Below are 72,089 nucleotides of genomic sequence, written 5' to 3'. Positions count from 1 at the left end.
ACTGTCACCACATTCCTTGACCCCAGAATAAGCATATAGGAACCACATTTATCTTATTTTTCCACTTCATTTTCGTCTGCTATTTGTGCTTTTTTTTTTTTTTCAGAACTAGCAACTTGCTGGTCAAAATCTTCTTTGCATTTGTTCCCTACCAGGCTACAATTGCATTCCAGAAAACTTTTTGCAGTGCTTCTTACAATTAAGTATAAGAATGCCCCTTGCAATTAAGTATTCCCTGGCTGATGTATCCCCTGCCCAAACGGCTGCTATTTACTCCCTTTATATTGCCAGAGAGGGTAAAAAGATGCAAGAAAACTACTGCAAAATAAGATAATCTCACAATCTTTAAGTATGCAGATCTCACTGAGGACAGCATAGAGCCTGCAGGACAGCTGAGAGATTTGCTGGGTTTTCATGACAGGGTCTATCAGAAGCACAGCGTTCATACAATTTTCAAAAAGTTGTGTACTTCATTTGAACAGAATTAATGCAGGAGAACAGGTGGGAGACATGGACTCTTTCTTTTCTCCTGTAAATGTAGCCAATTCTTTATGACAAAGAACCTCATTAATGAAAAATTGAACCTTCATATTCCAGGAGAACAGGGAAAGCTTGTATTCAGAGGAAAGTGATCTGGAGAGTTATTTGTCATAAATGTAAATTCTGGTGTAAGCAGGATCAGAGAGGCATTGAGTCGTATTTGTCCATGGAGTTAAACCAAGAAGGAAGATTTTTTTTTTCTTGGCATGATCGTGCATTGAAGTTATGTTCACCTGGTCTTCTCTGATTTCCAGTACAAAGGTGACCAGGCAGCGCAAAGAACTTCATAGTGCTGAACTGTATAACTGTTGCTAAGAGAAAAGCAAAGAACATCCAAGGATACTCTTCATCTAACTGAGCCTTTTGTACTAATTTTTTACCCAGTCTATGGTATGTGGCTTCTGCAGATGGTTTTATGTCTGGTTGGTTTACCAACACAGATGTGTGTATCCGGAGAAAAGCTCATTTTAAAAACAGCTATGAGTCTGATCAGGAGAGGTTGGTCAGCAATTAGCAACACCCAAAGGAAAAAGGCGGCCAACATTTTAACAACGTCTATGTATTCTCTCTTTAAGCCATAATTACGGGAGCATTATAACTGCAGAAGGTGAGGTGCAAAAAGATGACAGATCCTGCACAAGCGTATGCCTGTGATTTGGATATCCCAGCAAACTCTGCAGGAAGTTGCAGGATTTCCTAAGCCTTTTATGAGACAGAAACGCTCCAAGGAAGCAGTAAATATGTGATTGTAAGTGTAAAATACTTGCTGCAATAAAAGTACTTACTGAAAACAAAGCAATGAACGTACAGTCTTTTAGCCCAGACACTTATGACATAGAATCTGCATACAATTAGGAGGAAAAAACAGGGTGGGAATTAGCAAACAATGAAAAATTCAAGGCATCCCATCACTGATCCTCAGCCTAATATCATATCTGCTCTTTATTACCTGCAGAATAATACTGCAAGATTCATCACAGCATGCTGCTTGCCTGGTACAAAAGAGCCCAGATGAAGATCACCCCCCTCCCCCCCCCCGCCCAGCCAGTCTCAGAGCATCCATCCAGGACTTACTGAAAGTACCAGAGAACAGCACAGTGACTGACTCCTCTCCTGAGGCACACTGATAAAAATTAAGATTCCCTTCCAACGAGAGTACCCTTTTCTGGTTTTGCACTGTGCAGAAAGCTGTGCCAGTAGAGCAGCGCACTGGGCATCTCTCCACCATCTCTCCCATATTCTTTCCCATGTTGTGGTGGGGAGGTTGTATGACAAAATAGTTTGAAATGTTGTCACTGCCCACACAACTCCTTCAGTTTCTCTGCATGAAGCATTCATAGCAAAATGCCTTGACATGGGAAATATCACGGTAAACTCTGTGGCTGCCTCTGGAAGTTGGGCAAGCTGGACCATCTGCTGTCAGAATTTGAGACGTTTTACGTAGCTGTATGTGCAGAACCACAGGCCTACCCAGTACACCTGCATGCCCAGTATTAGGAAATGATTGTCCGCACTCCTTGCAGACACCAGTATAATGTAGTTTTCATTAACGCCTCTCATCTTAGAAAGCCAATGATTTGAATTTGGTTGTGATATTTGCAGATTTCTCACCAACAGCTTTTGGAGTCTCTAATGTGGAAAATCTGAATCTGGGTCAGAATCCATTCATTTGTCCCATGTGAGAGGACTGAGAAGCTTTCCATGCTCTGCTTACTGCCTCAAGAAACACAGGATTGTGACAGACTGCTGATGACCACCAGCTGAAAGATCTGAAGGCCAGCAAGGACATTAGGGCCACCTCATCAGCAGTCTCTGTGTAGTGCAGAGTCAGAGGACCTCAGTCAGTGAACAACAAGCCCTTATCTTTTCTGTTTGCATTTTCAGATCACTAGCAGAGGTTAACATGGGTGACCAGAGCGTCGTTCCCCAAGCCCCTGACACCCGCGACAGCTGCATTCCTTAGAATAGGTTGGGAATGACACAGTGCTGGCTATCTGGTAAATGAAATGCCAGCCCTATGTTGACTCAGCCTATCTCCAACCACCACAGACGGTGTCTTACTGTCAGAGACAGAGAGGGATCACCCCAGAAATATTAGTGCATTTTTGTAAGCACACAGTGATGAAAGCAGTAGAGAGGAAAGATAACTTTTCTTGCTCTCTAAATTAAAAACGCTGTTTTCTGTTTCTAAGTGCAGCTTTGGTCTCCTGTTTCAATACCCAGGTTTTTAAAATATTTTTTTAAACTATATTTCATAGGACATAGAGCTTTAATGAAACTTACTATATTTCAGCTGAGGAGGAAACCCTATAGAACTTTCCCAGATTAAATTATTGTGAGCTCTGGAGTCCTCAGCTCAAGAAGGACATGGACCTGTTGGAGCGAGTCCAAAGGAGGGCCACGAAGATGATCCGAGGGCTGGAGCACCTCTCCTATGAGGACAGGCTGAGAGAGTTGGGGCTGTTCAGCCTGGAGAAGAGAAGGCTCCAGGGAGATCTTATAGTGGTCTCCCAGTATCTGAAGAAGGCCTACAAGAAGGCTGGTGAGGGACTTTTTACAAGGGCATGTAGTGATAGGATGAGGGGTAATGGCCTCAAACTGAAAGAGGGTAGATTTAGATTGGAGATCAGGAAGAGATTCTTTACTGTGAGGGTGGTGAGGCACTGGCCCAGGTTGCCCAGAGAGGCTGCGGCTGCTGCATCCCTGGAGGTGTTCAAGGCCAGGCTGGATGGGGCTTTGAGCAACCTGGTCTGGCGGGAGGTGTCCCTGCCCATGGCAGGGGGGTTGGAACTAGGTGATCTTTAAGGTCTCTTCCAACCTAAACCATTCTATGATTCTATTAAAAGAATGAATACAGCAGACAGAAACAGAGATGACCCAAGATCACTAACATTTTGTATTAATTCCTATTTACTTCTTAGGTCATATCAACAACTTGAACTTTCTGCTGGATCAGAAGGGAGGTAAAACACAGAACATTAAGTTAAAACCAGTACATGAAAGAAGACAGATGCTTTTAGGGCTGAGGCACAGAGCTGAGGACTCTGGGTCATAGTCCAGCATTAACTTCCTATGTGACCTTGGGCAAGTCACACATAGTGATTCATCCCACCCAGCTATTGCTGAAGTAATGTCTCATTCAAACTGCTTGTGTAAATTACTCCTGAAGAGAGGTATTATTCACATGCATTTAAGTTGGTTTGTATGCCCTTCTGCAGACATGTCCCTCTCTCTCTACATTTAATATAGAAGAAATCTACTGGCTCACTTAGAACAGATATTTAGCTTGTATGTGATCAGATGTCGGTAATATGAATCTAGGTCTTAGTTAAATGTATTACCTATAATTTTTAGTTTAAACTAAGCGTAAGTTGATTATCTATAAAACTGTGCGGTTAAAATATAGTTATTCCTCTTTTCAGCTTGTCTTCTTCAGCTAAATATTTAGCTCTTTGGAGGTGGGACTGTCCCTCAGTATGGTACATGCAGTGCCTCGCAAAACATAGCTCCTAGCGAGTTAAAGCACTACTGTCAGATAAACAATACTGGCAGCCCTCTCTCCAACTCTTGTAATGGGTACTGTTTGTCTTGAAGTCTCAGGTTCTGTAGTCCCACACTACAGTCTCAGCTTTTGCTTGAATCAAAAGTAGGTTTATTTGTTGGTGGAGATCATCAAAAGTTAAATGATCTGACAGAAATGATCTGAAAGAAAAAGTCAAACTAACAATAATTTAGATCAGATCTTTATCTTTTTATTATCTTTTTAATCCCTTGCATTGGAAATAAGGTAGCACTCAGAGACAATAGTTTTCAACCTGGATCCTGGCTGTGATCAAAGTGTCACCTCATTTTCACAGAATAGGTGGATTCCAGCACCTGTTAAAAGCCAGGGTAGACATCTGATTAAGGATGTGTCTTGGAAACAAATTTCTGTTTGTGGCCCTCTTCTTGAAGTGCTTACTGTTTTGAAGGTCAGAGAGAAGGGACAGCTCTGCCCACTATCAACCCTCAGATCAGCAGGGACTTAGTGTCACCATCACTGTGGGGAAAGACCATGGCGTGTGCTCTGGCTTAAACACAGGACACCTCGTGGGAATATATCTGCCTGCAGAACAGCTGCAGGAGTCCCACTATCTAGAAACCTCCTCCCTGGTCTGCAGCTAGTGGAGCCCTGTTGTAGGCACTGTGGCAGGACATACGATTCCAGTGAATTCTTTCCAGGCGTCTGCACTGATGGAGCTCCCTTGAGGAAAAGAAAAACTCCATGGAAATGAAATGTTTTTAGCCCAAGTCTGCTTCCTTTAACACTTAAATACCCAGTTTATTGTCTGAAAAACACCTGCACAGATGTTTACATCTGCTTTTGCAGTGGGACCACACCTCTGTGCGCACCAGCAGCAGATACACACGTCTGGCACCAGCAGTGCCCAGCTGCCCAGGTGGCATGGAGCTGCATCCCAAGTTTGATTTATTGTTCTTTGTCACTTTTTGTGACAAAGTGGTGAATATGGCACTATCGACATTAAGCCCTTTAGAGCAAGGGCTGTCTTCCCATCCATTGTCTGTGCACCATCATTGTGGCATCCCTATCCATGCCTGGACTTCCTATGCATTATCCGCAATGTAAACAGTTACTAAGAATAACAGGTAAGTGCTGTCTGTCTGTCTACTTTCTTCCCATGTGCCAGCAGCTGAGTTTTTTTGGGTGTTGATGTATGTAGTTCATAAAAAAGTAAGGAATCCTCCCTTCTTAAATAGCACTCTATAAATCTCAAGTCACGTACTTTTCAGAATTTTGCCTGCTTTTTAACATTTCACAGTTTTAGTTATGAACAATTGCAACCATTCTTGTCCTGGATCAATCCTAGATAAAACTGAATGCTACAGAGCTTGCTCAAGGGGTAGGGATTAAGGACACCATGCACTACACGGTCAGCTGATGCCACTGTGACAGTGATGACGCTCAAACCCTGAAGCAGTCCATGACAAAAACCTGACATAAGCCATGCGTGACCAAGACACCACCGATCCTGTGTATATGAAATGGAAACCCAGCACCCATGAACTTACATTGACAAGACAGGCCTTGAGCCAGCCCCATCTGGCTACGAGCCAGCTCCGGTGCAGAACAGAAAGACCGGTAAACTGTTATTCAGGGAAGGAGACAGAACCGAACGATCCTGAGCTTAAATTTACTCATAGGACATAGATATGCCCGTGAGCCCAAGACTTAGAGCTGACATAGGTCCTGCCCCAGTCCTTGTAATGCCAAAAAATGAAGTTACCATTTCTAAGATTATTCATACTGAAAAAAACATAATTGGATAAACATATTTTTTTTCCTAATGTTCTGTCAGAGTAATGCAATGGCTGGAAGAGGTCACGTTGCCCAGTCTCCATAGTACTTACCACACGAGGAGCACAGAAATAAGGACTACAGATTGGGAACTTCTTAACCATGAGTTTCAAAAGCAGCTTTTTGGGTAAAATGAGCAGTAATAAAGAATGAGCTGAACAGCTCCATCTCACTAATGGGTGTTGCTATGGAAATGAGGAAAATATGCTTGTTCTTAGAATTACAAGGACACACCAGATAATGGTGAAAAAACATACATTATAAAAACCTTCCTTAAGTAATTCCATGATGCTAGACAAAAATATGTAAGTCTAAGTATAATTCTCATCTCAAAAGTCAGTCTGCTGTCATTTGCTTGTTCTCTAACAGTTTCACATGGGCACTTCAAGCACCAGCTCTTGTGATTACCATACGTCCGTGAAGCTCCACTTAAAGCTGGGGCTCGGGCAGCTCTCCTATAAGCTTTGCATTGTTTTCCCAGTGTTTCCATGGTAACCCCTGACTCTGCTGCTGGTAACTGAGAAAGGAAAGATTCAGAAAGTTCATCTAAGCTAGTTTAAAAGAGCAGCTGCCAGCTGCTCATGTAGCCTAGAGGAGACAGAACAAAGGAGCTTTAGTAGGAGACAGGAAGAAATTGCAGTCTTTTTAAATGAAATCTATATACCACAAGAAATAAGTTACATATTTTTAGCATATTGGTCCTATCAGTCCATATAGGACAAAATTCAGCTGAAAGGACATGGCACACTTGTGCTCCATGCGTTATTAAAACTGCTATATTAAGCGCAAAATGTACTTTACTGGGTAAAGTGCAAGCAATACAGACACTGCACATGAAACTAAGGAGCAGCAATGCATCCTTAGCTTTGGCCAGAGCATGGACAAATTGTGCCTGGCTACAGCCCAGGTTTTCCATTGGAATATACTGTACTTCTTGGACAGATTACACCCATGTATATTACACTAGCAGGGCTTCCTGAGGCTCCGTATGCTGGAAGGGCTTTCAGTCCTACTAAAATCATCCTCCAATGACAGAATGTCACCTCTGAAGTACACAAGATAATATATCATGAGTTGACAATAGAAAAGGACATACGCGACTTGAAATTTATTCCATTAATAAAAATATATATATAAATGAAGAAACAGCTCCATGGACTGAATCCTTCCATGAAAAAAAAAAAAAGGGAAATTACTAGTTCTCAAAGACAACTTGCTAGTTTCGTGCAGTATATTTATTAATACCACACAGTTGTATCCTGCAATTTTATGAAGCATTAATTGTAATATGAAAATTGGAAACCAGTGGTCTTACTGGTGAGTTTGTTCTTGTAACATTTCTCGATAAATCCTACCAAGATTAAAGGAAATCATGCTAAACAGGTATCTAAGGTACTAGTTTTCTAGCAGAAACTAGTTCCTAAGTTTTGGAGAATGACTTGATTTCTGCCTTCCTGGAAGGTCTCAACTTCAGCAGACTTAAAAAATATTCTGTCTAGTGTCTCTTACATAGCAGTACCTCAAAGAATTTCAGAATGGAATATATTTGGCAAATGTAGTTTGATACTTTTGCTAGCACATGGAGTTACCATTGCACGCCGGTCTTCTTTGGGCATGGCTTGGCATATTAGCTTTGTTTTGCCACAAAACAGACTGTGAGGCACAACATCGTGGTTCTACCCCACTCTTGCTGATAAGATGCAAAGATGAAAACAGGAGTGCAGAAGCTCACGGATTCTGGGATTTCTTTCTGTGTTGGATGGTTGGGTCATGTAGATACAGGGGAGTAAAACATCTGTGACAAGAGTGAAGTTACTGTCGTTCCTCCAAGTTGACTTGCTGTACAGGTGCTCCTACTCTTCAGTAAGTGACAGGTGGCTTAAGAAGTCCATCACCAAGGTAAACAGAATGATAGAAGACAGGTTTACACTGAGTGAAAATTACTGATGGAAGACTTGTGCTGATACCACACGCTTTCAAACTAATTTAAAGTAAAGCTTGTGCTAAATGTTGCTGTTGAGTGCCCCTCTCACAGAGAAGGATGATGGTATTGGGTCTGGAGGGAGACAGATGGACTGTGAAGTGAAATTTAACCAAGTGCTGATCTCATTGGCTAACATGAAAAAAGTAATTTAGACTGGGGTCAATGATCTCATTTACAGCTCCGTATAGCAGATTAATGCTTTTGAGATTCCTTTCTCTGAATGCAACTTTCAAATTGTTCAAAAAACTGTAAATAAAAAACCCCTTCAATTGTCATATGGCCTTAAGCAGTCCATTAAACTTGGTATCTCAATTATCCTTTCAGTAAAAAGATGATAATTGTACCTACTTGCCTCACTGAAGGTTTGTGAGAATAAATTATTGTTCATAATCATCTTGCAGGCTGAAAAAGGATGCCTTTTAAACATTCAAAAAGGGAAGGGAACAGCTAATGTTAGCATGCACAAAAAAAAGAAGAGGGAGGAAAAGATCACAATTGCGACTTGTTTCCCCAGGTGCGCTTTCTACTGTCTCCTCACCCAGTATAGTGATCGCTTCGGGATAAAATAAGCCAGGCACACGAAAACAATGCTAAGACACTCCTGGCAGAATTTCCAGTGCATGCCAGCACTGCAGCCAGTTCTGCTGACGGCTTGTCAGGATCACTACGGGAAATGCACACCGGAGCGGGGGCTGTTACACAGGCGAAGGAAGAGAAGGAAACACATCTGTTTACTGTTGCTTAACGTGGGTTTGGGCAGTATTCTTCCCAGGCCTTCTTGAACACACCCTGGTACCTGGGAACACTTTCATATGGCGCAGTTATGAGATACTGTGGTCAATGTAGTTCTGCTAACAAGCTGTAGCAATATTTATAAACTGCAAAGCTGTATGGATAGTAATACACTTGGTAACAGGAAATGGGACACGGTTGCTTCACCTGTGCAATTAGTGAAGCAAGTTTCTGCATGTTCATACACCCTTATACAAGCAAGAAATGGATAGAAAGATTGTATTATTGCCTGGACTTATCAAAATGCCATAGAGACAGTAAAGTATCACAAGGCACTGGGCAAGATAAAAGAGCATAAAATGCACTGCTTTCTTACAGTCAAATTCTCTGATCCCTGTACTGCTGTGTAAATAATTAGAGCACTGACAATGCTTGGCTGTCGATATGGATGGTATCAGCTTAAGGCATTTCTATCAGTATGGGAAGATATACTACTCTCAAGTTGAGATTGCTTTTTTCATCCATACAGAAAGGTTTATTCACTTTCTAAAATGTATGTCTGTTCCTCAAGCTGAGGAGCTCTGGGAATGCTGGGCCTCTGCCTACAATCAAAACCCAATAATGCCAAATAGATGCAGAACAGTAGAGAGGAATTAAAATCTTGTGTAGGGCATCTTGTGTCAATGTTTTGCTCATGTCCATCAGCCAAACAGTTGTCATTTCATTTTTCCCAGGCACTGAGTTAAACTGCTTGTGAATAACATTTCTCCTGTTCCTTCTCCACGCTGCTAAAGCCAAGGAATTTAATCTGCTTGGAATCAAAATTCATGGTCTCACTGGCCATCAACTTCAGATCAGTGTGGTCAGGCTTTGCTTAAGCACTACCAAATTTCATACCATTTGGATTCATGTTCTCTGACAGTGATGCAAATTAGCTTTTTTTTCTAAGAGCTAAGACTGCAAAATATGTTGCATAAATATGATCATCTTACTTTTAAGAAGGTTTGTCAGAAATCGACTATGTATATAGAACAGGAAGGAAATTGAGTGTTTGTGCTAAAATATCACCTCCCGTCTAACCCCACAGGGCTTAGTACACAGTGAAAAAGCAAGGTCTGGACATAAATTTGGAAAGTTTTCTCAAAGATGTTTAGAGGCATGACTGTAAAGACACACAGACCACATAATTCTAGGACTCAGGTTAATGTTTGTAATGGGGAAATGTTTCTGTGGGGTGACAGCATCTATGGTCTTGGTCACAGAAAACCAATGTTCTGCCCTGACAGGAGGATTTGAAACAAAACTCTACTCCATTCTGAACTGGCTGCAAATCAGTACAGCATCTCAGCCCTGTCCATCATGAAAAAATTAGGTTTTTCTAGATGTGGTACACTTAAAAAAGACAGAATGAAAATAATAAAAAAACAACCAACAATCAACACACAAATGGATATAAATTGGAAGAAAAAGTAGGAAAAATATGTTGAACCTTGGGGAAGGAGGGAGAGGTTTGTTTTCCATCCTGTGTATTGCTGATGGCATGGTTGGCACTGGGTGCATCATAATCACAGCCATTAGAGATACACAAGTGTATGCTGCAGATATTCTCAGCACAGCTCTTAGCCAGTAATGACTCCTAGTGCTGCACTTCATTACATATCAGCAGAAATACGTAATTCTGTGGGCCAAACATTCCTGCGCACTGCTGTGCCAGCAGGCCGCACATTCATTTTAGTGAGAAATCCAGCTTGTAGAACAGTGATCGGGATTTCTCTGTTTGGTAAGCTGCACACACAGGGCTTATTGCAAACCGGACACATACATGGGCTTTGTAAAAGTGACAACATGCCCCAAACCTGTACAGCACATGGCTGTATTTCCAAACAATACTGACACAAATTTTTCTAAACAACATTCTTACAACATATTCTGGTGACTGTCAAGGTTTATGAAGGCCTGCATGTCCCTGACTTGATCCACTTTTCCTGTTGCCTACTCAAGCCGGTTCTGGAACAACAAACATTTTTTGGTTTTGTTTCTGTGGTATTTTTTTTTTTTGTCTGGTTGGTTGGTTGATTTGGTTTTGGTTTTGTTTTTTAAATCATAACCTTGCTTTTTGTTTCCATGCTTTACCACCATTTCATTTCATTCTCCTTTTTTGGTATGGGATGCCTCTTCTGTTGTCAGCTATGTTGTGTGAGACCTTTGCTCCTTTACAGCACATGTAAGGTAAGAGTGATTAAAAAGGGCTTGAAAAACTCTTGTGTCTAGCCAGGAGAGGATTTCTTCCACGCAGACACTTCAGAAGACAGATCTCTAAGCCACAGACCAGCAGCAGACCAAGGCTGGCATGGTGAGGAAGCTGGGATGAGCTGCATGTGCTGGGGACAGTCTAAGCAGACCTGTACCATGTAGGAACATGCCACAAAGCTTTTTGGACTTCAACTAGTCCTCCAAGGCTAAGTACCTGGACAGTTTACAGCTACCATGACCTTCTTTTTGCCTGGCCCTCACCTATGACAGACAATCTCAAACTCTGTATTTCAAGTATGACTTACGATGTACTTCATTTTACTGTAATTGGTAACACTAAGGCTGGAGCGCCTTCACTAGCTCTCCTTAAAAATCAAGGGCCTGCAAAGGGATCTCAAATTGGAATTAAGAGAGATTAAGTTGGACTGAAATGAAAAAATTACTGGATCATACAACATAGTTTAGCCAGTGCATGCTCTTGGCCATTGAACAGGAACAAAGCAACTGGACTGGTGGAAATTTCAGCATCAAGCTACAGTGAGCAGCAAGAGCACAAGAGTCCCTGTGCTGTGTCAGTAAATGCACATGTAAGGTTCTAAAAGTGAATGTTGGCAACAAGAGAGGTGCTTAGACAGCAGGGTCACTGAGGAGAGGTAGGTCTTCAGGTCCTCCAGGCTCTGAAGGTCAAGTTAGCTCTTTGAAAACTTCACTCCTTATTCTGATCTCACTGCTCAAGGCATCTGCATCAAACACATCAAACAAGCTATGCCAAGTCTTTCTTGCTGACTTTCGGAGTATTCAGTCTCATGTTTTAAGGCTGCCATCTCCTTCCCTCTTATTTCAAGCTCACTTCTGCCCAATTCTGCCGGAACAGATCTCCTTCAGCTGTGAGATGGGAGTGATCTGAGGGGAGGGGCAGATGAGCAGGTTCAGAGCATGGTGTCCACTACAGGGCAGATGTGGGGCAGCACAGTCAGTGGCAGGGACTAGAAAGGCCCTTCCAAGCCAGATGGCCACTTTCCTCTTATATCCACATGTGAAAGGATTGAGGTTCATGAAAAAGAGAATTAGGAGGACTACACAGATAGTACAGCACAAAAAAAAAGAGTGAAGTATTTGGGGACCACTTACTTTGCTCATGGACATCCCAGATATTAAGGGCGGGGAAAACAGAAGTTGAATCCATGGACAGTAATCTACGTAGGGTGCAGAAAAAGATGTGTGGCATTTGTGATATCAGTATCTCCTCTCACATTACCTCTCTACTTAAAGGATGTTCTCCTGGTGTCCCTTTGGCACTGAGTATAAGCATGGGTCTTGGGTGGAAGGGTTTTTTTAAACGTTTTCTTTGTGGTTCCAAAGAGGATACACAGTGCTTCTGAACCTCTGTACATTTGATAGGTCTGGTGCTTCACGAGAATGGGAAAGATGGCTGTTAGACAGATTCCCATTCAGTAAAATGGGTGAATTAGAAAGGTAAGAGAAGTGCCACAAATCTTGTGACTGAAGGGGGAAAGTGCTTGAGATACCATGTATATCAGAAAACAACTGCAGTATTTAGATTCTAAACTAAGGAGCAGACTTCAATATAATAGAAGAAATTTATTCTTCACATTTGTCTCTAAAAAACAAGGCTCAGTTCATTGGAGCCAGCCGGCAGTAACCATGCAGTGTTAGCAACTTTCTTGGAAAGTGTAACGAAGAGGTTCTCTTATAATGAAAACATTTTGCAAAACATTTCAATAACCTTCAGAACCAGTAAGCAGCTTAAGTCTGTTGTAACAATTATTTAATATTCCCCATGTCTTAAAACTGTTATTTTGCTGTTTACAAAGTTCTGTGAAGCTGCTGAGAATCATTTCACTGGTCAACTGGTGCATCCACTGAAACTACATTTGCTTTTCAGTTGGGAACAAACAGAAGAACACAGTAATGTGCCCAGTGCAAATGGACACAGACATTGCTTTCTTAGGAAGCTCATGATTTAAAATTAAGCCCTAATTTAATGGTGCGTTCAAAAGTGATTTTGTACCCCTAATACAAAAATACTTTTATAGTTTTGTATGGTTTGTATTTCTGAGTATACCGCTAGTACTTGCATTCTTACTTGGCTTACTCCAGAATTATCATAACAAAACTGATTCAGCTGCTGTGCTTAAACATGTGTTTTAATGCATAATAGCACGTATGAACATATAATAGCTTCCTATCGAACCCTGAACCCAGGACCTAGTTAACTGTGCTGATACCTGTCCTTTAAATCAGAGGATATTAACAGATATGGTAAAACATAGCAGAGTCATTTATTTTGCTTTTCACAGAATTATGCAAATGCTGTGAAAGTATTCACAACAATAATTTATCATTTCTTAACCAATTGACTTTGATTGTCATAACTTTTTCACGCTGCCTTGAATATTTAACTGTCTCCATACAAGGTATAATATCTGTATGCAACAGATCCAGAATATTTGGGAGTTCTCTTGCTGGAGCCTTGATGCTAACACAGCTACAACCTGCCAGGGTCTTGTACCACTGTGCCGAACACTCCCTGTAGGACACCAGTGCCCTGTGCTTTTATCCCTTATCAACAGGTTTCCCTAAAGATGCTCGGGGAGGTTACACTCAGACCCTGCATGGTGTGCCTGCTTCCCATGAAGGGCCCTATTCCCTAGGGATGAGAGAAGCACTGTGGTCAATCCATCCTGACTTCTCTGGCCACACAGCCCTCTAACCAGAGAGTAAGTTGCCATGTGAATATCTGAACCAGCCAGAGAAGTCTGAGTTTTCCTTTTTGCCTTTTGGGAAAACTGATTACTTCATGTCAGGCACAGCTTTATTGCCCAACGAGAGTTTGTTTACCGGCTCCACTTTCGTAAGTAGATAACTGTGAAAGGACTCAGCAGCGAGTAAGTTCCTGTTGGAAATAGTCTGGAGTTTCTTTTGAAGCCACACCTGTTCGTGTGATTGAAGCCTCTTAGGCGAGCCTCCTGCTCCCTCATGGCATTGAGAAACAGAGTATGTCACACCCCAATGAAAAGCAAGGCAAGGCTGTATCGAGCACAGAAACACACATGCAAGAAAACTAATGTCTTTAGACTGCCAAGCAACATTGTCCATTTAGCCATATCTAATGTTTGCACTCACGCACACACAAAATATTTGTTGCCTGAGTAATATTTCTTTTTGCTTGAGAGGGAGAAGGGAAGGGCAAAGGCAAGGTTTCCAGGAGGGGGTATATAAAATGTTTTTGATTCAACTCTGATGGAGTCAGCTGAAGACAAAATGCCTTCTGTTTTCTACAGATGCCCGGGTCCTTAAGGGTACACAGAAACAGAATATAGTATTTCCATATCCAAACTTACCACAATTACACGCCTGAAAAGAACCTTTAACTGTAATAAAAAACGGAGCAAGTCACTAAGAAATGGATGAGAAGATACAACCTTGTAATAGTCCCTTTCAGAGGATGCAGTAATTTGTAGGCACTTGCTTCCTACTTATCAAAATTAACTGTCACACCTTACACTGACACCATGGGGTTGGAATATATGATGCAATGCAACACTGACACACGATGACAAGTACATGGAATGAACCTGTCCTGTATTTCAGGTAATCCACCCAGTTATGATTTACTGGGGAAGGACTGAACTTCTTGTCCTTAGGCAAAGGGCACAGCAGCTGCGTCTCCCAGACTCAGTGCCAACACTTCCACGACATCTCCAAGCTCACTCAAGGGAAGACCCATTCAAGAGCAGTTTTATCTACCATGGGGCTTTTTGGCACAGACAGATGAGCAGAAACACAAAATCAAGCGCTAACCCTGTGGTGTTCACTTTCACACTCTGAGCTGAGGTCTCAAACTTAAAAGAAATAGGGGGAAATTGCTCAGTCATCTGTTCACTTTTTTCAATATATGAAAGAGATCATGCTCCTGAACAAGGCAAAATTTTGATGGATCTTGCAGCTGTTCCCACTGCTTTTTCCTTGATTTCCAAGTTGATATCACCAACGTTGACACAACATCAACCACTTGCTTCTGCTTCTGTTCCTGGCAAGATTCTGCTCTTACACATGTAAGCAAGCCTGATGACAGACACTGATGGTTGCTACAGGCAGTTGATTCCAGAAGCAGGCGAGTATATGTTCCATTTCAGGGGCATAATTTTGGACAGCATTCTGCCATTCATCCATACCAAATCAAATTAATTCCTGTCTGTACATCTTTATATAATGGTCACTCTCTGGGTCAATGTCAAGAACTGAACGGGGAAAAAAACTCCTGAGTAAAACAGGAAGTCACTACATGAAAATACCATGATGCTGAGAGCTCTATTAATCCCACATCTCTTCTAACTTGTAGACCGCAGTATGCCCTCAGTTCACACAACACCTAAGAACTTAATATTTACAATAAAGAAGCAAAAATATGTTCTGCTTAGGGAAAGGAAAATGTATATATAATTTTATAGAATCACTATTTAAAAAGCAGTTCTCAGACTTTCTCAGAGCTGCCTTCTTTGTAATGCATCAAAGCTCAGCCTTCTCTCACCTGCTGTGTGCTTAATTATAAAAATATTCCCTTGCAAAGAAATTTAGAAGAACATTAAACTGTGGGGCTTTTGTAATGGGCTTAAATGGTAACTGAAACTTGTTAATTTCCCCATTAGCCATCTACACTTTCTTAAGGAGGGACTCATGTCAAGCAGGATGTAAGAACACAGCTAAGGATGATCTTTCATTTGGAAAGAACCTAAAAGTGCTATGGAAATGTTGAATATTTTTAGAAACAGAAACTCAGATAGCATCGGTTATCTACAGAGAAACTGAAAACGCTGGTTTCAAACTGTGCCTGTCTAGACTCAATGTATATTAGTCTTCTGAGCCACTTAACAGCTGCTTCACTGTGAGAGTGGTAATTAAATAACCACAGCAGAAATACAAAGGACCACAAAGACATCACAAGAAACTTGGCAGCTCAGACATGTCAGATCACCATGTTAGTTATCCGTTGTCATTGCTTCTAACTGGATGCTTGTCCCTGTGCAAAGCCAGAGACTGTAATTACTGTGGAAAATGGGCATAGCTCAGAATAGATGATCCCTGTGATCTGGGTGAGCGTGGTGAGAACATCTGAGGTGCCAATCTGAAACTCTCTGCATGAAGGATTCCCCACTGTTTCAGCTAGTCTCGGTTCATCACACTCTGCACCTCCCAGCTGTGCAGGAGTGGCTATCCAGGTCATAACGACCTATTAGCGTTGCCCAGTTCAGCATGTAATTGTGAAAATGACTGTGCAACTGCCAGCCCACAACAAAAGAGTGGTTGTATCCTTCTGGCAAAAACATTTCTCTGTTTGAAATAGCAGGTCTCGTCTACGCTATAAACACATTTTGGGACAGCGGAGCTTCTTGAGTACATTGGCCTCTTACTTGCAACTCCTTTAAACAGCAGGTACAGAAATGCAGGGACTGCTTTTGCAGGATGTGTACCTATATTTGATATGGTTAATAAGAGGTGGTCCTGAGAAAGAGTCAGGAAACTTGCTCAGGGTTGTGGTAAAGCATTATTTGCACAGAAGTTTTTATCATGTTCCTGTGAGTAGAGCTCTATTTTTGAGCTCGGTTTCACAAAATAAGGAAACAGGGATGTCAGAAAGTGAAGTGGTAAGATGCAGAAGCAGCAGTAAAAGCTAAGTGAGCAACTCTGGAATCGTTCATATTTGATTGACTGAAATATTGTATTAACAACTATTTAGAAACAACTGTTTCTAACACACTTAAATAATAGCCACTAAAATAATTTTTTAAAAGCAGTCTGAAAAAGCCAGATGAATTTTCCTCTAACAATTTTAGGAGCGTATTTTTATCCTTAGGCTACAGTGTCCTCAGCTTCTTTCAGCAGCAGCCAGGTAGAGAATGGACAAGTCAAGCTGACCCTTTCAATCACTGCTATGAATCTGTGGCTCTGCCATGAGAAACAAGCATACGGGTAGAATGGATGTCTCAGGGAGTTCTGGCTACTCGTACGGAACCTGTCTTTCCATCTTCAATCTGCACGTCCAATCTGGGAGATTGCATGCAAATACTCACAGATACCAGGAAGAAGATCTCAGCTCTCCATATGGGAGTGCAGAGTGATTCCTGAATGCTTGACAACTGTGCAGAGGTTTGGAAAGACCTCGTATCTTCGCAAGCACTTGGGAAAGAGACATTCCTTAGGGATGCCTCTGACAACGCTAGTGGAGTATGCTGTAATTCTAGCCCTTGAGACATGAGTAGCAAACCCTATGAGATGCCTTGATGACTATATTCAATCACAAGAGATATCTTGTAATCAATGTGTTAATTGTGGACTTCAGAAATCGCCAGGCATTCTGCTTCAAGGTGGGGCTGAACCTGATTTCTAAGCCAGATACCTTTCTAAAGCACATATTTCCTTCACTCCCCTAATACGGGGGTGCTTTGATAAGTAAGGACCAAAACATCTTTATGATTTTGCTCACCTACCTGGCCAAAGCGGTTTTCCTTCCAGGCTCTCATGGCTGTAGTAGTGGGAAAGGACTGGGGGCTTTCCAGCTGCTCCTGGATCTGCTCCTGCTGAATTCGGGAACCACCTCCCATGCTAGCCACCATCTTTGTACCATAGGTGTCCAGTGTTGGGGCTCAAAAGTGCATGAGTTGATTTCTTAAAGACTAATTTCAGTGTCAGTATCTATAGATACATCTAGGTACATTATTTGTATCTATTCATATTCTTGGAGCGTCAAATATTTGTTGATGGAATCATCAAACATTTGCTGATGAAAGTATTAAACAATTTTAAATCTAGTGTCATAGTCAGTCATGAAACGTCACTGATTAGCTCACTTCTTCTGTGGACGGACTCTGTTCCCCCTATTGTGTTTTCCCTTGATCTCACTGTTTTTGATCTTCCTCTCAGCTTAAAAAAACATTCACATTTTTAGTCATCTAGCCCAAGGGGCTGACCCCAGTTTCTGTTTTGTTGCTCCCAGACCAGAGTTCTACACCCCCAGTTCTGGCCCTTGATGGATGCCTTTGGTTCCTAACTCCCTGAACAACTTTCCCGTTACTGAATACACTAAGACTTTGAAATTGTGCTCTTGACTGCCCTTGCCTTGAGTAACAAGAATGCAGCAGTTTCTCAGCAAAATGGATTGCTAGGTGCTAAGGGCGGGCAGTGTCTGTTTGGATCCAACATTTGAAAAAAGAAACTTGACTATATGTTTCTACTGGTAGTACGCTTTTTAACTCGCACTCAGCATTTATTTATGGGAGATTTTTATTTGCAAGAATGTTTGTATTGATAGAAACTCTCAGAAATGCTCCCACAGAATGAATGCTTGGTCTTCCAAAAGTCATGCAAGGTTTACCTATCATATAATCAATTTGCAATTTTGTTTGATTCTTCTCCTTATCTTTGTAAAACTGAACTTGCCACACAGGACATTAACCATTATGTGGTGATGTCAATGGCCAATAGAGCACCACGAATATAAAAATAAATTATAGTCAGATAAATTATAGTCAGAGTGTAAAGTCCATGCATTGTGTGTACCTGACTGGACAACAAACTATAAAAAAATTTTTGAAGATACTTGTGAAAAAAAATCAAAGTTTATTCTCAGAACTACTAGTGAAAAACATAAATTCAAAACATTACCTAAACAGAGCAAAACGTTGTGCGACCTTCTCTTTCTCTCTCTATGTCTGTATTCAGTATTTCTCTAATGTGGTTTTTTTGGTCATAAAAACCCAATTATATTATGGTATATATTCTGCTCAGCCTTTAAAATTCCACGAGCATACCTGCAAACAGATTTAGCTCTTAAAGGGAAGCTGTTTGCTTAATATTGCTTAGAGGGGCGACTTTTTAAACACTGGAATGCAGATTACTTTTGAAATAAAGCTAGTCCCAAAAAGTCAGAGGATTTAGAGCTTTAAAAAAAAAACCCTGACTGTACAAATATACATATATATATATACACTCTTTCCTTTTGTACCTCAGAGATGATTGTCCATGAAGAATTCTCATCAATTCCATGGGAAAAACTTCAGATCAAAAAAAAATCACAGATACCGAGCTGTTTCAACCAGATGCTCTCACCCCTGATCACCATCCCTTTTTCTTGGATCATCACACAGGGAGAGTCTTGGCCATCCTTCTTAGCCTGTGGCTCAGCAATAATTGAAATACTGTGGCCAGATGGTTTTGTTTTCCAGGAGGTCAGGATAGCATGATATTCCCCAGAAGGAGCATGCAATTTCTTTATAGGACTTTACTTCTTTTTTTAAAAGCAAAACACTGGTGTGTAGATACAACAACTTTGTGGCAGTCTGTATATTGGAAAATAATGTCTTTTCACCTTAGAGAGACTAACCTTGTCCTGAAAATGTCACAATAAAAATGAATGGAGATAAGGGAAGGTAAAGGAATAAAAAAAGGGCAGATGAAAATGGAAAAACAGGAGCTGTTAACACTTATTTATAACAAACCCACATTGTTCTTGCTCATTGATAATCGGAAATTAAAAGGAGAAACTCTGGAATACCTAACAGAGGACAAGATAAAGCAAATGCACTTGGGGGTGGGCCTTGGAGAACAAACCCCTGTGAAATGTGGCAGAATATAGTCTAGGGAGAAAGCACGAGTGGAGTAACTGTGAATAAAAAGAGACTCAGAAAACAAGAGGACAAGAAGACCAGGCAAGGCAGGAGAAAGAGCCATTAAAACACAAGGAAGATTGGGGTCTATGGGGCCTCCATAGTAAAGAGTAAGAATTTCAAAGGAGAGCAAGGGAAAAGCAATAAAAAAAATGGTAGATATTCAGAATATGAAGGAAAAAAGTTGAAAATGTCTGCACGGATGAGCAAGGGCTCCTGACCAAAATCAAACTTAAAAAAGAATCTAGAAGAGGTGGGAGCAGGACAGACAACCCAGGAGGAATACAGATACACTCTCTGAGAATGTAGGGAAAGCCACAGCCCATCTGGAGTTGAATCTGATGAGGAATATGAAGGACAGTGCAAAAGCTTCTACATGTACATTGTAGTAAAAGGGAGATCATAGAAAATGTGGGACCACTGCTGAAGGGGAAAGGGTACCTGGTAACAAAGGACATGGAGAAGACTGACATAGTGCCTACCTTCAGTGGAGGAGAATCAGGCTAGGAAACATTGAACTGAACTGAACACAGACGAGACCATTGGATCTGATAGGATGCACGTAAGTGCTCAGGGGGCTGGCCAACATCATCATGAGGCCACTTTTGATTGTCTTTGAAAGGTCAGGCAGAAAAAGGGACATTCCTGAGGACTAGGAGAAAACAAATGTCCCTCCGGTCTTCCAGAAGAGCAAGAAATTAGAGTTGGGGAACTAGAGGTCAATTAACCTCACCTCAATCCCTGGGAAGGTGATGGATCACCTAATCCTGGAAACAGTTTCTAAACATATGAAGAACAAAAAGGTGATTGGGAGTAGTCAGCATGGATTTATGCAGGGGGATTCATGCTTAACCAACCTGATAGCCTTCTATGACCAGATGACTGGTTTGGTGAACAAGCAGTGACATCTGGATGTTGTGAACCTGTAATTTAGCAAGGCTTTCAACACTGTCTCCCGTAATATCCTCATAAACAAACTGACAAGGAATGAGCTAGATGAGGGCATGGTAAGAGAGAGTTGGCTGAGCAGACAGGCTCCAAGCCTTGTGATCAGTGGCAAGAAGTCCAGCTGGAGGCCAGTCACTATTGGAGTGCATCAGGGGTCAATAGAGGGGCCAATCCTGTTTGACATCTCCATGAATGACAGGGTGCACCCTCGGAAAGTTTGCAGATGATACAAAACTGGGAGGAGTGGCTGACACCACACATGGGTGAACAGCCATTCAGAGGGATTTTGCAGCAATGTGCCTTTGTGATGAAGAAAGCCAACAGGACCCTGGTTTGCATTAGTATGTGTGTTGCCACTACATGAGACATGGACATAGTGGAGTGAGTCCAGCTTAGGGCCACAGAGATGACAGAGGGACTGGAGCATCTGACACATGAGGAGAGGCTGAGAGCTGGGATTGTTCAGCCTGGTGAAGAGAAAGCTCAGGGGAATGTTACCAATGCGCACAAATACCTGGTCAGGGGGAGTAAGTGAGATGGAGACAGACTCCAAACTGGGCAAACTGCTCTAGTTGACCCAGTGTCCTGGTTTGAGCGACACAGGACTGATTTCTAACACTTGGGAAGACTGCATTTTTAGAATACTATAGTGTGTGAAATTGTGAAAATATTTACTTTGTAGCCAGCTATGGTGTGTGGGTTTCAAGGTCTGGGTGTTTTCGAGCTCTCCAGGTGCAGGAATGTGGAGGAGCGAGACCCGGGCACTTGACCCAAGCTGGCCAACAGGATTATTTCATACTATCAACATCATATTCACTATAAATTAGAAAGTTTTCTGTGAAGTTCTCTCTCTCCCGTGACAGCTGCCATCCTGAGAACTTCTTGGCCAGTGCCGGACACCTGAACCCTTCCCTTCCTCCTGGAGCCATAGCACTCACAGTGTCCCACATTTGCTGTCCACTGCTGGGAGTGCACAGTTTCTACTGATATAATTGGCTAAATGTAATCTTTGCATATTCTGTATTGGTATTGAAATCAATATTGGTTCATTAGTGTTATTAATGTTAAGTATCTAATCTCACTCTATTAGATCTGTTTAAATTTCAACTCCTGGGTTTCCTTGTTTTTCCCAATTCCCTTTCCCAGGTGGGGAGGGGTCAGTGGGTGATAGAATGATTGTCTAAATGACAATAAATTGTTATGGGTTTCTCAAATCATAACACCCTGATTGAGCAGTAGGTTGGAATAGGTGATCTCCAGAGGTCTCTTCAAAACTCAACTATTCTGAGACTGTGAAATTATTTACTTTGGTTTTCTAAGTTTAATTCTTCTCCAAGTATTTCATAGTTTAATGCTGACTGCAGAGGTATAACTTTTCAGCAGCAATACTTGGGAGGAGGTTTATAGGTTAAGTGTAGACATGGATCAATTTCTCAAGAAAAAGACCTTGTAACTGAAACATCTGCATGGATCTTACAACATTGAGATTTTTTTTTTTTAAGTGATTTCTTATTCTCTTACAAAAGGATTTCTGAAGATCAAAAGTAGCGAAGCCTCATTGCTCACAGATTTGTTCTGTGAGGTTTCACTGCAAGCTGGAGATTTAACTTTTCCATTCTTGGGCATTTGTAAGAGCTCTGGTGTCTAATTTTTCTGACGTTTGATTTGTTGACACAGTTTACCAGACAAGAGACAGCCTGCATTACAGCTAGCCTAGAACTGCATTTGTTAAATCTCATGGGTCACTTTACGTATGCTGATTAGATAGCTTGTTACTGTCAAATAAAGAAGATACTGGCAGAGTTTTCTGATAAGTTGGGTTTCTTTCTCTCCCCCCTACTAGACAGACTTTGCCTCAATATTTATAAGTGCTCTAAGACAAATAAAATTCTGAACTCACTTAGGCAAGGAGACTAATGGGCAGAGAGCAACTGCATACTTTCCTATATCAAATCCAACTAATGACTGCATACTTTTTTTCATAATCTAAACAAAGGCGATTTAAACAAAAGGAAACTGCAAGATAGAACATTTGTATAATAACAAACATGCTGAGCAGTAATATACACACTTTGATTTTATTCAAAGAAAAGTAACTAAAAAGGTATTTTAATAAAAGGTTATTTATACATATCCAACATCCTGCTTGGTCTTGGAGGCAGACTTTTCAGAGTTTAAATTATTAAAACTTAAAACTTCGTCTCAAAGATACACAATTCCTATCAATGCATATTCCCTTTATGATAAGGTATTTTACAAAGCACTTTCAGAGTGCAGATGCATTACTGGATTTAATCATTATGGACAGAGAAAACTTACACTATCTGTCCCCTTATTTCCATATTTTACTAAAGACAAACGCACATAAGCAAAAGAAAGCTAATTGGCTCTTGCCTTCATCGTTCTGAACAGAAACAGTAATAACTGGGAGTGCATACTTGGAAATAGCAACAAAGGCACGCACAAGCTGTGAAATACCATTTCAGCAGATTTAAAATAAATTTTTAATGGGAATTCAGGTGACAAGCTGTTTCACCATCTGAAGATGGAGAAATAAATCACAATTTTCTCTCCAAAGTTTATGTAAATGAGGGTTTTCAACAGAAACTCTGATGATTTAGGAGGAAACTGAAAAGTATGTGTAGGGGTTAAAGGATTCGACAGATATACTAGTAAGAGAAACTTTTGTAGTTTTGCCTTGCACAGTCTTCTCGGAACTAATACCAGTATTACTACAGGTTAACACACTGAAGTTCTTTTGCGAATGATCTAAATATACATTTCCCCTTTTATCATTCAGAACTACATAAGAGTGTTTATATTGCATAATTTTTCCTGTTGGAACAACAATCTCTACATCCTAACTTCTCATACCTAGGCCCTTTAGGACACTTAGGAAGGAGATTTCTATTACATTAATCTTTGTCAGTCTGCAACAAAGCTACATTCAAACACTGTTACCTAAATTCATCAATATTTTGGCAAAACGCGTGAACAAAGAACAGTAACATGGGAGGGTTGTTTGTTTGTTTGTTTTTAATTTAAATACAGTACACATTAGCATAAGTCCAAAGCATTTGATTAAAACACTAGGGTGTATCATGCCTCTGGGGCACGATGAGGCATTTTTGAGGAGGAGGGAGATTTGCAGTATCTGAAGAACACTGCTCTTTGTGAATCGCTGCACTCCACACTATCAGAGGGGAGACCAACAGCACGCCCTCTACCACTGAACTGTCGCAGCTCCAGATGGCCCCTTGCTCCAGGGAACTGTTACTCTTTTCTTTGCTCCCCCACTAAGCTTAATATAGCTGCTTAAAGAACCATGTGGCAGTGTTTGACTACAGAAGTTATTCAGGTCGAAGGCATTACCCTACCTGACTTTCCTCCACCATGCTCCCAAATAGCTTCCTGAAAGTATATTGTAACTTCCTGTTCTAAACCAGACATTGACTTGAGTGTTGGCTGCTGCAGCTTTTTACCTTAAACCCCTTATGAGAAAGAAGTTCTTTCTCCCCATACAACAAATCCAGCAGGACAGAATTCTGTCCCAGAGGGGATGGCAGAAAGATGGGTCCTTTGCTAAACCAAAGTTTGCTAAGCCAGTTTGGCATTTTCCTGGATAATATCATTCAAGGACTGCTCCTTCATCAGTATGGTTTGCTGAAGTATAGAAGTCAGTAGCAAGTTAAATAACCTTTATTCATTTCATTTATGAAGAAGCCTCAGCACAGTTTGTTTGCATGGAGCCACTGACCCTAGCTATTGCAAAATAATCTGCCTGTCAACATAATCTCCCTGGCAAACACTTTCTAGGACAAAGAATAAGCTTTACTGCTTCAGCTCAATATTTCTTCAAAACTAGAAAAAGTTTAATAAACTGTGATTATTTGCTCAACTAACTATTGAAGACGGGCCCTCAATCTTCCTAAATTCACTGTACTTTCATACTTTAATGCAAGATACTGTTTTGCATAGGTTGTTTCTGCCTTGGAAGAGAGATGCCATTGAATCAGAAAAGGGTTGTTATCAGCTATACTTTAACTATTCATATATATCAGCTCATAATTCTCTGGCTAGACTAGTCTTGTGGCAGTGTCAAAAATGAGTATGAAAACTCAAATCATGGCTAAAAAAATGTATATAAAGCTCATTGAGGCAATCTTAAGTCAGTATTAACAGCAGGAACAAATAGAAAAATGAAAAACTGGCTGCCACTTTCAGTTACAAATGAGATACGGGCACAATCTGTGATATGGGAATTTCACAACTAAGGTAATGTGTTTTACTTGAAAATTTAAGGAAGTTTTACTAAGAAAACACTGAAACCAGTGTAAAGGTATGTTGCTGGCCACCATGACTTATGTGGAAACTAATGTTAAGCAAGAACTAACAGACTACACAGGCAGTGTTGGCTCCAGGATGGACTGATACCTCACCTGTTCTTACTGGAGTTATCAGTAGCTTTTCACTTTCAATTTTAAATTGTGCTCTTAATTTAAATTTAGTCAATGTCTTGCCACACCATGTGAGAGCTTAGCCTTTCTGACAGTAAGTTGCCTTTAAATCTCTACATCCTAACTTCTCATACACAGAGCTACCTTGAAACCTAATTATTCTACAGTTTCAAAGCATTATGGTGACTAGAAAGTTTTAAAAAGAACGACTGAGTTCTTAAGCAGAATTTATGAATGCTCCTTCATCTGCATTGAGAGCTGTGGAAGAAAAAAAAAATCTATTCAAGAGCATGCATACGCTGTGATGTTCAGCTTGTGCTACTGGCCAAAAGTCCGAACGAAAGAGCACACCTCTTCATGTACAGGTAACCATAATCTCTTATGTATGGCTATGTGCCTTCCAGACTAGAACTAAGCTGCATCTGGCGATCTTACTATGCAGGCACAGGCACTCAAGTAATTTTGTCTTTCTGCAGCATACCCCAGACTAATAGAGTTAAATTTAAAACGGTTGATGCAATGCATGTTTGCCTATTACACAATGAGCAGAAGAGATAATTTGATGTTTCTGACCCCAGATCCAAAATGCTAGTGTAAACTGTAAAAGCTGAACAGAAGTGCTGGGAAGATTCTCCATATGAATCCCTTCAAAAAAGGGGGGCAACATCACAGTGATAAGAAGCGCTATGAATACTGTAGCAAAATAAAGGTGGGACTAGATAGCTTAGATGATTAGTAACAAGCGACAGGCGCTTTCATGACCTGGGCACTGACCCAAACCCAGCCAAGGCTGGCAGTGGCCAGGTTGCTCTACCCGGGCTGAGAGCATCCGCAGCCTGACTGCTGGCATCGCCCCGTCCCCTGGGCGCGGGTCGGGCTGGGCACACTCAGGCACTTCCAGGTGCACGCCTAGGCTGGAAATAGCAATCCTACCCTGCAGCATTCCAGGTCACCGAGAAAGCTTTCCGACTCAAAAACAATGAGTAAAAAAAATAAAGGCCAGGCAGCCCCATCAGCCCACCGGTGCCAGACCAGCTGGGCAACAACCGGCTGCCCCCAGCCCTCCTTCTGCGGATGAAGGGCCGGCGCCTCCTCAGCTGCGCCCCCTCAGCTGCGCCCCCAGGCCTTTGCGGGGCACAGAGCGTTTTTAAAAACCACCAGCAAAATCTGACGACAGAGAGGAAACGCCTCCGCCGCCACCGCACCCCGCCTCGGCGGCCGCCGGGCCGGGCCGGGCCATCCCGCGCCCGCCGGTCCGTCCGTCCGTCCGTCCGTCGCCTAGTGGTGCGTCGCTCCCGCCGCCCCGGCCCCGCACCTCGCTCGCTACCGCCCGGCGCCGCCAGCTCGGCTCGGCCTAGCCCAACGGGGACGCGCTCAAGGTCAGGGAGCCGGCAGCGGAGCGAAAGGCCGGGCCGGGCCCTGCGCGGGGCAGGGGCGGCGCGGTAACGGATTTAACCGCCGCCGCCGCCAGCCCCGTGACTCGCCGCCCCGCCTCTCCGCCAGCGGGGGGCGGGCGGGGCCTGCGCCTGACAGAAAGGCGGGGGCGGGTGGCGGCAGGCGGGCAGGGCTGGTGGCTCGTCAGTGCGCGGAGGCCGCCGAGTCGGTGGAGGAGCAGCAGCGGCGGTAGTAGCCGCAGCCGTAGCAGGAGGCACTTTAAGAACTCTCCCGCGGCAGCTGCCGCGCCGGACGCCGACGGGCCGCCGAGCGACCCTCCCCCTCCCTCGCTTCCCTTCGCTCCCGCTCCGCTGCCGGCTCCTACTTGGGCCGCCGCGCCTCGGGGATGGCGGTGCTGGCCCTGGCCCTGGAGGGACTCGCCATCTTTGGGCTCATCCTTTTCGTCGTGCTCTGGCTCATGCACTTCATGTCCATCATATACACGTAAGCGCGGGCCGCCGCCGCGGCGGCGGAGGGGAGGGGGGGGAATGGCGGCGTGGGGAGGGGGCGGGGGGAGGGGAGGGGATGGCGGCGGCGTTGTTTCCTCACTCCCCTCCACCCGCCATCGCTTGGAGAGCGGCCCCGCCGCTGAGGAAGGGGGCAGCGGGCCTCGTCCCCCGCCACCGCACCGGGTGTCAGGCAGCGGCAGCCTCCCTGTCACGGTCGCGGGGCCGCAGGGGCTCACCTGAGGGCCGGTGTGCGGGCGGCTGCCGCCGCCTGCGTCCTGTGGGGTCCGGCCCATCCCATCCTGGGGGGCACAGCTGGTACCCTGACATCGGTCTTGCCTTCTCTAGGTTTCTGCCGCCTGCCTTTGCGCCGTGGTCTTTGCTCCTTTGCCTTCAGCCCTGCTAGGGAAGGCTTGGGTTTTGTTTCTTGCTGGTGCACACCTGTGAAGCCAGGCTTTTCCGCTGATGGTGGGAGACCGACGTGCACAGCGGTTATAAAATGTGTGCTTGTTTGACTGTGCAACGAGTGGGCAGCAGAACAATTGAAATAGCGCAGTATTCTGTGCCAACTAGACAGAATTTTAGCTATATGTTCCCCCCCCACCCCTCCCCCCCCCCCCCCCCCCACTCCGAGAAATAATGGTAGTACTAGTAAAAAGAAGTATATGTAGTATGTGCAGACCCTTCTTGGATAACTCAAAGGAAAAATGCTTTAAAAGTTTGTGAGGAGTGTTTATTTTGGTGGCTGACGAACAAAGCAGATTCCTACTTGAGCTTGACAGGGGGATTGTCTGTGGGTAGGTGAGGGGAGGATTAAGAACACAGCTCTCTTTCTGTAGAAGACTGTGTTTTTACTCTATTAAATAAAAGGCCACTGTTGCATCATTACAGGAATTGGAAAATACCTGAATCGCTGTTTGCTTTGCATGTGCTTATCTGGTCTCCTTTCTTGCTGTTCCATGTGCATCTGATAGGTATCTGTGATAAACCCCAGCTCTTGTTGAATGCAGAGCTCCTCTTGAATTTATGGATGCTAGAGATTGGCTTCTGCTGCCCTTGGTCATGGTTGCCTTGCTCTTTTTTTTTAATGTGAAATCACTTAAAAGCTCTGATCATTTTTCTGTACTGTGGTTCAGTTGTCTTTTAGATCTTACATTTACTTGGATAATTAGCTTCTTTCTTGAAAACTAGCTGTATGGGTTCTCTTGGGCACACATGGCAGGATTTCCATACTGGGCAGCTGCAAGGGTGCCTGGTGGGGGAAGAGACCATGGACTACTGTGGGCACAGCTGATTCTGGACAGCTTTGGAGCTGATGAAAACAGCCCATTGCATGCTAAAACCTCAACTTACTGGATAAGCGTGTGTGGTGCTGCTGCTCATAAATCTTTAAGAAAGAGGGGCAGGAGACCCAAATGGAGATGGGGGAAAGACATGCGAGAGGATAACCAGGAGGAAAAAGGATGATGTACACTAAGAGACGTGTGAGGAGAGAATAGAGGAGAACCAGAGGAAGGGGACATTGTCAGGCAGCCTGTGCCACAGGAGCTACACCCTCAAAGGGACTGCCTCCTGTAGAGGCTGCACACCGGAGCAGGGACACTCCTGAATGGACTGTGGGCTGCAAATAAGCCATGTCAGAGCAAGTATATGTACCCCTGAAGGGACTGTGGCCTGTGGGCAACCCGTGCTGGGGTGAGGATGCCCTGAGGCACAGCAGCCTGTGGGTGGTTCAGCCCTGAAGAGACTGCGGCCCATGGCAGACCTGTGCTGAGGCAGAGACTCAGCCAAAGGGATTGCAACCTGTAGGTATGTCACTCCAGTGCAGGTACACCTGCTGGAGCAAAGTAACAGTTAAGAAGCAACCAGCAGTGGAGGAAAATGAGTAAGAAGCAAGGCGTGGCAGAAAAAACCATTACGCACTGACCCTCGTCTCTTGCGTCGCCTTGCTGAAGGGCTTGGGAGGGACTGAGTGTAAGGAGCAGGGAAAACAAGAGCAGTTGAGATATAAAGGTGGGGAGGAAAGGTCTCTGACTGCAGCTGTGCTTGGAAAAGGAGGACAAAAGGCGCTTCCCTAAAAGTTGGTTGTTTCTCTTTTTTTTCTGAATACCCAAATTTGTCATCAGTTGTCTGTTAATTGACAATAACTTAAAGTAAGTAGAATTCCCTGAGTTGAGACTGTTTTGCCTGTGACAGTAATTGATGGGGAATGCAGGTAGCAGCTGGACCTGGTGTGGCCTGGTGCTGGAGTATTTGCAGGGGTGTGAAACTTGAAAGTTGTGTGTTTTGTTATTAGGTATTTGTGTTGCAAGTGTACGTATTGTGTATGGGGACATAATGCAAACAGTGTGTTATCAGGTGGGAAACTTGCCAGCTGTGAAAGGGATGGATAAGAACTGGGGTGGTCTTGTCCCAACCTGTGAGACGTCTGGAGAAAAGTGTGCTTCCAGTAGGGCTCTTGAGGTACCATCTCAGCAGGTCCAGAGCTAGAAGCTGACTGTTTGTCAGAGTAATGGGCTGACATATTTAGTGTTCAGTGCTTAAAGGTGGCCCTTAGTTGGAGATGAGCAGCTGGTAGCACTGAAGTGACCAAATTGCAAGCTGTGCTGGGTTGGCAGGCTGTTGTGGAGGAGCTGCCCCATTTAGAGTAATTTGACAGATCTGTAAAAACAGGATGGCTGCTCCACATAGTGTGACCATGCAGCTACCTTTTGCTTGTGGTGAAATTAAAAAAATGCTGGACACCTACAGCAGCTATCCCAGGGAGATGTCCTTGCAGTGGCACTGGTGGTGCTGAGGAACGGGAGCTGGTGGGATATAGCTAGTGGCTGGAGAAAGCACTGCTCTGGTGAGTATGGGCCCTGCGCCACATATAAGTACTGCCCTGTGCAAGGGAGGAGGGCTGTGGGGGTTGTCTGGTGGAATGGTATGTGGAGGAATGGCTTGGTCCTGTGAGCAAGATACCCCTGTGAAGGGAATTTAGCAGAAGGAGGCAATCAACTGTGTTTGCTTCAACTGCTGGAGTGCATTTATGGGGAATGTATCCCAGATAGGTAGTGACTTCTAAATGCAGTGTTGAACTGGTGAGTTGGATGGGCTGATCTTGTGGTTCCCCATTGGTGTTCTAGATATTTGATTTAGGAAAATACTTAGAACATGTTAATTAAGTAGATGAATGGGATTATTCAAGAAAGTAAGCTTTTTTGTCTTGAAGTGCTGTCAGCAGTTGTTGTCAAGGTTAGGGTCATGACAGCACTTCAGTTGTGTTGGTTTGTGCTGTAACTGCTTTAAAAGATGTAGGTTTGGGATATCTAAGGTACTGTACCAGGTTTCAGTTCAGCAAGAACATCTGTTCTTCCATACTGCATTTGCAAAATCTGATTCTTCCTACCTCTTCACCCACTTTGAATGGTTTTGATTTATAAAGAAGTATAGTAGGATGGGTTGATTTCATACTACTTTAAAATAAACAGGTGGGCTGAACCAATGAAATGCAAATAGTCACAGTTAAGTCAAAAGGCCAATCTTTATAAATTATCTAATGTATGTGATTATGAAATGGGTCTTGGTTTGGTGATCTTTCTGTAATACTGAGTCAGTGAAGTGAATGCAATAAACATAGAATCATAGAATTGTCTAAGTTGGAAGGGACCTTTAAGATCATCAAGTCCAACCATCAACCTAACACTGCCAAAACCACCACTAAACCATGTCCCTAAGCACCACATCTACACATCTTTTAAATACCTCCAGGGATGGTGATTCCACCACTTCCTTGGGCAACCAGTTCCAATGCTTGGTAACCCTTTTAGTGGAGAAATTTTTCCTAATAACAAATCTAAACCTCCCCTGGCACAACTTGAGGCCATTTCTTCTTGTCCTATTTCTTCTTGTCTTGGACCAAATAGCAGGTTTTTGTAGCTAGTAATTAGATGAAGTGCAGTCTGCATGTATTACTCTGCATAGTAAGGCTGTGACATTTGACCTGTTGGAGTTGCTATCCTTTCTATCCAGCTTGGGACCTTGACTAAGACCCTTCCTTGCTTGCATATAGGCTCTTTGGTTGGAGTTGAGCCACCAGCTGATCCAGTAGGAAGAGTTCAGTGTCAGAGATTATCTGATATGCTATCTCTGAAACTATCTGAAGCTGTGTAGTTGTATGGACAACTAAAATGAGCTTTCAGAACTGAAACCAAATGTATAGCTATATCTGAAATGGAAGACTGTGTGCATGATGTGCTAATAAGGAAAAAATATTTATAGTATTGGCTAAAGTGTTCAGGAAACTGAGGAGTAAATTTTTCTATTTCAGCAGTCTATTAAAATAGTTATTTAATGATTCTTACTAACTTCCGTTCTAAGGATGTTCAAAGAGTGGAACAGAAGTCTTGTGAAATCAGGGAAAAAGTAAAAAAAAACCCCAACAACCAAACAACAAAAAAACCCAAAGCTAAAGCTGTTTTTTTTTTTTGGGGGGGGGGGGGGGGGGGGGGTTGTGGCACTAGACGCATCTTGTAATTCTGAATCACTGGTTAGCAAGACCTGTGGCAGTGGATTTGCTGTTTTAACTGTATTTCAAAATAGATGGTTCTAGCTTAATAATGACAGGAGCTTTCTGAACATGGTGTGTCTCTTTCTAAAATAAAGCTGGGAAGCGAAGCCTGCAGAACCTAGAAGATGCCTTATTTAAGCATAATCAAAATCAATCTGATCTCAGTTTCCCTATGTCTTCAAACTTTAGTCTAAAAATGAATGAAAGGTTCTATATTTTTTTTCTCTGAGTAACTCTCTCACTCTTTGTTGTTGGTCACTGTTTCAACTTAAGCACCAAGCAGAGGTGTTATTGTAAATTTATTGTGGGACTGAGGAGAGGCAGTAAAATGGCCTTTAAGTTACGGAAGTCAAATGTGGTCTTTGGTGACTTGCACTAAACACTGCCTCTGCCACAGAGTTACTAGGAAATGTTTGGTAATTCTCTTAAGCTGTTTATATCTTGCTGCTTTATTTGTCTGGTCCACAAAGCTGGAATCATGGAGTCATGTTCTGGTTTTGAGTCTCCATTGTTCTTGTAACGATTGTTAGTAGCACTGCTAATTATAGCACTTAATGTATATCACTTTCTTTCTTGGAAGTATCTGCAGTCAGTTGATACTGAGGTTGTTCATTGCTTTGGTTCCCAGGTATAAGTGGAAAGGGTAGTGCATGTTATTTAATTGATAAATATATTGCTGGTTTTAGCTTTTTAAAATAATTTAATTGTCTGGAAGTTACTACAGTCAATGAAGAAATAATGAATTTTACATTCATGTGGCATTTGGATGTAATTGGGCCCATTGTTCCCTGTCTGTTGAGTGAAACCCAAGACTTTCAGAAACATATAAATGTAATAAAACACCTGAATCTAACTAAAAGTAATTAATAGCCTTAGTGTAATGTATATGTACACAAGGAGGAAATTAAGTTTGCACAGGTGCATAAAACTCAAGTTTCCTGGAGTACTTCTGCAAGGTTGAAGATCTTTCTAAGCATGGCTTCCAAACCTAAACAAAACCCCACACATAGCTGATGTTTGACTTCTATGTGAAGACATTTTGATCTTTTGGTTAATAAACTATTACTGTATAGTAACTGTGACCTTTCATTCTTAAGAAAATAACAATTCTATTTTTCTTGGCCCTATTCGATCTTGTTGTCACCCTGTTTTTCCCTTTGTCCCTCCCTTGCTGCTCAGTCCATGATTTGTGTCCAGGCTTATCCTGCTCTGCTCTCTGACCTTTCTGCTTGTCTTCTGTGGTCTCCTTTTCACCTTCTTGCTTGTTGGTGGCGCTGTCTCTTCCTTTGGACTGTCTGTTTGACTTATGTTTTTCCACTGTCAGCATCTGGCTGTGGATTGGTTAAAGTGGCTGTTAAAAGCAGTAGTAGTTATTCACTGTGCCATCATAGGGTTGCATTTTCTTTGGTTTGTGGAAGTGCCTCAGAGACAGTCTTATCACAGATAGGAGCTGGGAGGGGATGTAATGTAGATCTGATTTAAAAGGCGGTCTTTAGAGAACTTGCCTGTTACTATCAAGTGTTACCAGGCATAAGTGAACCAACATTTTGATAGACTTTGGAGATAATGCAAATACTTGTTTCTGAGAGTAGAGGTACCCTTTCCTCTTCTTGATAATCAAACTCAAACAGAAAACTGAGAAGTGTGATTGTACTGGAGCTTCTCCAGGAAGTGGCTGGAAGACGTCTAGCACATGCAGAATGCTGCATCTGTTCTTGGATTTGTCTTCATTCCTTATTTGAATCTTTATTGAACTTCAACGATTTATGCTGAAATTTTCCATGCAGGTTGTCTACCTTGGGGTGAATAGTTATTCCAGTTACGTAGCTGATGATAAGCTTGATGTAAAATGCTGGTAGCTTTAACAGCAGGTTTGTCTGTGATCTTGTATATGTGGAACAGGGAATGGAGCAAACTCATGGTCTGTATTAGCAATCTCTTTCTGCAGAAGATTTTAGAGGTTTAAAAGCACCACAAACTGGAATATTGGAGAAGCATGGAAAGTTGGAATGTTATCTAAGGCTTCTGGATGATCTTGGGTAACATTTTTATCTTCCTGCTCTGTCTCTCAGTACCCCTGTCTCCTACAGTCCATGCATTGAGGACAAACCCAACTTTATGCAGAAACCTTAAGATACTTGCTGCGAGTGTTACATCCATACAGTTTGATGGGTTGCTTTTACTCAGCAAGTGAATGACAGCATTGTAGCAGAGGTGAATCTGAAGGATAGCAATGCAAAGATGTGAAGTCAAGTACAGTTACTGGGGAGAAACACAGGAAAATGACAGGGTATGGGAACACACAAGTGGCTGAGACTTTAACAACTTAGACCTAGAGCTGAGAGTCAGTTTTTCGGCATTCTAAAGGAAACTGGAGTAGTGCAGGCTGTGAAAGCCTGATGGAGGTTTGGTTCCAACACCCTGCTCAAAGCTGGACCAAATATCAGCAGTTTGCTGTATGCACAGTGCATAGATAGGATAATGGTAGCTTGTGATAGAAGATGGAAACCACTAAAGGGATGCTAAGTTTGAGACGCACAAAATTGTTGGGGTGAGTGCTGAGGCCAGTAGTGTATGACATCTTCACTAATGACCTGGAGGATGGGACATATCAGCAAGTTTGGACTAGGAGGAGTGGCTGTCATACCAGGTGGGTGTGCTGCCATTCAGAGGGACCTGGACAGGCTGGAGAAATGGTCTGACAGAAACCTAATGAAGCTCAGTCAAGGAAAATGGCAAAGTCCTGCACTTGGCAGGAATAACTCCATGCAGCAGCACAGGCTGAGGGCTGACTGGCTAGAAAGCAGGTTGGCAGAGAAGGACCTGGGAGTGCTGGTAGATGCCAATTTGACTGTGAACAGCAATATGTCTGTGGTGGCAAAGAAAGCCTACAGCGTCCTGGACTACATCACTAGCAGGTTGAAGGAGGTGATTCTTCCCTTCTACACAGCATGAGTGAGGCAACGTCTGGAGTGCAGTGCACAGTTTTGGGCTACACAGTATGAGACACATAGGCTGAGAAGGAGGTTGTGTGAAGGATGCGAGTTATGTATGTTGCTTATTTTAAATGAGTTGAAAACTACCTGATACTTTGTAGTCACAAGACTTAAATTTAGATAATCCTAAGGGGAAGACAGGTTTGGAGAAAGCAGGAGTTAAGTTTTGAGTTATTTATACTAAGATTGTAGTTGAATTAGTTTCTCTCTTACAAGATTAATAATTGGGGAAAGCAAACAGTGCAGAACCAAAAATTGGAGACTGATAACAATGTGGGAGAAAACCCATAATGTTGGAAGCAGATAGGGAAGGCCAGTTTTTTAATAGTGTGAGTCAGGAGGATAAGATACAGACTATAAACTTTGGGATGACAGTGTGGTAGTAGCAGCTCTGAACATGAATGATTTAACAGAATGCAAGGAACCAAAGCCTAGATTAAAGACTGTCTAGGGTAGATTTAAAGGAAAGAAACTGTGGCAGGCTGGATGGTATGCTTGTGTTGAGAGGAGGGAAGATGGTGCAATAGATGTGACAAGCGGGATTTAAAAACAAGTGACATCTGTTTAAGTGATTTGCATGGAAGGGGAAAAGACTGCAGGATTCAGAGTATGTAAGGTGGAAATGAAATGGGTTGGGTTAGTGGAGCTCTGGGAGGGCCATCCAGCCTTGTGTGTCAGCTTCAGTGAAAGAAGCTGAACTGTGGTATGAGCTTATGAGTGGTATGTTAGCTTTTGTCAGGATACGAAGATTTCAAAGAAGTTTAAAGAAGTTGAGGGTTTACATGAACCATGTTTCCATGAAGGCCTAACTTTTGAATAAGGTGGGCAAGTAGAGTGGTAGATGATAATAAATGACGTTGTAAAAATTTGTGAAATTTCTGTCATAACTGCTCTGTGGTATGCTAAGTATATAACTAGTTTTACTGGTTTGCTAGATCACCCTTCAGTATTTGTGTCCGTTACTCCCTGGGAATTGCATAATGCCAAATAATGGTGTTAGAGTTCACTGGGATTTTTACTTTTTATTTTAACTGAAATCAGGTTCTTTGGTTAATATTGGCTTTGCATTTTACTGAAGACTATGGTTTAAAATAAATGATTAATTACTTTGTGAGAAATGTTTTGCTATAGATTAAAGAAAAGCTTTTAATTTTGCCGATTGCAAGGTGAATAGATTTTAATTTTCTTAAATATGTTGCATTTAATAGTAGTGGATGAGGGCCAAAGCTAGACTATACACTGTCATAATTGGACTGGGTGAATTCATGCCCCGAGGTAAATATTGAAGCTGTAGCATGCATAAAGGAAGTCTTATGCTGTTCTTTGGACAAATAAGGTAAAAACATGTTTACAAGTGTAGACAAAGATAGAAAGCTGAAGTGAAGCGTTGTACAAAGTGAAAGATTAGGACTATCTTGTCAGTGCTACTTCTGACTTTTTGCTTTTGGGATGGTTGTATTTCTTAAAGTAATTTTCAAATACTTGATAGGTGTTTCTAGTAGGCCAATCTTTTTTCATTAAAAGTGTGGGGCAACTAATAACGTATCTTTTTTCCCAATTTTTGCTGGTAGTTGGTTTGGTCTGGTTTAGACCATTTGAATTATTGTCCCCCTCTTCAGAAACACCTCTTAGTAAACCAAAGACATTTTTGGTTCCCCTCCCTTGGTAGGGCTCATCTCAGGTTTGTCAGCAGTACAGTCCATGAAGAGGAATCTGTAAATGAAGGTAAACATTCATTTTTTGTGTTGTTTGCAAATGTCCTATTTTTATTAAGTGCTTGTCCTTGAGATCTTGGTTCAATATGCCTGTATAGTAATGACTTCCCAGGTGACTGCTGCTTGATTTGGTAATGGGTAGTGTGCCATACTTCCTTATGAAGCAGAAAAAATATTTATCTAATTATATGTACACCTTGTTAGACAGAATAATCAAGCTGCTGACAATCAGATTTCAGTCAGTATACTGAGCTGTTATTGAGGAGATATACTTCTTCAACTTTTCTTGCAGACTTTGCTAAAGTAAGATTCTGCATTAAAAAGAAGTAGAAAACTTTGACTCATCTCCTTCATGAGAACATATATTTTGAATTGTAGAATGTTAATAATAACAAGAGTAGCAACTAGAAAGTGAGAAATTCTTCCTGTCTTTATCCTCACAGATCTCTATGATGAGCTAGGGGAGAGGGGGAAGTAGACAGGATTTTCAGGCTGCAGGGGTCTGTGTGGTTTTAGCTACTTTTTCCTCTGCCTGCTATACTGACTGCACAGTGTGAGGTGCTACAGTGGGTGGTTGAAATATAGTGTTAAGGATTGTACCTGTTAGCCTTTTGAAATACTAAAGAGATATTTCAAAATTAAGATACTCCACACTTCCTTTTAAACACTTTTGAGAGATTATATGTATATTTTGTAACAGCATTTCTAAGCAGATTTTTTTTTTTTACGTAGATTGTGTAGTGGTGAGGGAGGTAAATGTTTTTTTTTGAGGGTCTATGAACAAAGTGTTGTGTGTTTGTGTTTGGTGTTTTTTCTGTTTGTTGTGTTTTTTTTTTTTTTTTTTTTTTAGAGAGAAGATGGGTGAAATTTACCAAATTAGTATTTCTTGTTTGTATCTGTTTGAAATGTAAAAAAAAATAATAATAAAAAAAATTGCCCTTCTGAAATGTCATCAAATATGGTGTTGAGTGTAGAAGTGTAATTTTAACTTATTTTATTTTGGAGGGTTTTTATAATTGCTTTCTTCAGTTTCTCGTGTTCCTTATAGGAGGCTTATTCATGCTCTCCAAAGGCATTTGCAGTGGGAGCGCAGTGACACTCTCTCGCTGACAGTTATGTAGTCCAGAGAAGGTTTTCAACTTTTTTTATTACCCCAGCTGAGGGTAATAGGGCCTGAGACTGTGTGTTCAAACTTGTGTGAATTGGTGTTTGAGTAAGACTTCAGCTTCAGTGGTATGCTCTTTTGCACACTGGAAACACAGCTGAGTTAATTGAGTAAAAAATGGCCTGTCATCCACTGAAAACTAAGAAAAAGAAAAATACTGGCATGGTATCTACTTTATGATTTGTTAATGTAGTTTCTGTTTAGTCATTAACACAATTCTGTTACTGGCAGTTAACTGTTTTGGAAGCTTTTAGGGAGAAGAAACTGGAAAATGTTGATGGCTAACAGGAATCTTTGGCACAAAGGAAGCAGTGAGGAGGAACCTGGGGTCTGCAGGAGGCACATTATCTAATGTTTAGCAAATAATGCTGTCATTTAAATATGTGCATTATGAAATGAATAGGGCTGAGCTATTTTAATCCTATAGATTTGCAAAATAAAAGTAAGAAAACCAAATTGAGTGGTCTCACAGTAAAAATGTTCTGAAGCTTTGTGTGTTAAAAGATCTTTTACTTAACATTGAGGTGTTGATCCTATACCAAAAACTCTCTGCTGTGGTTGGTTTATCTGGCCCAGAGTTACTGCCACCGACTGGAGATACTTTCATAAATAAAACAGATCATCCTGGATGTCTTCTGAAGTTTGTTTGCAAGGAGTCTGTATCAAAAAGCATTTTTATATTCATGCCTAAATGGCTCTTGATTTGATGCTCAAAGGGATAATCCAAATCCCCTCCTACCCCCTACACCTTTCTAAACATTTCTGCCATTCTAATCTGCCTTTAGTGAGCATGTGGCTATGTTATAACATGGTGACTCAGATCAGCAAGCTAGCTTTTTCTGTGGGATAGTTCTCTGTTTGATCAGCAGGCTGATCCAATTTATCTTGTGGCGCTGACTGCTTTATAGCCACCAGTAGGCTGAGGGTGTGGGAAAGCAGAAACAGGGAATGAATTGCTATTTTGATGGCAGCCTGCAGATAGACTACAAGGAAAAACTGTCTGTTCATCTTAATGTTTGGTATGATCCAGTAATGCCTGAGTTGTAGGCAACTTGTGTTTTTGTTAAGCACACTTCATTTCAGCTTGCTGAACAGTAAACTATTTAGGGTTCCCATTAGTTCAGGTTTAACTGCAATCTATTGTATGGGAGCCTGTTTGTTTCTCTTTTATCGTGTAGGGGCAGGGAAGGGAGTAGGAGAACAATTTCTATATTAAAAAAAGGGAGTGTTTGCTGGTTTTAAGATGAGATCTGTCGTGTTTGCTCTTTCTTCTTCCTGAAAGATAAGTGTTTTTTCTACTTAAAACTCCAAAACATGTTTGAAAGAAGTTTAAACTCCCCCCTTTAAAAAAAAATGTATACAGTATTTTATCTACTGAATGTGACTTGTGATAATATTTGGAAGATGCTTCTTAAAGAATTTCAGCTGTGAATGAAGACTTCAAATTCAAAATGTCAAATAGCACCAGAAGAGATTTCTACAGTTCTACACTGTATGATTTTGTTTCTTTACTACTAGTCACTGACTGAAGTACTACTTCCCAAAACTGGAAGTGCAAATTGATGTTTGGTTTTTCAGAATGTTTGCCTTCTGAAAAATTACAGTGATCACAGTCTAGGTTCTGTGTCACTCAATTCCATCTCATGACATCTAATTTGACTTTTTTTTTGGTGGAAAAGCTTTGACTGTTGTTATTTTAGAACTTGTCTTTAAGTGTGTTTTTTTTTTTTTTTTCCTTTTTAGATCATTCCCCTTCCTCTCCACTACCTATTGTGATTTCAGTGCATTACATTCTAAGGTCTTTTTTTCTTTTTTCATCTGGGGAGGCATATGTAGTACAGAAGAAAATGTGCATTGAAAGTGACTGAAATGTTTGGTCTGCCTTCTACCCTCAGCTGGCATGTGATAAAACACTAACCAATTGCAGCATGCTTTTCAACATAAACTTCTAGTATTCAACATAAACTTCTAGTATTCAACATAAACTTCTAGTATGCAAACAGCAGGATTACATTCCTTGTTTTCAGGTTTTTTGCAGGCACACACAAACCTATATGACTGTTTCTGTGATGGCAGACAGCCACGAGAAGCCTGTACTACAAAGTGGGCACCTGAGTCTTACCCACTGTTTCTGTCTTTCAGACTTGTCTGCTTCCCCCTGTCTCTGAGGATTTTGTCAAGACCAAGTGACATGTTAACTGTTTTTAATTACAATTGCTGTCATACTAAAAGTGACATTAGGGTTCCTCTTAAGTCCTTTCCAGTTGTCCCCAGCTGTGTGTTTCTGCTGCTCCCTGTTGTTAGATCTGACACTTGTGTAACTGTTAGGTCTGTGGGTGGGTAGATTGACTTGCTGTGTGTCCATATGGCCACTGAATCAGGTGTAGGCAGGCTTGCCAGTTGCTCAGCTGAGAACACTGGTTGGCTGGTGGGATGGGTTGACCTGGACCAGCAGTCAAGCAAAGGTGTCCTGAACTTGCACCAGCATATTTCTGTAAGGCAATGTCTTCCTTTCAGCCAAGAGAAGTAGAAGTGCCACATGCCTTAAGTATCTCTTCGAGTCACTTGTGAACATTGGCAGTGTTTTATTCTAGTAATTAATTCTCATTAGCTGTCTCTGGCAGGCAAATAAGGGCTGGGAGCAAGTTATAAGGGAGTGAATGCTGTAAAGGAGAACTGTGATGCAGAGTTGGTTGTGGAAGAGTTTTCAGGTGCCTGACCCCAAATCCTTGTGTATGTTTCCAAAAGAAGGTGGTGTGCCCCTGATGCTTCCTTTATACTGACACCAGTCCTCTTCTCACTCTATGGTGAGCGGCCATATGCTGCTCATCCATGGGTAGCTCTTCCCATGCTGAAGCCTGAGGAGGAAGGAGACCCTATTCCTCATCTTCTCCCATGATCTTGGCAGCACATTCACAGTCACCTTCTTGAACATGCTCTGGACCTTCTTGCAGCCTTCCTTAAGGTGCCCTAACTCTAATTTTGCAGAAGACAACCTGAAGTGGGGGGAAAAGCCAGATTTAACTTTCTGTTCAGTGAGTGAGTTGAAGCAGGATTGTATGGGCACGATGTCTTGTTTGGCTGGTGTTGATGGCAGCACTGAGAAGGAACACAGGGGATCTTTGCTGTGGGTGAATCTGCATGATCATCCTTTCAAACTGTATATTTGCTAAGTTAAACTAAAAAAAATGCTAACATTACATATGGGGTTATAGTTATGTGGTGGTTTGAGTATCTCAACTAGGTCACTGTGGGATCAGACAAATGCCAGCACCACTGAGAAGCACAACGCATCCCAGAAAAAGAGAGGAAAGGAGGAAGGAGGGAGCGCCTCTGAGCAATAGTCTGTAGTTAAACTGGTTCAGCTACACTCGACTGGGGGTGCGGGGGGGAGGTTGAAAACAAGATCGAGATGTTTAGTTCTTGCTTTAAGAGTATTTCTGTCCATTTTCTAGGAGGCCTGTGGCCACAAGTGATGTTGGCTTTCGTTTCATATAGTTTGTAATGTGGAATTGTCTTTACACATTACATTAATGTGGTAGGATGTTAAATGGGCTAATGCTAGTCTTTGTGAAGTAAGGGTGCTGTTAACCCTTTCATGAATTTAGAGGTTGTCCGTAACAGTACTTTAACTCCTCCAGTTTTTCTTTCAGTTGTATTTAATGCACTGACCAATGTAGTGTATCCCTAGGAATCTTCATTTTTTTCTTCTGTATATAAAGGTACCAATTTTTGGAAATGTTTTAACACAAGATATATATAAGAAAAGTAGGGAAGATATGAGGAGGTCATCCCTTTTACCTTTTTGTTGCCAAAAGAAGCAAGATAATCTTAGATTTTATTTCTCCTGTTCAAGGCAAGGTCTGTCTGTTACTCAATAGCAGACCAACACTCCATAAACACCTGTGTGAGAGAGTTCAGCTCACTAACATGAAAATGAACTGGGGAAAGGGGGAGTGTGTAAATTCAGAATTAGAAGCAGGAAAACAACCCTTTCAGAATGATCTGCTAGCTTATTTTGATGGCCTTCGAGGGATACCTTCAGTGTTTCCTGCATCTTGTTACTGCTGTCTTGCAATATTGAAGTATTCAACAAATTTCTGAAGTATCTGTTACAAATTTCTGACCAAGAATTATTTACATCCCCCTAATAAGATAGTTCTTTTAAGTAAAGTAGCTGCTGAGGGAAGGTTGAAATGAGTGAATAAAGAGTGGTTAGGGTTTTTTTCAGTTGCTTTTAAAAGGCATGGGTTACTATCTCAGCTGAGAGACCCAGCAGTCTGTCTACTGTAGCAAGCTTTGTGTTTTTGCTAGAATACTTTCTTGCCCTTAATGAGGTGAGGAAGTGTAGTCTTTGCCTTTAAAAAAAAAAAAAGTTTTGTTGCTTAATTTGCTACAGTGTAGCAAGAATTCATCATTTGGTATACTGGGCAGTGATAACTCAGTAGCTGGATCTTGTATTTGGAAATATTTTCTTTGCTGAAGGTAGAAAGCTAGACTGCAGTTCTTTCTGTAGGTTCATATCATGTTAAGGAACCAAGTTGGAGGAAAATTTTGCATATGCCTCTTAAATGATATAGGGTAGATGAAGTATAGCTCCTGACACTATTATCCATCCTGCTGCTTTTTCTTTCCTCACCTATGTACACCAGCACCAAACGTCTTCAAAAGAATTTCAGTTTCACTACCTAGGGATTGCAGGCTTATCCATTTAATATATGTAGGTGCAAAAGTGCTTATAGATAACCTGGATACTGGCCTTTCACACACAGGATCTGAAAGTGCTTTTAAATAGTGCTCTGCTAGCATCTGTTTCAAAGTTCAAAGTTATACATTCCTTGGTATAGTGGTTTTTTTTCTGCAGCTTACTGCATTAGGCAGAGGTAGAAAAAAATGCATTGAGCAAGTATGTCTAAGTGTTTTTGGCTGCTTTGGGTTAATTTCAGTGCAAAATAATATCTAATATTCTATACGTGTTACAAACGTTGTGAAAGGATTGCTTTCCTTTATAATTTTAAACTGTATGTGTCACGCATGCTCTGTGGTAATGAAGACTACTGATCACAGCACCTGAGAACTGCACTGCTATAAGCACAAGTTAGTGCTCAAAAATATCAACTTACTGCTTCATTTTACCTCTACTTTGGAGACTTTGGTGCATGTTCTGTAATACACAACTTCATCTAGAACATACCTGCATCAACAATGTTAATGTTCTTTAAATTTAGTCTATTTTGTCTTCCATGTTAAATGTTAGCCTTAATTTGAACATAGTAACTTGTTCTTTTTATAATGGTTGGCCTGTTTCTCTGGTGATGGTAAGTTTTCAGTTGTAACTTCTTAATTCTTCTTCAGAATATGCCACATCACAAATAGTCCTTTTCAGTGTAAAATGATCTGGTTTGCAGTTAATTTGCCTCTTGCTCCATAGACTGTAACAGAGCATTGCAATTACTGACATGGAAATTGCTTTACCTTAGTGTCACAATACCACAGTGCTTTCGGGATGGCAGGCTGCCACTTTTGTGCAGCATTATGAATAGAACATGAACTCGAGTCTTATTAAGATAGCATGTTAGAGACAGTCTTACCGTACTGAGCTATACTCTGTCAAAAGTCTCTGTGTATGGTGTTTCATAGCTGAATAGATCCTGATAATGCCGCAGGCCTCATTTGCATGTTTTCCAAGGCTTCCCTCTCTTATACCACGTGTAGGCTTTTCCTTATGTAATTCAATCACCTGCATAATCCTGTGTGTCAGCTTGATTTGTAATAGGATGCCTTGCAAGATTTATCAGTTTATGCAGTTTTATCACTCGGTGCTTATTCTTTATCACAGTCCTGCCTCAAGTCTGTCTTCATCCTGTCTGTCCTTACCTTTTCCATTTATTCTGCCACTTCCTTCTCTTGTTTCTTGTTCAGCAAGGTTTTTGGCTCCGTACAAAGCTATGTGCATTGCTACAGTCAGTTTTAAATGGAGTACTCCCACTCCACCCCCCCCAGCATTATCTACCTTTTGTTCCTCCTGGTCAAAGTTGCATTCTTGAGACTCTTCCTTCTTATTGGCACCTTGTTTGCTGTTATGTTTGTGAAAATTAGTAAGGAAATATTTGTCTGTGGTAGCTACCTGAACTATTGCTTTTCTGACTTTGATCTGACCGTCCCTTGGCTGTTAATTGCTCAGAAAGTGTGTTTCAGTTTCCCTCTGCAGTGCTCAGGCTTGGACTCAATAACAGTACAAGGACATCATCTGTTTTGTTCCCCTGTTTTTGTTTTTTTTTTTTTTTTTTTTTTTTCATAAGCCCACTGTTTATTCTCTGTAACAGCATTATGCCCCTGGTGTCCAGCTTGCAAACCTGACTGAAAGGAGCATGCTAGCAGTGGGGCTGATGGGACAGTGATATCACATTTGTTACCTCATTTCAGGAGAAAATTACTAGAGAACTACTGGAATCTCTTCTTTTAGTGGAGCTTCTTCATAGTTCAGTAATTTCACTAGGTCAAGGCACTTTTTTCAGGAGCATGCCTTTATTTTTTTAAAATCATTTAACTAGGATGAAGCACTCCATGAAGCAACCCTATTTCAATTTTGGGGTTTTTTTTGGGCAGCATCTCATAAATTTTAAAGTGTCAAAGTTTAAGTTAAGAATTGATACCATTAGATACATGCTGAAATAAAATATTCTTTCAATCTGGCTGCTGTGCATGTTAGAGAATGATGGTATGCAGTATATACACCAATTCGCAAATTTTAAGTTTCAGCAAATACTTTCTCTCCAGTTCCTTAAATTGCATCAAGTAAATATAAATTTGATTGTATACTGGCACATCAAGCTTTCAAAATTTAATTTCATATTCATTCACACAGGAAGTAGGATTAAACATTCATGTTAGTGAGTTGAGATGTGATCATCACTTTACTTTGTATATTCATTGCTGAAATACTAATGACTGTTTGGAACTGTATTCTCAGTTTATCTATACTTCTGACCCAGCCTGATGTCCAGTTTCTAGGTTTTTTGCACTATAGTTGATTTATCATCATCCTTTTCTTGGAGGTGTTTGTTAACAAATTAATGAGTAGAGTCCATTGTTTCCCCTGTGCTTTCAGCTTGCTGTAAATTTTGTGTAATTTAATGCTGGAAAAAGCACCTGACCCTTTTCTTTTCTTGCCTTGTTTACAGTAAATTGGTTTTTCTGATTATACTGTTATATACTATGAGTTTTAATGCTATGGAGAAAGGCAGAAAAATCTTTCTCCTGTGCATTTTGAAGACAGTGATACTCTTGTTGTTCAAAATGCATAGAGCAAAATGCATTAATCTGAAAAGCCTAATCAGTTGAATAAGACTGAATTTAAGCTACATGCAGTGCTAACATTTTGTTTTTTAGGCATTGCTTCTGAAAAATCAACTATCATATATAAAAATAGCTGTTGTTTCTACAACAAAAACTATTATTTTTGCAGCAGTTTTAACTCCCAAGCTTTCTTAGTTCTGACTGTATTTTGAATTGAATACTTCAGCATATTTTCTTTATGTGGTGGTATATGTTATTTCTCCTTACAGACGCCTCCACCTCAATAAGAAAGCCACAGACAAACAGCCATATAGCAAGCTTCCTGGTGTTTCACTTCTAAAGCCGTTAAAAGGTGTGGATCCTAACCTGATCAACAACCTAGAAACCTTCTTTGAACTGGATTATCCAAAAGTATGTATGATATTTAGTGTCTTTTTTTTTTTTTCTCCCATGCCTTCAAAAGTCGTATCAGGGGTTAGGCTGGAACTGTGTAACTTGATTATGTCTTGGATTGTTGTTCCGTTCACAGAAAATGCATAATAATGTATTTTACATGTTGCAAACAAAACTTACTTCTTTTTAAAAAGCTGTCTGTAAAGGAACATGACCAAGGCTTAAGGATGGAACGTGTTCTACACTTCACTAAGATTTGTTTAGTCATTGTTCCTGTATTGTGGTGTTTATAGCAGTATGAAACCCTTCAATTTAGAAAAGACCATTTGATAGGCCAGACACCCTCTCTATTAACTACATCTCTGTAGCAGATCCCCTAAAAGCAAATACTTAACTGATAGCCTGCAACTTGCTGGTGGTTCTTACTGATGGCTCATCTAACAAAGAATTCTCAATGATGAGGTGGTGTACCTCAACAGTTGTTGGTAGGTAGGATAGTCTCCAAGCCACTTATCAGTGTTGGGAAACAAATAGTTAATAAAAACTTATGTTTGCTATTGAACACTGTTTGACTTTGTAGCCTAGGTGATAAGTGTGTCAGATGCTGTCCTTGCTATAAGGAGCTTACAACTTAAAGGAGAAATCTGCAAATGTTTGCTGCATCAGTTGCTACTTGGTGTATGATTCCATGGATGGAAAAAAGGACTAGATTTTCTACTGCATATCTCCTGAATTCTAAAACTTGTCATTTATTTTTAATAAAAACTTTTCTTAGTTCTTATTGAAACTGCTTCTGACACTGCTGCTTCAGTTGTAAAAGGTCAAAGGTATGTGTAAGCTGTACAGTGAGTTTCCTTTGGATATTCTGACTTTAAGAGCTTTAAAACTTACTCCTAAGTAGGCAGGGTAAAACAAAACAAAAAAAACCCACCATTTGGATAGTTTTTCTGTAATTGAAGTTGGGGCCTTCTGAAAAGCTTCAGTCATGAACATTTGAATCCTTTTGACTCACAAAAGTGCAAGAAAGGTTAAGAGTGGCCAAGATAAGTTTAAAGTATACTCGAGGCATGCTGTGTATGCCAGTATTGCAAACAGTGCATAGAAGCTGCAACAATATCTTAAGCTATTTATATACTAATAACAAGCATCAAAACATTATGCAGTTGAAACTTTGACTACAAATACAATTTGTTTGAGAATTCAGAAAAACAGTTATGCTGGATCTTGCTTTATGGGACATAGTCTTGACCCTTTCTTCTGGCAACTTATACATACAGATAGAAATCTTAATATTGCTACTCCACACCAATCTGAATTTCAGGTAACAATAGTGACAATCGTATTTTTCCCAAGGAGAGTGAAAATGGAAGTATGAATCCTTCAGTTTGCTGGGGCACAGATTATACAGTACGAACAAGATCCCCAAACTGTCTGAAAACACTTCTGTACAATAACCACAAAAATACTTCATTTAAAAGATTGAATACCAGGCAATAGTTTTATTCTAATTTGTGGTGTAATGTCAAAGTTCAGAGGCCCAGGAGAATATTATTAAAGAATAATCTTGAGTTTGTTCCAGTAAAGCTGACTTCAACTTGCAGTGATACTGATTGTCTGATACTCTTCTGTGATACCCCATGTGTGAAATAATCTTTTCTTGCATAGAAGCCAGTTATGCAGCTTCTAAACTGCAGGACTTGCGCATAATATATTTATCAGTGAACAGTTCTTACCTACTGTGATATTGTGATTTTTGGCATAAATCTTTCTGTTCATGTTATGTCCAAATGAACCTGATTGTAATGTTTATGTAGATAAGCATCTTTGTATTTCTTCTTAATTTATGCATTTTGTAGTTCTTTACTTTGTTACTGCATACAAAGGCCGCTTTCAAATATTGGAATGTCAAAGTTTTTTATTTCTGGTTGAATTTCCTGGAGAATCTGGATATAGAAGTGTCATTGCATTGTGTGGATTGTAGATTACTTAATTGCTAGCAAAAATAGTTGTTCTTTTATATATTTAACTGGATGAGCAATGAAGAAGTAATATCTTTTGTTAGTAATTTCTATGGTGTTCATGCTGTCAGGATTGCTCTGTTGTGGTGGAATGACCTGTCTGCTTAATGAGACAGATCTCTTACCCTTTAAATTCCATTTTCCATGCTGGCAAAACAACAGGAATCAAATACTGCTCACTCCTTAAGCAAATTGGCTTTGGGTTTGCATTCTGAGAGGTAGAGATGGGTTTGTCTGATAGTTTGTAGTGCTAGACCAAGTCTTACCAACTCCCATTTAGTGGTTAATGATTTTAAGTTTCCACAATATTCTGAATGCAGTTAGTCGTTAGGGTGTTTTGTGTTTAACAGTACCTTTTTTTTTTTTCTTGAAAGAATGTATTTATCTAACTTAATGAGGAAGGTTATATCAAGTAAGGAGTATCCAAGGAATTTGTTAATCCAGAAACAGGAATAGCTCCATCAAAGCTTGCAAAGCAGTTTCAAAATGTTGAGTGATTCTTAATCTACTGTCTGTAGACAAGTGTAAAACAAGCATGTACCTTGATTGCTGAAACAGCCACAGCTTTCCCTTACCTCTTGTTGATTTTTAACCATTATTCTATTCATGAGGAAAATACATATACATTACATATGCATATACATGTTCCTGAGTTTAGCTTTATTACACAATGAAGTGTACATATACTGCTCTGTGTGGGTTGTCTTCCACTCTGTTCTGCATCTACAAAGTAAAGGAAAGGAAGGTGTAGCTCAGAGGTATGCAGTCAAGTGTATCATAATATCATTCCTTTAATATTTTGTGTGCTGTAACTTCATTGAATATAATATTGGATTTAAGATTCATGTGTGAATAAAAATGGAAGTGGAAATAAAAATTTTGCCTTGTATACCAAGATGTCTTGCTTCATGCCTAACAGAAACCCTTCCAATAACAGGACAACTAATGTTCCTCGGTGTAAGAATGTATTGGGATACAGGCTTGGTTCTTTTTTCACAAGTACTTAGTTGTGCATTAAAAAATAATATTTAGTTGTAAAACAATCCTTTTGGTTTTATTTTTAATTCTGTAACAGGGCTCTTTATTTTTTCAGTTTGGTATGTTTTTAAGCTTTATTCTCTAGACCGTATTGATTTTAAATGTGTAAATATATATGTGTGTGTATACTTCTTTGTTTTTACTAGTATGAAGTGCTACTCTGTGTACAAGATCATGATGATCCAGCTATTGATGTCTGCAAAAAGCTCCTTGGCAAATACCCAAATGTTGATGCTAGACTGTTCATAGGTAAGCAGTGCAACTTGAAGGTGGGACTCTTACTTGTAAAATGTTTTCATCTTCTACTCCATGTACAGTATTGTAAAATAAATAGTTGTTTTGTTCAGCCTGTGTTGGTTCTGTAGTTTAATCGTCAGTTTGGGGTAGACAAGTAAGTGTATAGTCACAATCTGTGACATCAGTCCAAAAAAACTGTAGGAAGAGTGATTTATGGAACCCCTGCAACTTTTTTCCTTCTAAATCTGAAACAGCAGTTTAAATCCTGCCTTTGCAGTGACCTAAATGTGCAGGAAGTGACTTAGAGTTGTGGCTGTATTTGAGCTTGAGGTCCTGCAACAATCCTTTTTCATCAGCTTAGACTCTAGGGCTCTTTGTTCACTTTACATTTGAATTAGAGGAGGGAAAGGATATTAGAAGTAGGTAGTACAATGTCATTTTTTTTTTCTCTGACGTGAAACAAACTGGACCATGTCTGTCAGTTGGAAGCAGAAAAGTGTGACTGACTTTATTCTGCTACTTTTTTTTTTTCTGCTAAAATTACTGTAGTATATAATGCTCATAATCACTAGTCTTAAGAAATAAGAGGTAGAGAATATTTGCCTTACAGACTATAGTAATGAACTTTGTAGTTTTACTATCCTTTTAATTACATTAACTTTGTTACCCTGCCATTTTGAGGAGGCATTTGATTTTTTTCTTTTTAGTTCTCTGCATAATTTTAGTAAGATCTAAAATGTAGAAGTGGAGAAATAATTAAAATTTAAATCCTTTTCATAACAGTGGACTTTAAGAATTGATGGGTAAACATTTATTATTCTTCAGTTAGCATATCTAAATATTTTGGGTATTGAGTCTGTAGTCTAAAAAAGACCCCCCCGTACATTATTTGATGATGTTTGTATTTTTTAGGTGGCAAGAAGGTTGGCATCAACCCCAAGATTAACAATTTAATGCCTGGCTATGAAGTTGCCAAATATGATCTCATATGGATTTGTGATAGTGGAATCAGAGGTAGGTGTGTGTTGTTATGTTGCTCTTATTCCCTGTAGGCAAGCAGTTGTTAGAGATTATTTTGACTGAGAATATAGGTAGAAAGGAGAGTTAAAAATCCAGAAAAAATATTTTCCTAGTATAAAAATGTTTAATCTCTACTTAAAGGTGAAAATCCCATTTAAAAAAATAGTGTTGAAATGGTTTCCATTGTATTTGTTGAGAATTAGTGTTGTTTTTTTCTGAAACCTTGTTCCTCCAAAATACTGTGCATTGAAGTATACATGCTCTTGATACTGGTAATATAGTGAGAACGAATGTCTCTATACAGTAGTCTGCTAATGACAGAATTGCTTAATGAATTGTCTTTTTTCATTTGTCACTTAGTAACACCAGACACACTGACAGATATGGCCAATCAAATGACTGAAAAAGTAGGCTTGGTCCATGGGCTTCCCTATGTTGCAGACAGACAGGGGTTTGCTGCTACCCTTGAACAAGTGAGTGCAATATTGTTTTGGTTTGGTTTTTTGCAGGACCTTGCTGACTAAAAGTTGTATAGTGCCTCTTGCACCTTTTGAGTGAAGAAATGTTTATTTTCAGCTGCAGTCATACTTCAAACTATCTAGGATATCTTTTAAATGCTCCGAAATTCTACTGTGGTGCTCTGAACATTGACTCAATATTTAAGTTCACAATATAAACAGTAAAGATTGCAGGATGAAAATGATGCATTTTATTTAAAAATTCGTTAAAACTGAAGAACTTTCTAGTGTGTAGCCGGAAAGGGCCATTAATTCTATTTTGATGTCTGAAAAGAAATGCAGAAATGGCCATGACAAGTCAGAGCAAAGTCCAGTGCACACAGTATCTTATTTCCAGCAGGGCTTATAAAGCAGAGCCCTTGAGGAGAGTAGAACACAAGTAAGGCTTATATTCTGTTTTTCAGTAATACTGTTTCAACTTTCCACAGTTTTTAGCGGAAAGACTTCCTGAGCAGGAAATAGACATGTATATTTGCTAATCCTCCCTATATTAGGATTCTAGTAAGAACAGATTTCTTACATGAACTTTTCCATTCTTTCTTGAGTCCATATAGATTTGGAACACCTATAACTGTCTTCACCAGGAAGTTCCATAGATCTACTATGTGTTACAGGAACCACCACTTCGTTCACTCTGGCCCTTGTTCTTCTATAGTGCTATTTCATGTCTTCTAATACTTCTTTTGGAAGAGAAAGTGAACAGTTGTTTCCTATCCACCATCTTCATATCACTCATTCTGTCCTTTTCTCCCCTCTCTTCTTTCTCACTAAGTTTTCTTTTGTAAAATAAAGAGGTTGAATATTCTTGTTTGTTCCTTGTGTCTCAAGGCATGTAATTTAATCAATTGTCTTTTATTCTAAGCTGGCACGTATATGGCATTTTGGCCCCAAGGCTAACTAATATGTGTCAAAGGCAGAAATGTGAGAGATGAAAGTGTGGTGAAATTCAGTACTCTTTCATTGCATGCAGAGAGGGCAGCTCATGTGATTTTTGTGACAAAATCTGAATTTCTTCTTACAAGAGAAGAGCAAGGAGCTATCGCGCAAAGTGATAAAGTAGAAAAAATCACAACTCCTGCTTCTGTATTCCTGGAAGAGCTTTTTGCTTCCAGATCCAGTATACTGCAAGATGAGCATGCCTCCTCTTGAATGAGTTACTGTATTTAGTAAGACCAGTGTGAAAGCCATCGATAGGAAGAATAGTAATGAGAGGTGCTAGCACTCATTTCTACTGTCTCTTTATAGGTAACTCCTAGTTATAAATTCTTGAATCTTGTAGAAAGACTTTCTTACAACTTGAATTTTTTCTTTGCTATTTCTGTTTGCAAGTAAACAAAATTCTCCTGCTTCTGTACAGCTGTAAAGTAAGTTTCTAAGAACACGTACGCAGTAATGCAGTTAATCTTTCCAAGAAGAAGGAGAGCATATGTCTGTCAGCTATCGCCAAATAATATATGAATCCTAGTGATTCATAGTAAGTTACTTAATGGATTTTTAGTATATGTATTCCATGAGAACAACCCCAATAAATTAGAAATTAAGTACTAAATGAAATACAGTAGTTCAGTATGTGGATTTAAAACCCATTAATAGATGTGTGAAAACACAGCCAATGACACTACTAGGTTTCTCAGATTTGGTGGTAAACTAGATTTCTTAGATTGGTGGCAAAGATCTTTCCAAGTACACTGTCATAATTGGCCACATCTAGCCCTTTTTTTCCCTCCAAACATTTTTGGAGAAAAGGTTGCCAGTGACTAGTACTTGCATAAATACATGTGGAGTTTTAAAAGCCTTATCTTGTTTTGGCAGGTTTATTTTGGAACTTCACATCCAAGGTCATACATTTCAGCCAACTTAACTGGCTTTAAGTGTGTAACAGGAATGTCGTGCTTGATGAGGAAGGATGTCTTGGACCAAGCAGGAGGACTTATAGCTTTTGCGCAGTATATTGCTGAAGACTACTTTATGGCCAAAGCTATAGCTGACCGGTAAGATGTCTCTGCTTATTGCTTTAGGTGCAATTTAAGTATTTTTTTAAACATATAGTACATACTGTAAGTATAGGTGTTCAGGTCAGCTTCACATGTATACAGCAAATGTGCTTACAACATGCTAAAAGACTATTGTGTGTGCGCTTTTAGAAATAATTAAGCAATATTATTGTCAATTCCTTTAGAAAAAAGTTTGAGAACTTGGTTTAAGTATTATTGAAGTGGTATTTGTTCTTTTCTAATGAAGAGATTTGATAAAATACACTATTTTTTTTGCTTATAGCTATTGTGATAATATGGCACATATGCCAAAGAAACTTTTCAAGCCTAATAAAATCCCTGAGTGTTTGTTCTCTAATTGTTTTTTTGCATCTCTTATTTGTGCTTTTTTTATAATAATAAAAAATTCATTTTCCAGGGGCTGGAAATTTGCGATGGCCACACAAGTTGCAATGCAAAACTCTGGTTCATATTCAATTTCTCAATTTCAGTCCAGAATGATCAGGTAAAGTTTTAGTCTTTACTTCCTCTCCTAACCACCTATGTCACCTGCTTCTGATGTGAATAACCTGATAATGAGAGGGAATACATTTTCCAAGCTCATCTGATCTAGTGTCCAGAATGCTGAAGTTCCAATGCACAGCTTGCTGCATGCTTCTTGTTAGTGTTGGGACAGAGGCATTGACTTTCCACAGAAGTATGACTAATAATAGAAAAAATGTAGAAAAAACTAAAACCAACAAACCTTAGTATCTTTTAAATGCTAAGGGATAATTCTTGCAATATTTTATTTGGAGGTGTAAATTAAAAAAGATTAAACTAATGTTGTCAGAAAAGGCCATAATGGCTCATCATTTGGTGAGGTAGGGGAGGAGTACATAAAGAATAATTCACAGTCAGAACTGATTTGTTTGTCTCTTCTAGGTGGGCCAAACTGAGAATTAATATGTTACCTGCCACAATAATTTGTGAGCCAATCTCGGAGTGCTTTGTTGCCAGTCTAGTTATTGGATGGGCAGCTCATCATGTGTTTAGATGGGATATAATGGTATTTTTCATGTGTCACTGCTTGGCGTGGTTTATATTTGACTACATTCAACTAAAAGGTGTTCAGGTACGTAGCTTCATTTCTTTGGAGTTATTAAAGTTACTAGTGCTATCTACTTCAGCAAAAAGCTAAACCTAATTATAACAGCAAAATAATTCTCTTGACATCAATGAAATAACGGGTCAAATCCTGTTACTTCTCAGTCTTCAAGCTTCAGTTATAGTAGTGTGAAAACAAGTAAGTGTGCTTGGTTGTAATTTTGTTTGCTGTGTGCACCTGCCTCTGCCTAGGCTCTGAAAGTTTGCTTATCTGCCCCCTTAATCTTTGCATTTCTAGTCTGCTCTACCTAGGCATATCCAGAAATTTTTAATCTGTTTTTAACAGTACAAGAACAGTAGATTTGTAGGATTTTATGGTTCTTAGTTGTCACTTTGTACTGTATTTATTGAAGTGTATATATACATTTTTCAGTCTATTTTGGTAATGATGGACCTATAAGAAAGCTGTAGCCTACTTCTAGTGATGGGAAGATTTTATTTTTTAGAAGTTGAGGCCTCAAACTTTTAATATACAAAGACGTCATAAATCAGAACAGCATTTGTTCTCCTGATGCTGTAGGAACTATTTAGACTTTCTGCTGTGTCCATATTCCATCCAAGTCTGATCCATAACTATTTGTGTATTCAAATTTATCAAATAGTTCTCATCATACAGAGAAGTACTTTTGGTAGTTTTAGCACATACTAGAACTAAAAAAAAAAATACTGGGCCTTCTGTTGATTGTGTAGGATTCCAGAAGGTCAGTTTAACGGTCACCTTTCTGATTACTCTTCTCACCACGCACAGCATGTAAAAAGCTTTGTGCCTACTCTTCCTCTTCTGAAGCCTCTTAGATTTCCAGCTCTGCATGTATCTGGAAATGCTCAAAAGAGCAGAAAGTATAGAGAGGATATAAGATTTTTATTTGGTCCCACTTTTCCTATGCAATTAGGCCAAAGGCATGTTTATTTGAATTTCGGTCCTCTGGAAATGTGCATGTGTTGTGTGTAGATGCTGTTGTTCTTGGCATCTGTGGCAAAAACCCAGTGTCTGCTTGAGCACAGTCTTACAAAGCTGCAAAAAGAAAAAAGTGAAATTGTCACACTTTTTCCTTGACTTTTGCTCTACATACAAGTCTCTTTTCAAACCTTCTGGGTCATTCTGCCAAATTCCTCATGTTTAATATGGGTGATCATATCTTGAAGAGGAAAATGTTCTTGGCTTATAAAAAAATATGCTATTGATATGTAAATCCGTATAATGAGCTTTAAAACAGATTTATCTGTACCACAAATGCTTTAAATTACTTTAATTCCTTTTGAATAATCAGTATGTTTAAATACTTGTTTTTTATGTTCCTAGGGTGGTGCTCTGTGTTTTTCAAAACTTGATTATGCAGTAGCTTGGTTCATCAGAGAATCCATGACAATTTATATTTTCCTATCTGCTTTGTGGGACCCCACTATTAGCTGGAGGACAGGACGCTACAGATTACGTTGTGGAGGCACTGCAGAAGAAATTCTTGATGTATAGCCACAGCTGTGTAACTGTGAATGTCATAAAGAGAAAGGGGGGAAGAAAAGTATTATAAATTGTTTATATAAATACTTTTAAGAAAAATCTACCTTCAGTAGTTTTACTACTTTCATGTTTTGGTATCTGTTCTTTAATTTATTTTTGCATGGCACTTGCATCTGTGAAAATACATCTGTAGTCTTGGCCAAATGGTACCTTGCTCCTATGTACAAATAGAAATGGAGAGAATTGGTCCTGATATCTACATACTATAGGAATGCTCTGCAGTAAACACTTTAAAAAAAAAAAAAAAGTATCCTCCTGGATATGAACAGCTTCTTACTCCATGGTGTGCACTAGCCTAGCAAATCCAGGGTTCACGTAGCTTATTTTCCAGCTGGATTGTACAAGGCTGTACATAGTAAAATCACAGAAGTACAGCTGACTTCTGTTTTATCCTACTAAACTGAGCTAGTAACAGGACCTTGGGAAAGAAGCTCTTAAATGCTTTATGCCTACCTCTTGTAGTTGCTGCAGAACAAAACGAATGGAAATGTAAAAATGCTTTGCAAAAACAAACTAAAGCTGGACTCTTGTGTTTATATGTATATATGAAATACTTTAGTCATTGCAATGAACCAAAAGTGGACTGAGTTTGATAGAATGAGTTGGAAGGAATTACTGGTCAGGCATGTATATCTTTTGGCCAACTCTGATCTGGTTCTGTCTTGAACCTTGTTAAGCACTGTGCTGTAACTAGCCAAGCTGGTCCCCTTCAATATTTCCATCCTTTTTTAAGGGGTGCTTGTTTTTTCCCTGTGAGTGAATGCTTTGGGGGGTGTGTGTGTGGGGGGGACATAGTAGGGGGTAGAAGGGAGCAGAAATACATTTCAGAAACATTTCACACATGAGCTATTTTCTTACACGATGTCTTAAGAATGTAATTTCATGATGCAGGTATTTAATATCTTTTTAAAGTGAACGTACGTACCTATACTAGTCATAATTAAGTATTCAATTGCAGTAGATATTGTGAATATATTAAAGGGCCGGGTGAGTTTGCTGTTACTGATTAAAATTGTAATCTTAATTTAAATATCAAACTAAGTCTACTCTTGGCTTTTTGCCTTCTACTGTTAGTCTAGCCTTTAAATTGGACTTTTGTATTCCGGTGGTATGACTAAAAGGACTAGATTATAATGCATGCCGTGTTCCCCTCCCCCTCCCGGCTCCCTGTAGCTTGGTTTCCAACCCCATTGTGAAACTTCCTAATTTGTGGTGAACTGGACTCGTTTTCTTTGAACACTTTTTAATTAAAAAAACACAGCGAAGCTAGAGAGGGATGTTGCATAAGCCTTTTGTTTTCATAATTATCTTTATGCTGCTTTACTTTTCTTCATATGGAATAACATATTTTCACCATGAATGTGAGCTGCTAATTACAAGGGTAATGCCAACAAAGCAGCTTTAAAAGTTGGATGATAATGTGTAGCATATTAGCAATAATGACATGTATTTATAAAAATGGACGTTTTTACCTTACTGAGCCTATACCTTACCTGTCATATGCTACACAAATGTAATGTGTATGTATGTCTTGTAAAACATACTCTGGGCCAAAATGCTTCACCCACTTTAATATCTCTTTTGCCTTCTGATACCATGGAATTCTTTTAATGGGCATTTCTGTATGAACAAAGGCTTTTGCATGCTTCGTTCTTTTCATGTGAATCAGGAAAAACCACTTTTCCTGAGGAAAGTTGCACACTGAAAGCTGGTCTAGTTGTGACCCACAAAGACATTGTTTGTAATATTGTTTTTTACATAGTTGAATTTTGCTGACAATGTTTGTATTTTCATTTCTTTCATGAAGTTTGATGCCATTCATTGCACTGCTGAAGTGAAGCTTAGCTTGCAACTTAGCTTTATGCTGATTTCTATGCAGGCAATGGAACAGAACCAAAAAAAAGGCTGAACAGACTTCATTTATAAAAAAATTTGGTGGGGATAATTGTTCAACAGGTGCTTTTGTATTAGTAGAGCCATCTTTGGTTATGAAAAATAAAGCTTCACTTAAGCAAATAGTTTCATCTGGGTATTGTTTGGTTGATTATGGAATAGGAAACCAACACTGTCAAATGTTGTAGAAGAAGCTGCAACAGAACTTCTAAAAGTTAAAAATGGCTTATGTAAAGTTGTGTTGATCCACAGATGTGTAGAATATACCATGTTTATTTAAAATCATTGTCTTGTTTTTTCTTTTATTTAAAAATAAATTTTGAATACAATCTGTTTGGAATACATGGTGGTTTTTCCCTCCCCCCCCTTTGTTCAGTGATGCCATAACATGACAGCTTTAAGTATTTATGGCAGTGTTGATAGACTTGACTTCTAATTAATCTTCAAGCAATAAATGGGTGTACCTTTCTTTTGAATTTTTTTACACCTGGACCATCTGGTTTGGATTTTATGTTGCACTGAAATTAACTCACATGTGCCTGAATCTGATTTTGAGTTATCCTTAGTTTTGTAGAGTAACTTCTGTGTGTAAAAACCTCACAACTGAACAGATAGTTCCCTAGCTATCGTAAGTAGTCAGCCTAGATTGAGATTGTAGAGATGGATATCTTTGCCACAAAAGATGTTGAAATTAAGGAGTAGTGTTGACATCTTCCTTTGAGGTGCTTTACCAAGAAAGCACTCTGTGCTGCTTCTGTCTTCTGACTTGGCTTTTTCTTATCTTTTCCATAATACTTAAGACTTTTAATGCAAAACTTTATCATACACACAGTCTCTTATTGAGTTGTTGGAATCTGGGAGCCATGGCAGAAACAAGTACCATTGGAATCACTTGCAAACTATTTATAGGAACTTAAATATTCCTGAATGTATTTTGTGCTCAATGCATTTGCAGCCACACAGCACAATACCTAAATTCCATTTCCTGAGTTCTGTTATTATTTTCCTGCCTGCTATTAAATAATGTTTTGATTTTATTCTGTGCTTTCAAATGAAATCTTTCCCACCTGAATTCTTTTCATTGCTACTCTTCTATGTCCTGATACTGACTACCTGCATTTCTTCTCAGTCTATTTTGTGAGCTGGAAAAGTTTGTTTCCTTCTAACCACCTAATTTCATATATCCCTTCTGCTGAAAGCTGTTTCATTCATCTCAAAGGCTTCTTTTAATCTTCACATTTAATTTCTGATCATGTAATTTTAAGGTGAGTTTGAGCTCCAGCCGTTCTTGGGTTGAACTGGTCCCCCAGCCACTGTGACACTAATTCTGGCTATTGAGGCTAAGGAAACCTAAAGTTTTGTATGGCAATAGATAATCTTTTTAGACTTGTACAAAATGACTTCAGGTTAAATACTCTCCAGGCTTGTCTAAATAATAGTGCTTGGAACAGAGGTTGGCAGTGTATAGAATGGCAGTAATTTCAAACAACCCCCAAAAGCCAACAGAACCAAACCCCACTGGCTTTGCATATCCTGTAGATCCTGAGCATTTGAAGTTAGACTGCTTTAAAGGCTGTTATCTCTTCTGCATTGCACAAACAAATTTTCATTGCCAGCTATCAGGCAATTGAGAATAAGGGATAATTCTTATGGTTAAGTTCCCCACATGCTGCTTACCCTGCTCATTTTTCTGGTTCTTAGAGTTTGAACCTTTCAATAAGGAAGCAAAGTCTAATGAAGCACTTCAGCCAGTTTAGCCACTGCTGTGTTTGTTACCTGTTTCATATAGAAAGTTGCTGTTGACTACATTGCAAATATTTGCTGAAAATGCTTCCTTTTTGGTAGCAGTTTCTACTGATGGCTGGCTCTGTCTTCAATTAAAAGTCCTACATGCAGATCAACGTCCAGTTCTTCCTTCAAATCCGTCTTGTGCAATTACAGGCAAACAGCCAGTCTTAAGCCTAACGTCCAGTGTGTTTTCTTTTCAAAAGTTGTCTTAGGTTAGTGTCTTGTAAATGTTCTTCTAACTATGCTGAAGCCCTGCAGTTTGTATATGGAAAGAAGTGTGTCTAGCCTTTTCAGTGGAAGATGTTTGTGATGCTTGTCTTCACGCTTAGCTTAGGTTAAAATAACTACCCAGCTTATTCCTGTAAACTAAGAGACTAAAAAAAGAAAAGTAGTATTCCTAATACTTTCCAACACAGCTTTTGGAATGCTTTGTTTCTTAAATTCTCATCAGATCAAGAGTGGGCAGCTACTGATGTGTGGTTCATGCTTCTGGGAGAATATACTTCCTCTTCTCTATCTTAATCAGCTCTAAGTATTTTTGCCTAAATGTTGGCGTGACTGTAGATGATCAGTTAAGAGGTGCAAACCAGACAGCTTGCAATGAAAGTTTGTGGATTGCTGCTTGTTTCTGTCTCATCCCCCCCACATGTGCCCCCAGTTCTTTTCCCTGTTGCTGACGGGAAGGAAGAGCCTCAGCCAAACCCATGTGCCAGCTGGAATTAATGGCCATTTTATATGCAGCCAACTTGTGGGTGAATGGGAGAGGTCAGGCTCGTGTGCCTGTGCAGGAAGCCAGTAAGCTCACTGGGAGCATGAAACAGGAGCTGTCAAAAGAAATCTCTTCACTGGGCTTTGACATGAAGTGAGTTATTGTTCTTGACTTGGGCTCTGCATCCTCTGGGCCTGTGTTAAACTTAGATCTGCTCACAGGGTTGCAGTGAGCTCAAATGAATATTTGAAGCCCAAAATGAAGCTCTGCTAGTCTTCCCCCCCACGTTCCTACCATGGGATGAGTAGCTTTTTCTTTTTTTAAGGCTTGCCTGTTGCCTGGAAGACTGTATTTTCATATATTTAACAGTAACTTATTGTTGTTGGTGGTGGCTCCTTACTTCCTCTGGTACCAAAATACTGAGGGAGGTGCTGAGACAATAGAAGACCTGGGTAATACACATGTAAAATGCAGTAACATATTCAAAAGTGAGCTGCAGAAATGAGAAGCCACGGAGAAACTATGAAGCCTTTGGGGGATTCTGTCGGTGTATATATAATTAACTTTTATTTTTCTACTTGCACATACATACAATTACATAAATACATTTATGTGCATACATTTTTATGTATGAACTTTTATATATAATTATGTATGTACTAATACCAATATAAAACTTTGCAAGAAGCCTTGAATTTGACAAGCCTTTTCTTTTCTGTAGGTGGACCAGACAGGTAAAGTAATGTTTTTTTTTTTTCTAATATAAAAAGTCATCAGCTCAAAGTTAAATAAATCATGAGCCATTTGGACTGGTATCCAGTTTCATTTCATCTGTCAGTAAGCAGACAGAGGAAGGCTCAAAGAAACATCAGAGGTGTTTTCTTTCTGGACTGCTTATAAGCTTGAACAATGTTTTATTTGTCCAGCCTTTTGGGTCATCTCAGTAACTCCCCACTGAGGGGGAATTCCGAGGTTCTGCTTCCTTGGCTGGACAGTCCCCCAAAACCTGAGCAAGGCATGGCACATACTTCTGTCACTTGCCTCCTTTCTGTTCAGTTTCACTGTTTTTCCCTAGGACAGCAACATACAGGAATGGGAACAGAAAGAGGGAGAGAACCGCAGTGAATGTGGTGTTAAATATGTCTGAGACTAATGCTCCAAGAGTGAAGGAGTATGGGCAAATCTGGGCGCTCTTGCAGCATGTTGGGTAATAAGGAAAAATAACACAAAGGTTGAAACCTTAGAAATGTTTTTAAGGGTTCTTACTTAAAGAGAGGCTGAGACCTCTGAGATGTCCCTCAAGGCTAGCTCTCCAGAACAAGCCTGTTTCCCTTGATTAATATGGGGCTTTCTGCAAGATCTGTTTTAGGGTTCTCTCGTGCGGCTGGGAAAAGAGGAAAGCAAGGCAGCAGGGGTTGCTGCCCACCCTGCAGCTGAGAAACGAGACATGAGAACTTGCAGCTCTTGTCTGCTGTTTACAGACCACTTGGAGACCTTCCCATTTTGGCTCCCCATGTTTTGGAGTGTTCAGTCGTATGCAAACTCCTGCAGATGACTTGGACTATGAGGATGGCTTGTCACTGTTGGCCCGTTGGCTGGGTGGGGAGGGAGCTACAACTGGAGCACACAGATCTGGACCTTGCCCAGGTTTGGGAGTGTCTGCAGCCACGGGCTTTATTTGAGATGACAACATTTACTCTTGAAATTGCTGCTGGTGGATTTCCCTAGCGTGCTGTGAAAGGAAAAGCTGCTGCCTGAGCATTCACGCCACATTCAAGGAGTCGCACACACACACCACCCGGGTCTTTCACTGCTTGGACCAGGGTCCTGTCACAGCAGGTGATCCCAGTGAGCCCACGGGTGCCCCTTTCCACTCCTTACACACACACACACTTGCTCTTGGGCGTGCTCCCTCCTCCTTCAGGCTCGACCCTGGGTTTCCCGCAGCAGAGTCTCAGGCCTCAGATTTTTTTGTAAAAATAAGTAATTTAATTGAAAGGTACAGCAGCAAGGTCAGCCTGGGCTGGGTGCCTCCAAAAAGGGAGGGACCTCAAACAAAGAAATCCCTGGGCAATTGTGATTGCAATTGTGTGCAGATTCCTTGCGATCCATACACCCACCCCACATGTGCTGTTTACACGTCTTTTAGTCCAATGGTGATTTTTTGTCTGGGGTCTTCCAACTGCTTATTGGATTCTTTTTCTGTGTCCAGGCAGGCAGGCCGTTGACTGCTCTTATCTTGTTGATTTGCAGTCTCTGCTGGTGGTTGTAGCCTCCTTATCTTCTGGTTTATGCTTCTTGTGCACCTGCGCTCACTGGCAGAACATAGGGAACTGAAAAGTCCCAGACTTAGGGAAAACACTACCAAAACATCAGTGTGATCAGTGTGTTATCAACATTTTTCTTGTACTAAAAGACAAAACACATCACTGTACCAGCTGCTAGGAAAATTACTAAGAAAATTAACTCTACTGCAGCCTAAAGGCTTCAGGAAATCTAGCTACTTATGCTAAGTAAAGCTAAGCAAACAGCATAAATCACACTGTATTATAACCCTAAGTAATTTATTCCAATTAAAACTTATTTGTTTCAGCTAAACAACTACTATCTTTCAACACGTGAAGGGTCCCTGACGATGCTGTGGGACCTGGGAAGCCCATTTGTCTAAAGCAGACAGTGTGTCAGGGAGGGAGAAGGGAGCTGGCAGATGTTGGAGCATCGTCCTGAGTACAACCTGTCTAACCCTGGTGGCGCGGGTGAGGAACCCTCTTACTTTCAGATACAATAACAGCACAGACTTAAAATGTTTCAGGCACCCTCCTGCACTTATGGTGACAATTAAGCAGAGTTGTGTAGCACGTGGTCAGTGATGACTGCATGCGAACATAAAGTGTATCTTGTCTGTGTGCAGGCTGACACAAACAATGATCTCATCATAACACGTCAGCAATATGCTAACTCTGCTGGGAGTGAACAGTCAAATTTGACAGCCAGTGGTACTTTCATAAAGACGGTCTTTGTGCAGCCAGAAGACAACTGCATTATATTTTTGTGCTTTGCCTGTCAAACAGATTGCTTTTGTATGCAGCAGGTGATGGCTAAAGGGATGATTTCATTTTGCTTAAAGCCGTAGCTGAAATGAGCACCAGAAGTGAAATTTGGCATTTCCAGCCCTCTGTTCTGTGACTAAAAGAGAAGCTGGTGCATTTCTGCCTGAGGCACTCTGTTGCTGTTTAACAGTGGACCCTTTATTTATCGACATGTAAAGTAGTAAAACCAAATCCCTAAATCAGGAGAGACTGCACTTGTGCCTAGGGTCTGTCTCAAGGCTGGTTTTTGCAGAAGCCCAGCAGCAGAGCTACACCTTGAGGCTGTGTACCCACAGAGCTGTTAAAAGTAAAAGGGGAAATTGCCCTTCAAATGGCTGGTGCGGGTGGCAATAGCTGTTTTGCAGGACCACAGAGGCCAGTTTGCCAGGCACAAAATTATGCCATTTTGCACTGCATGAGTACCATTTCCTGCTGTTGCTTTAAGTCTAAACACAGATCACATCCTAAAGGAAAGTATCTCACAGAGTAACGGAGGCCCTTTTTACTAAAACCATTCCTCCACCTCCAGAACACGGTAGCTTTACCCTCTAAAAAAATGCTGTGGAATTAGTGAATTTACTACTCCCAACATCACGCTGTTATTTTTCCCCCCTCTTGGCTGTGAATTGTTTTGAGCTTCTCACTCTCCAGGAAGTTGATGATGTCATCATACATAGGCTGGACAGGTTTTTCCTCCTTTTTTTGAGGCTGCCAGAGATGGCAAGTGCCTGAAGGGACTGAAGCTCTGCTGTTTCATCGGTCCACAACAGAGCTTCCATGCTGCATGCCTTCACCTGGTTTGCACTGCAGCCACCTCTGGTGTCTGCTGCATCTGTGACAGCTGTTTGCTCCCATCGCAACACCGCAATCGGTGGATTAATGTGTTTTACCAAAGCAAAGGAAAGTGACCACATCCTCCCTGCTGTTAGCAATGGATGAAAATGCACCAAAGGGCACACTCCAGCCCTGTTGGGTGACTGTTGTCTCTGTGTACCACAGTGTGCAGACGGTGTAAGTCTGATCTAGTGGATGCTTGGCAGCACCTTGCTGGGAACTGGTTCCTGCCAAGGTGGCAATAGAAAAAGAAAATAAAAGGTAAGCCTTCAGTTAGCATTCATCCAGAGATAAACAGGTTCTCTAGAGACTCTTACTGTAGTATTCCAATGAAAGACAATCCTTGCTACCCATCTCCTTAGCAATGTTTCAGGTTCCTAGAATTTCTCCATACATAGCTGAAACCTATTGTTTTTGGGGGAGAGAAGCGCATCACTACCCACTTGAGTTTGATCAGATTGACTAAATCACAGCCATCCTTTTTCCTCTGTCCACCCAGTTGATTGATCCTTAAACTTTTTTTTCTGGATGGTCTGTTGAAGACTTTTTGTGACAGGCTCACTTTGCTGAGTTACTTTCTGTGTGTACTTTAGAAGTACTCCACAGATGTCCACAAGTTCATAGGCAATGAATCAGAAGAGATCAGTCTAAGAAAACTTTGTGTGACACAGAAGTTTCTACTCCACACCAGAGAGGGTTTGTGTTGCCTTAGAGATTCTCTTGGTAAAACTGAGAATCAGATTCTTCAGTGGAAGACAGATAATCACTGCTGCTGCAAACAGCACCAAATAGTCCACCATGAGCATCCTTGTAGCACAGGACCTTCTTGCTCCTCTGTCCACCCAAAAGTATATGTACGTCCTGTTCTCAGGGAGGTTCAGTGAAGTTCTCCCCGCAAAGAATTAGGCATGAATCTTGGACTCGCAGAATAGCTGAGGTTGGAAAGGACCTCTGGAGACCTACTCCAGCCCCCCTGCTCAAAGTAAGGTCAGCCAGATCAGGTTGCTCAGGACTGCATCCAGCTGGGTCTTGAGCATCTCCAAGGATGAAGACTCCACAAACTCTCTGGGCAATGTGTCTGGCCACTTTCATAGCAAAAGTGTTTCTTGATGTTCAGAGGCAACCTCCTGTGTTTCAGTTTGTGCCTGTTGCCTCTGGTCCTGTCACTGGGCACCACTGAGAAAAGTCTGGCTCCATCTCCTTTACTCTGCCCTCACCAGGCATTTATAGACATGGATAAGATCCCCTTGAGCTTTCTCTTTTCCAGGCTGAGCATTCCCAGCTCTCTCTGTGTCTCCTCATATATCAGGTTCTCCAGTTCCTTCATCATCTTTGTGGCATTTCCATGGACTTGTTTCTGGGGTGGCCTCACCAGTGCTGAGCAGTGAGGAAGGATCACCTCCCTCAACCTGCTGGCATCACTCCTCCCTGTGCAGCCCAGGACACCATTAGCCTGCAAGGGCACACTTCTGGCTCATGTTCAACTTGGTGTCCACCAGCACCTCCAGATCCTTTTCTGTCAAGCTGTTTTCCAGCCAGACAGCCCCCAGCATATCTTTGTGCCTGTGGTTGTTCCTCCCCAGTTGCAGAACTTTGAACTTCTCCTTGTTGAACTTTGTGAAGTTCCTGTTGGCCTATTTCTCCAGACAGATCAGGTCCCTCTGAATGACAGCATGACCTCCTGGCTGTCCTATGTGCATCAGCACCCTGTAAAAAGGGGCATGTATGCTAGAGTAATGCAAAACCTAATATATTTTGGGTGTCTGAGAAAAACCCTTTGTAGAAAGGGTATTTGGGTCCTCTTGATGGTAAGTCATTCACACAAATCAAGTTATTTTATTGACTCCTTCTAAGTCCCCACAATTTTCCTTTGTACAAACTAGGTGCATAACTGGTCTCTCAGTCATGTTTCTTTAACCTTTGTGCCCTGTGTCTGCCTAACTGCCAAGCTACCCCAAGCAGCTGAATATTTGGGCTCTTGTTTTTGCCATGTTAATTAATTAACTTTAGGTCAAGTTGGCTGCAGGAGAAGCTGAGAGTTTTCTGATACTTCCTACCAGCAGGAATCAATGACTATGCAACATCTCATTTTTGCACCAGATTTAAAAAGAAAACAAACCCAAACAGGAAAAAAAAAAAAAAAAACAACCAAACCCAAAACAACAGAAGAACACCAAGTCTGGATTTCACACACTTAGTTTCTGGCTACGGTGTACTGTTTGAGCGTCTGACTGGACTTGGGCTTTTGAAGTCTTTCAACTTCTGCTGATGAGAACTGGAACTGAAAGTACTCTAGGCAACACTAGGCTGCCCTAATAAGGCTCTCCTGCCTACACCCAGACTTCAAGTAAAGAATATGTTTGCTTCGGGAGCGTAAGGCAGGCAGTCAGGGCTGCCAGATCTTCATGTCTCCATTACGTGTTAATGAACAAATAGGTGCATTCAGCTAGGGATCAGCATTTGAGCCTCCCTGCAAGCATTCTGATTATGAATCTGAAATTATTTTACTTCAGTACCATAGGGAAAAAACCATTCTATTACTCTGAACCAAAAGCAAATTATCTCCTTCTCAGTCTGAAACGGAAACAATACAAATGGGTTGCTGATTGTAATCATTGGCTATGACTGCTGGCTCCATCACTTGTTCCTGAAATAACTGGGTGAAGAAAAAAAATAAATGGGTTTTGTATATCCCTGATATATGCATCTGGGCACAGATTCTGTGTGCATTCATTGCATTTTGGATAAGAGTCATCTTTTGTGGGTGAGGGAATCAACAAACTGTCCTTCACATCAAGCATTTCTCTGCCCCAGTGCCCTCTGTCTCTCTGCCACACTTCCCCTTTCACCTGCCCAACCTTCCCACTGCCATCATCCTGCCTCGAGGCTTGCTCTCTCCCCTCTTGCTTCCCATTTCTTCCCTCCCAGCCAAGTGCAGATGCAGGCTGCTGCTCCTTGGCCAACAGCACGTCTATGGGAACGAGTTGCATGTCCTCTTCTGTATGCCTGGTGCAGGGACCATATTGCTCTCTCCACCTTTGCTCTTCTCCTCCATTTCTAGGAGGTACTGATTCACGCAGAAGCCAACTGTGCATGAGCTGCTGACGTGCACCCCCCTGGAGTACTTGCCTGTGGGAAGAACCTGCTGCTCACTGGAGCACAAATGCAGAGGCAGACAGGGTGGCTTGACGGCCACCATCATGCTGACCACCACCCAGTCCTGCTGCTCCCATGCCTGGTGGGAAGGTGAGCAGTGGGAACAGGCACCACGTGTGGTGGGTGTCACATGGCTTTCTGCTGGATTGAGGGTACATCCAACCTCTGTGCCATCCAACCGCTGCCTGAAACCTGGTAAGTGGAGCCAGGGGCTGCTGGAGTGGGGTGCTGGATGCTCTGGAGATGCTTTGGAACTGTGAGTTGGAGCAGGCTGGGGAATAAAACAGAGGGTCTGGCTGCTATCTGGGTGTCTGCTGCCTTGTGCTTTTTGTCTGGCTATCCTGGCATTCAGAAAGCTTGTGCAAAGAGCTGCTGTGTGTCCCGCACCTATCATGGGTCCCTGAGAAGTGCAACTCTCCTGGTGTAGACAAATGTGCCTGCCTCCAGCAGTCTGAGGTGCACTCTGCGTGGCCTCCTGAGCTTGACAAGACCATGCAAGTTGTAGGCATGCCTTGAAACACATCCTTAGCAGAAGAAATCTGAGCACCTGCCAGCTTCAAGGCATGGGCGCAGGTGGGCAGAGGCTGTGGAGGTCGGGTGATTTCTGAATGCCCCTCCTTTGTGCTGTCTGCTGATTACTAAGCTCTTTGCAAAGCTGTTTCAGCAAACTAAATCTAGTCATAAAGCAGAGGAAGTAGTCAGGGTTGGGTTTGGGGGGGGGCGGGATTTAGGGGGCAGGACTTTTGTTTGTTTGTTTTTTGCTTTAGGGATGGAAGAGCTCAATGAGGGGTCCAGTGGCTGGCAGGAGGAGGGGTCCGCAGCAGCCACCACCAACACTGGTACAAGCTGCAGTGGGCTCACACCCTCAGACAGCGATGCCTTTATAATGGCTTAGCCCAGGTTTCAGTGCACATGCTGGTTTTTGGATGTTGGGCTGAGTGATTTAGGTTTTATGAATGGTCATTAAAGCATGCAGCTTAGTCATAAAATGTATTAAGCTGTGGGAATTTGACTTGCATATTGGATTAGGTTTAGCTTTAAGATAGCTCAGCAATATTAACTGTGTGCATATTGTGTTTATATGCAATATATTCACTTTCAAACTGAATATACTGACTTTCATATTAACTCCTATTTTTTTTTCATTAGGATGATGTATTTTATGTCATTTTAAATAAATATAGGCATGCTTGTTTGTATGCAAATTTGTACATGTAAACAGAAAAAAAAGAAAATACGCTGTTAATAAACCTTCTTCCTTATATTTTCTATTAAATATATAACATTTCTATTTTAGAAAATGAAAAAAGGTTCTGATTTGTATGCTTACCTGCCTGCTGCCTGGAGGTGTTTGCATTCCTATTGCCAGAAAGACCTTTTGTTCAAACACAGTACTCATTCAGCAGGGTACCAGATATTTCAGAAATACAAGCAAACCGAGATCTTAGCCTTGAATTTTTTCACAAGGTGGTACATCCTACTCCTGAGAAGCTTCATTATTTATCTAGCAGCCACAGGGCTGGATTCCTCACCATCTTCATTTGTTCCAGTGCAAAAGAGAGGAGAAAAGTAAAAAATTCTGCCAGCTTGAAATTTAGTACCTTCCACCATCCTTATTCTGGTTTGACTGACATAATGGCATATAAGGCAGTGAACATGTCCTCCCTGTGTCTTGTTTGAATGGTTATATTGGTATTTGCCAGCAGCGTTATTTGGAACTAGTCTTTTTTAGCTATAATTGCTTTTTTGTAACCAATGCCTTTATTGTGATTAGCATTTCTCAGGTTTCTGTATTTGCAAGTGTCTCCCCCAGATTTAAGTCATTGTGCGTGTACCTTGGACTTGCTCTTTCAGGCCATGTTGCCTGCTCAGAAAAGTGCACAAAATTTTGTGGCTGCCCTCCTGCCAAAACGATGTGCAGATAGTGCCACATGGTGATGAAGTTGGATGAAGCCCCTGGGCACTGCCACAGGGGAAGATGAACATTTTTTTTTGCCTTGGAAACACAAGTGGCAAATGCCTGTGGGAGAAAACCGTGCTGTGGTATTTCTTGTGTGCCCACGGAGGTGGCTGCACCGTGCGAGAGCAGGGACCAGGCTCCAGACCTTCATGCTTCATCAACACGTAAGTAAATGCCATGAAGACCCCGAGCCTCCGCTGCGCATCCTCACAACCCATGTGGTGCATCTTGCTCCTCACAACCTCAGAGCTGTGACCTGAGCAGAGGCAGGCTGAAACTGAGTGCTTTTAACCAGTGCCGCATACCATGTTGGTTTTCTTCTGGGCCGTCTTCAGTATTATCTTTATTCTGGGTATTTACTGGTAATCCTCATAAGAGGATTTTGAATTAGCTTTTGGACTTTGACAAGCTTTTCAGATAGCACTGTTCCCTTGACGGTTTCTTGCATTGTTTCTTTGATAGCTGCACAGCTGTTTAATATGGGAATGTTTTCTGAAAGCTCGCTCTAGTAACACTGCATACCATTGTTCTTCTCATTACCAGTCCTTTTCCCATTCAGCCGAGAGCACAGCCCCATCGTTGGGTCTGTGGTTTTGCTAAGAGCTGAGTTTGGGTGGGCAAAAGCTGACCCAGGGGAGTGGAGCCTGTGGGACATGTGGTGCCATGGCCAGCGCGGTGCTGGGGATATGGGCACTGCTGACTGGGTGTCCGGGTGTGCGGCTTCAGCAGCCCAAGGCAAACAGCCATTCCTCCATGTGTGCCACTTCAATGTTTGCCTACAATGTAAGCCCCGTGTAACCTGGAGACACCATGGGGACGGGTTGTGCAAACCTGTCAACAGTGCCAGTTAGACTGAGCCAGGGGTAGGTCTGAGGACGCCTTCTGCTGTTTTGGGTTATTCATCCTGCCTGGTTTTGGAGCAAAAGACACTGCTGTCAATGAGCGCGGCTCCCACCGCTGACAACAGACGGACTTGGCTGGGCACTGGGATTGAACCTCTGCTGAGGAAGTAACTCCTGCGCTTAGAGGTGGTGCAACTATTTGGCCCAGTTCTGAGCAAGCCAGGACCGATGGCACGTCATACACATAGCAACCTGCAAACATCCCACTGTGACAGCCTGCTAGCATCTGCAGGCAGCAGCTGGGGGGAATGGGCTTTACGGGAAACTCAGAGAAGGGTGGTGAGGGTGGATGGAGCCAGCAGGGCTCACCTGTAAAAGCATGTGTGCCTCTTGTCCTTCCTGGGGATATTTGGAAGGATATCCTGATGAGTGTTCACTCAACCCTGCCTGAGTCACCACTGCATGGGGAAACGGAGGTGAGCGGCTCCCCACATCACCCCTCTATGTCAGCAATGCAACTGAAAGCAAGTCGTCAGCTCAGCCCATTCTTCCTCATGGGAACAGAGGTGCTGCCGGCCCCACTGTGCCCTTAGGATCCCCGGGGCAGGATTGTTTAATAAGGTTTTCTCCAAGAAGCTGCCACCACAGGAGCCTCGTTACCACCTGAGAGGTGCTGGTGCAGACCAGCTCCCCACAGGCTGGGCAGGGCTGACCCTTTGAGATGCCCTAGGAGGTCCCGCATGTTCCTGTTGGGGCCAGGTATCACCTTCAGATAGGCAAACAGGCAGCCTCCTAGCAAGGGGAGTAATTCCATTTGTTAATCACCTTCATCAAAATGCTCTTGACTTTTTCGTGCTCTTGCAGGTCTCTCCCATGCAGCCAGGCAGGGGAAACAAGCGACCTCTCCTCGCAGCAAATGATGCGCAGCCTTTGCCACAAACTGGTTCATTTTCAGAGAAATCACAGCAGTGCTAGGTATTCAATTGGCACATGCTGAATACCACAAAGATCTATTTTGCTTTTTCTTGTTTTTCAAAAAGGAAGAAGGTGATGACATTTCCAGAAAATGGGGCTTTCCAGAAGAGGGTGAGGTTTGTGGGAGTAACGCAAGACCTGGCAGTGCTGCTATTTAGTGCTGCACATGAACAACACTCTCTGTCCTCTGCCCAGCTGCTTTTGTGCTGTGCACATTACTCATCTCCTCCTTGCAGTCTGGATAGAAAATAGCAATGCTCAGCAGAGTTCATCCAACCCCCTGTTAGATACCACAGCTGTTTTGTTCGAGCCCAATTCCTTTAAAGCTCTGTGCATCTCCAGAGAAGTGCCAAGAGCCTTTAAAGCCCACGCCTGGGGAGAAGGTTCACACCTCTGCAGAGCTGATGATCAGCATGGAAACTGTTTAGAGGAAATAAGATGTTACCGGCACTGAGAGACAGCAGCTGACCACAGCCTGGAGGTCAGGTGTAGCTGTGTGAAGAAAACATCTTCTACATGTGGTTTCCCAGGATGTCTATTGGGCTGGCACCTGGAAAGCAACACTTCACATCCCAGGAATTTGCCAATTACTGGGAGAGAGTTAAAGCCCAGCAAACTCACGGGCATGTGAGCAGCATCCCACACCCAGCAGCACTCGCTGGCTGAGTAACACCCCAGTAGAAATGTTGTGGTACAGATCTTCTGTCGGTGGGCAAATGGGCTGCTGGTTCATCACTGAACCAAAGGGGGCTAGGAACATGGTAATCAGTTTTCCAACTCTGATGACTGTCAGCTGGGACAAACGGGCCAATATCTGCTCACTATTGGAGCTGTCTACAGGCTTTTTACTGTCACGGAGCTGCTCTCCTGTTTGAGCTGCACAGAAATGCAAAATGGCTAAGCTCAGATCCCCTCCATCGCCAACGCCTGAGAAAGGAGGGAGAGCTCAGATCTGGGGCTCCAGTATAAAGTAAAACTGCTCTCTAAGCAGTGAGTCTGGCTGATGTAAACCAATGCAAGTCCATGGCTGGTCATCGCTGTTGCCTGCTGGATTTGTGTTTCTCTGGCAGCACTGATTGATTTCACCTTGCTGGATAGAGCAGAAAGGAAAAGGCAAAGGGAGAAAAGCAACAACATAGTCTGCCTGAGAAAGGAGGCAGCCTGCATGTCTATATCTTTAGTACCATTTGTCTTGAAGCACTCCTCGGCCTCTGCAGTTTTACAGTGTGGTGAGGCATAAATGACAGCTTTGTGCAAGGGATGAATGTAGGAAGCACGTGGGATGTACAGGCATGGACATTACCTGCAGCATTATTCCTCAAGCTGAGATAATCTTACAAGGAAATTGTTTCAAAGAAATGTTTCTACTAATGCACAAGCTGCAGAATCCTGAAACTTCTGCATGAAATCAGATCTGTCAAAAACCTTTGGACTGCAGCCCAAAAGGAAACTCTTGCATACCGAAGCACGGCTGTGACCTGGGACAAGCCTATGGAACAATGCTTGACAACTCTGTGTGGCAGAGAGGCATTTCGTAAAAAAATTCCTGAGAAAAGCCATGGGCAGATCCAAAATATCTCTGACCTGTGGTTGCACTGTGGATTTTGCCCAGCATTTACTACCAGGAAAACCTGGGTACATTGCAGGCAGATCTTGGGACTTCTTGCTCCCATCTCTCCCGGACTGCAAATAGTCACAGTGTTGGCAGTTTTAGCTGCCGTACCAGCGACGTGGAAACTGGCCCTTTATTTTGTGCTGCAAATTGTGAGGGAGGCTCATTTTCTCTTGATGCCCTGCCACAGACAAGATCACTTGGGGCGGGCAGAAGCCAGGCTGCGTCAAACAGACTAGTTTTGGTTTGCAGGAAGGCCTCTGCAGCACCAGACGGGCTGTATGGGGACAGGAGGCAGCCGGCCCTTAACTGCATCGGCACATCTTTGCAAACCACTCAGATACCTTCTTTCCACGTGTTAACAGTTTGCTTGCATGCAATGGCTACGGTAAAAATTTGTAGGCAGTGCAATTTTCTAATGGTGCAACTGCCATAACGTTGGTGCCTTGAGATGGCTTACTATAAAAATGGAGTATTAGTAATTTTATCTGTATGTTGAAATATAGTTGGGGTTTTGCTGGTTTGTAAGAGAGGAAATACCTTAGCCTCTTTGTGGTTTTTCTTCCCAGGATTTCTTCCTGTAAAGTAATAAGCACGCCCAAAATTCACAGCAATGAGTAATTTAACAAATGGTTTCACGTTAAAAAAAAAAAAAAACAACCTACAAAAGTATACTTATTTTGGAGAGGAGTTGGTAAAGTTGCTGTGTTCCAGAAGTCTTGAAATTCCTCCTTTCCCTCATCTTCCCCCAAAGGTCCAAGCAAAGGGAAAGCACTTAGGA

The 72,089-nt window shown here is 41.4% G+C and overlaps 1 protein-coding gene across 1 annotated transcript; it reads left to right on the top strand.

The window, feature by feature from the left end:
• The first annotated feature begins 26,730 nt into the window (after positions 1-26,730).
• UGCG (UDP-glucose ceramide glucosyltransferase) lies at positions 26,731-55,204 on the top strand. The gene is made up of 9 exons (XM_082497287.1): positions 26,731-26,835; positions 44,834-44,975; positions 48,160-48,262; positions 49,163-49,264; positions 49,631-49,743; positions 51,601-51,779; positions 52,201-52,287; positions 52,707-52,896; positions 54,232-55,204. The coding sequence occupies exons 1-9, from the start codon at positions 26,738-26,740 to the stop codon at positions 54,400-54,402; spliced, it is 1,185 nt and encodes a 394-aa protein (XP_082353413.1). The 5' UTR covers positions 26,731-26,737; the 3' UTR covers positions 54,403-55,204.
• The last annotated feature ends 16,885 nt before the right edge of the window (positions 55,205-72,089 follow it).

The sequence above is a fragment of the Vanellus vanellus genome (genome assembly GCF_965231255.1).
Source record: "Vanellus vanellus genome assembly, chromosome: Z".
In the NCBI taxonomy this organism is placed as follows: Eukaryota; Metazoa; Chordata; class Aves; order Charadriiformes; family Charadriidae; genus Vanellus; species Vanellus vanellus.
Note: the sequence above shows the minus strand (reverse complement) of the source record. Positions and strands in the feature narration are given on the sequence as shown.

Coding starts and splice junctions, on each gene's coding strand:
- UGCG (XM_082497287.1), top strand. CDS start 26,738: ATGGCGGTGCTGGCCCTGGCCCTGGAGGGACTCGCCATCTTTGGGCTC. Junction 26,836..44,833: donor TTCATGTCCATCATATACAC/GTAAGCGCGGGC, acceptor TTCTCCTTACAG/ACGCCTCCACCTCAATAAGA. Junction 52,897..54,231: donor TTCAACTAAAAGGTGTTCAG/GTACGTAGCTTC, acceptor TTATGTTCCTAG/GGTGGTGCTCTGTGTTTTTC.